Raw genomic sequence first — 72,089 nt, 5'->3', positions numbered from 1 at the left:
CTATATATTTTCATGTGCAGTGTAATGTTTTACTTTATTCATACACATTTTTTTAGAGAACCACATATAAAATAAGGAAATAATAAAATAATAATAATAAAAAACTATAAGGAAATAGTGATATATGATCTTCTTTAATAGTGCCATTTTAACAACACAGAACGTTCATGTAAATATCAATTGCCCGACATAGACATTCTAAAAATAGCTACTTTTATGGCCATTATCAAAGGACATAAATGAGGTAGTATATTCCATAATCACCTGATATCTAAACAAAGAAGGTGTAGTAAAGTGACGAATGCTTTATGTTTATTGCTTATCCAATAGGTTTGAATGACAATAACGCGTTAAATGCATGAAACTAGCGGGAACATGATTTGAATAATTTAGTATTATATTTTAATAAACGATTGATTAAAGCAAAAGAAATGTTAAAGTTTTTTTCGTCAACAATCCTATAAGTTTCAATTAAACATACATTTCTGATATTTAAGTTGTTTATTAGACTTAATGGAAATTGCATGGACTGTGACAAAATGGCAACATAATGTTCTGAAGGTCTCTGATGTTGAATTAATAGCTTCATTTACCATGAATGCCATGAATGAAATCTAAAGGTAATTCTGACTTTATGACTGTAACATGTACATAAACGTGTAGTGTAGATGCAAGTTGCAAATCTTCTTCGACCTAGGTTTTTTTTGGTTATAAATGTATGTGATTTGAACATGCATTGAATCTGTTCTATTTCTGTATATTGAGGTATGTTAACAATTATCAAGGTATGTCGTATTCAAGGGTAAACTATTTACCGACTTAATATTCAATTCACTATATTTAGCGTTTAATTTGCATCATATTCAAAACCTTATAGCTTATTCTGGAATTTGCATTCACTTATTTTAATCAATAAGATATATTATATATGAGAGATTTCTTTATAAACTTAGTTAGACTATGATAAATTTTTATTCAAAATTACATATATCCAACACAGAACTCTTGTGAAGCTTGAGAAGAATATGGAGGCACGATTCTCATCTGCAATAATATTGTGAGAGTTTTATAAATGTGCTTCTTTGATAAACCGTTTAAAGCGTTTTACTATTTTTAACAAATGTATGTCTTATGTAATGAAATGATGTAATCATAAACTAGCTTTTAATGATAACTTTTTTTTATGCCACAGAGCAACACAAATATTTTTTGGGTTCTTTTTTTATAAAATGTAATTATGCTATCATCAACTAGTTTTTAAAGATAGTTTTGCACATGTCGTATAAGCGCTGAAGTAATTTGTATGTTTCTAGTGATTTAAAATGTAGAGCTGAAAAACGTTCAAGCTTTTTTTGTATTTTTCAAGCTTTTAAGTAGAAGACATACATCTTGAAGGTCTGCTTACAAGATATATAAGTACACACTTTCTATCATGACATGCACGAGGCGTGAATGTTTACAGTAGATACTTGCTTAGAACGGCATTATCCGACCCTAAAGGTTATTTCGTTTTGTATGAACATTTAATCATTTGTTCAAATATCAAACCTTTTTGGGTTTTTTAAGCTCATACAAATGTAAACGAATATCGAAGTGTTTCGTGGTTATGGCGATTAACAGAACATTGTTTTGAAGTTACGTTTTCATATATTTTAAATGCACGTGTGTTCCTACACATGTACTCAAATTCTCAAATATCTAGAAAAAATGATTCCTTATTGTCCTTCTTAAAGCTCATACAAATGTAAACGAATGTCTTTTCTTGGAAATTACGATTAAGACAACATTGGATTTCAGTTATTTTTTCATACATTTTATAGATGTACGCAGTTCCTAATTGTACAAAACAGAATACTAAAATATCTGGAAAAAAGTGATCCTTCGGAAGCAAGTTAGTTATACATCAACAGTGTTAGGTTAAATTGACATTTTTGATGCAATACGGTACATCTGGTGTACAAAGAACGTGATAGACCGATTAGACAGCTCATAAAGTATCATTCCTTAGAGATACGTTCTATTTGATATACGCCATTGTTAACAGTACATGGGATTATATTAAGGAAACAATAAAAGCAACCTTTACTCTAACTGATGCTTCCAATCCGATAACATTACATTTTTAAGCTCATTTGGAAATATTGCGGAATAAGATCAAAATTTTTCTTGCCCGACTTTAATCACTCATGTCAATGTTTCGAAAATAGTTGTTTTTCTTGTTCTTTCTAACTGAACACACCTGCACAGGAATGAACAGTAGAAGGATGGGTAAATTTAAAATGGGTATAATATTGTTGTTGTCATTGCTTTAAGGTAACCTCTGCCTTTCCAGTTTTTCTTGACAGCACAATGTCTCAGAAATCCATATTATCTTCTTCTTTTTTTTTAATTTTATAAAATTATTTAGTAATGTCAAAGATGCAATTAATAATGTTTTAATAAATGACGTAGAGCTTGTTAGATGTTTAAAAGCTAATGAAGGTAGCGCTGAATGTGCAGTTATGTTTAGTAAAGGTAGCAAAATGTAAACAAAGTAGTAACTTGGCTTCAATACAAGATACTTATCCGCTATTATAATATCAATTGCGAACAAAGAAAAACAAGAAAAATCATCTATATGGAAAATGAGTACACAAAATATATGATACAAAAAATAAGAAAGGTTTTGATAAAATAAACATTAAAATTGTTTTAATAAAATCAGTTATAAACTAAACTTATAAAATCAGTTATACGAGTATTATAGAATTTAAAAACCAAACATGTTTTTATAACACTTTGCCTTAGAAATATTTCTTACTAATAATTTGATGTTTTGATTTAGAATAACATTATAATAAGAGTCCGAAAGGAAACAACATGCATTGGAAATGCAGCTTCAACTTTAAATTTTACACGATTTGTCAAAAAAAGGTTTTCCTTTAATAAATGTAGTGTCTACATACTGGTCTTGACTGAGACGTTGAATAAGCGTCCGTCTTTTCAATAATATACACTGTTGTGCGTTATTTATAATTATTTTATATGTTTAATATTTTAAATATGTTACAAACAGGCAATTATTTTCTTTGAATGCGAATTCTTTAAAACAACTTCACTTTTAAATGCATGCGTTTATAACATGTTTCTACAATAATTGGAGATTGAATACTCTGTACTCATTAATTATTCAATAAAGGTATCATCCTCCCCATTAATTACCTAATCCCTTTCAAATAGTCTTTTTGTAATTAAGAAGATTCATTACCTTTTTTCTATAAATGGCATAATCTTCTCTCTCAAAAAGGATAGCTGTACGTACTTAAAACCGAAGTTTAATTGGACAGTATGTGTCAATTACATTCAAGGACGTCAAGCATTATCGATCAATTAATCTCCTTTTAAAAACGTATTTGTCATCATATATTTGCCCTTTCAAACAGACATGCACTTTATCCTACAATGTGTGGTCATGTTGTTAAATGCTGTATGTCTTAAAAGAATGTGTCCCATATTTAGCACATTGATCTTCTGTATACATCTACATGTTTTTGTGCTCCTTGCGTTGTCAAAAATAAAACGGTATCACAATTTATCCATAAAGCAAATTTAAATTTAGCATGAATATATATACTTTTCTCACAGTTGTTAAATACATTGTAGTGACCGAGGAATGTATCAAGATGATTTGATGACGTATTTGTCATCATATATTTGCCCTTTCAAACAGACATGCACTTTATCCTACAATGTGTGGTCATATTGTTAAATGCTGTATGTCTTAAAAGAATGTGTCCCATATTTAGCACATTGATCTTCTGTATACATGTACATGTTTTTGTGCTCTTTGCGTTGTCAAAAATAAAACGGTATCACAATTTATCCATAAAGCAAATTTAAATTTAGCATGAATATTAATACTTTTCTCACAGTTGTTAAATACATTGTAGTGACCGAGGAATGTATCAAGATGATTTGGTATTTGTAGTGTTTGAGACAATATTCTAAACTAGTCACTAGTCAGATTTTTTTCTTGAAACAGACTTTTTATTGTGAACCTCGTTGTCTTATTCAAAATAAAGAAAAAATGAAAGCTAGATCGTCTTTTACCTATGTACAAAGGATGAAGTTTTGTCAATTTAACAACACAACACACACATATGCACATATCAATTAACCGACTTCGACATCTCTCCAATATAAAAGATTTGTTTCAGACGTCCTCAAATAGCTAATGTTATGGCCATTATCAAAGAAAATAACTGCGATACCTGATCCACTAATCACCTGATATCCAAACAATAAAGTTGTATCCTTTTTGTAACGATCATTTTACGATGAACCTGTCAAGGTTGATATAGTAACTACAATCTGATGCCTTGTCGTCCTAGAACTAGTTCGAGTTTATACAAATAATTATTGAATATTTTTAAATGATAATAGTACGGTGTTCCGTTTGGGCCAGCGCGTTTTCTCTGAGAAGGAAAAGCGCGAATAATGTCAGTAACACTTAGAATGAATGAAACCTTCGGTAGTATATTACCAGTACTTTAGAATGTAATTCAAATAACTGTTTGGTAGAAGCTGAAAGTTTGAAATTAGCCATAACATTAATCTTGTGATTATTTTTCAATAAAACAAACATTTTGAAACTCAAGAGGTATATTTCTCTTAATGAAAATAGAATGGATTGAACTGACACATTGACAACGTGACCTTATTTAGATGTGTGAAGTGGAATTAACAATATTTATTAATTGAATGCATTGTTATATATTCAGAGTATTTAAAAAATACTAAAATCGATAAGTTTATTAATGATGCAAGTATCAAACTATTGAAGACAAATTGTTTTTCTTGAAAACAGTATATCATAATTTCAGCATGTATTAAATTTGTTATATTTTTGTAAATAAAGTGGTGTTATTAAATTGATCAAAGTATGTCCTATTCAAGGGTAAAATATTTACTGGCTAAATATTAAAATTACTATAATTAGTGTCCTATGTTTTCAACGTTGTTTTAAAAAAACTTATATTTTTTTAGTTCATTCTGGCATTTTTATATTGTTGTCTGAATCCATATAAATGTATTATATATGAGATATATCTTAAAAAATGAGGCAAGATAGTGATCGCACTTTAATATTTTAAAAATGTATCTTTACAAAACACAATTTTTAAAGAGAAACGAGACATGATTCTGAGCTGGAATTATGTCTGTCAGTTTGACAAATGTTTTTTTTATTAACCGTTTAAAGAAACATTGATATATTGTATCGTTTTTAACAAAATGTATTTCTTTAAACAAGCTAATGATGTTATCATGAAATATTTGTTTGCATGCCACAGAAATGTTGAAGGATTTTGCGTGTTTTGTTTGAACAGTAATGTAGAATTGACAAAACTTCACAATTTATATTTCTTTCTTCGAAGACCAAATAATTAGCTAAACTGACTAGCTAATATAATACAACTAATTTTAAGGTAATATAATGTGTGAATGTAACTTTGTACGACAGTATCCGAACGTTTCTGAAATTTATTTTCCATTTTATTTTGTATGATAATGATAACTGAATGCAAAAATAAAAAAAAAATCGATTCTTCATTTCAGATTACCAGTGCAACATGCTTTTTTTTATAGTTCGTGACAAAAATGTGAAAGAATGTCAAAGTATTTTATGTTAATAAAGACATAAAAAACTTTGAATTTCAGTTGCATTTTCATACTTTTGTTACATTAACTTGTATTCCTAATTTTACAAAACAGAATTCTCGTGTTGGTTATATATCAACAATGGTAGGTTAAATTGACATTTTTGATGCATTACGGTACATCTGGTTTACAAAGAACGCGGTAGACCGAATCGACAGCTCATCAGGTTCATCTCCTTGGTGATACGTTCTATCTCATTTACGCCAATATAAATTGTACAGCGTAAGAAATCTATTTTAAAAAGCAACGATTACTCTGTCTACAGTTACAAATCATATAATCCACAACATCATCTTGAAATATTGTTCAAAAAGATGAGTTTTATTTTTATACGATTTTTACATTGAAACGTACATCAAATTTGAGCATATCTTTAATTACAAATGAAAGAACCATTATTCTGGCTCATTCACCCTGGCTTAAGCAGTATAAAATTGTGAACACAAACAATTCGGAGTCAACTATCCTAAAACATTTTAATCAAAATGACAAAGGTAGATGCTTTGAAAGTAATCATACTTAATAAAGACCTCAATTTTGACAACCAACATAAAGAGCAATATTTTAAAATCGTATGAACTTAGAACAACTAGATCCTTATGAAGATCATGTTACAATGGGAATCATTGTCTGGGATAATTCTGAGCTAAACACAGGAATGTTCATAAGAGCTAGTTTCCTTAAATGATGAGTATAATTGGATAAGTTGAAACTTAAATGTTTTTTTTTTAAATGTGAGAAACATAAAACTATATGATTAAGTTATATATAAGTCACCCGTTGCATTTTAAAGCGGAACGCCAGTTTGTTTCTCTTTTCTTAAAAGTTTTACAATTGTTCTGATGATTGAATGTTGTGTCAAGAGTAAACATACTAGAGTGCTTAAATCTAACCAAGGCCACTAAATATGTACAATTACCTTTAACCAGACAAGATACAAAATTTTTTAACGGAATTTTTTACGTGATGCAGGTGCGGGAACAGTTTTAGTAAACAAGCTATCTAAGGACAATCATCCTTTAATAAAGCAACATAAATCTTAACTAAATCGTCTTGCTAACTAAAATCCGTCGGGGAAATATTGCCCTTTCAACTAATCAGCAAAGCATTTGCACATCAAGGAGTAGACAAATAAAATACAGTTGACTATATTTAGAATGTATGATTGTCACGAATATCTTAACATTACAGTTTAATGGGGTTCCTCTCAGACGATCGTTCGAATGGCTTGTCTTTTAATAAAACAATCAACAGGTCATATATGTTGTTCGTTAATGCAAGCGAAATCATTCGTTTAAGATACAGGTGTTTCATGTACCAAGAGCTGTTTCAAGCTGTTTCTTAATTAAACAATGTGCACAAACGCATCGAGTTTTCGAAAAGTAAACATATAAGCAGGTTAATTTCTCGCTTCGTGTAATTGTAAAATAACAGTTTTAAAACATGGAGAAAATGTTCTGAAAATTAATACGTCTTTTAACAAGATTTATACATTTTATATGATAATCTTTTAGAAAGGAGAAAAGTTGTTCTTTATCATTCATTTATTTTATATCAAGTGAAGAAGCTTTTATTTGTTTTTAGCTTAGTTTAGTCAATATTGGGTGCGATTCACTTTGAGTCATAAAGTTATAAATGCATTTCTATTTTGGATTTTTATGTGCAATAGAAAATCATTATTCAGGCAAAACTTTATGAGCGAATGATTTGAATTTTGCAGTCAAAGCAATGGTCCAGGTCCACATCATATTGAAAACGAATCTGGGAAAACAATATTTCAGTCCCATCATATCAACAAATCTCGGCGAAGTCGCTTTAGAGCTTATTCAAACGCATAAACATTGGAGTATCATCGTAATGATAACGGTTTTATCAATAACTGCTAATAGTAAATACTTAGGTTCTATCATTGCCATAAAAAGTAAATATCTTGAGAAATATATCAATTAAAGCGATGGTTACCTTCGAATATCAGTTTGATAACAACAAATTGCTTTGTTTGTTTGTTTGTTTGTTTGTTTCATTTTACGCCTTTTTCAAACAGTATTTCAGTCATATAGGCGGGCAGTTTCCTAACCATCGTTCCTGGAGAGTTACACCAGTACTAGACTACCTTCCTCTGCGCTAAAAATTGCTTTGAAAAAAATGTATCATCGTTTAAATTCGTCTGAGACTGTATAGTTTCCGAAAAGAATACGATGTTTGTCAAGATTTATGATACGTACAAAAGATAAATTTATCGCTTATCAAGATATATCATTCCGGTAAATTTAACTACTCATTTCGTTTTTAAGGCACACTGGGATCCACAACAAGGTCAACAGTTATATTAATATCATTATGATAACTTACCTTAATCTAAAACAAGCTACCTCCAGCTGCATCATCTTGTGTATATACCAACAATAAAGTTGACCGCAACAGTGCCTCACAATATTCACATTTATTTTAATTTAAAAAATACAACATTTTCATAAATACAAAAAAAATAAATAAAAGATAAATAAAGAAATACCATACAGAAAAAAAGATAAATATGGAACTTCCTTAACAGACATCCGTTTAAATTCATGACAGATGTTTTGATTAACAACACTTCTTATATTGTTGTTTTCGAGTACTGTTACAGTTGTTCAGTTTTCATTTTAAACAGTTATTCACTATGAAACTTTAAATTTGTTTTCTTATCTGTAAAATTTCAATAACAATGCGCTGCAGCGTGTCATTCAATTTCAAAACAGAGCATTTGGTTTTCTTTCTTAAATACATAATTAGTTTAAATAAAAACGTGATTTTTTTATAGTGGAGAAATTTTAATAAAGTTATTATTCCGAATATCAAGGTTATTGCAATTATTGCACCGGTAACGTTGTCAAGGCTAGATTTATCATTGTCAGTTTAAAAAAGTATATTTTCAGATAATATGTACTGCTTTAAACACTAGTAAGTCATTTGTAAGTAAATGTAAAGGGAAACGTAAACAATTTTGCAAACTTGTTTCAACACAGCGGTGTATTTGCCAATAATTACACTTTTAAAATAGACACTGTATTGTACGGAGCCCCTAAGGTGACATTTTCCACACTTTTTTCCAGGAACTTAATTCGTTTTTACGAAATAATAATTCGTAATTACGAAATATTAATTCGTTTTTACGAAATATTAATTCGTTTTTACGAAATATTAATTCGTAATTACGAAATATTATTTCGTAAAAACGAAATATTAATTCGTTTTTACGAAATATTATTTCGTAATTACGAAATATTAATTCGTAAAAACGAAATGTTATTTCGTAATTACGAAATAATAATTCGTAAATACGAAATAATAATTCGTAAAAACGATTTTTTTTCTAGGGTGTAAAAGAGTTTTGGTAATATTTATAAAGAAGGACTTAACACTAAGTTCCTGACTAAATAGAAGGCATGTTAAAGTAATATAAATAGTGATTTTTTTCTCTCCCCAAGTTTAACAACTTAACACTTATGTACACTTAAATTAAAATAATCGGCTGTCAATAGCGTTGCCGCCACAGCCGTGGTTGTACAGCGCTAGGAAAATTTTGTTAAAATGGGGGTCCTGTGCTTCAAATCCATCGTTCTGTCGATGAGTTTTGAAATCAAATATTATAGTTTTTTATGATCACATAACTTGTAAAGAAATATACTTTTTTAAATTGATTAGATGAGTGAAAATCTGGAGCCCCCCACCTTTTAGTTTAACTAATGTATATGATAAAAGAAAGTAATAATATAGCATGTTTCTTTTTAAAGAAACATGTCAGAAAAGATTAATAACCTCAAAAATTTAAACATTGCTGATGGGAACATGTATTTCACAATGGGGAAAAAGAGTACATATTTCGTAAAAACGAATTAATATTTCGTAATTACGAATTAATATTTCGTAAAAACGAATTAATATTTCGTTATTACGAAATAATATTTCGTAAAAACGAATTATTATTTCGTAATTACGAATTAATATTTCGTAATTACGAAATAATATTTCGTAAAAACGAATTATTATTTCGTAATTACGAAATAACATTTCGTTTTTACGAATTAATATTTCGTAAAAACGAAATAATATTTCGTTCTTACGAAATAATATTTCGTAAAAACGAATTAATATTTCGTAATTACGAAATAATATTTCGTAATTACGAAATAATATTTCGTAAAAACGAATTAAATGCCGGGGAAAAAGTGTCGAAAATGTCACCTTAGGGGCTCCGTAGTATTGAGCAATTTTATTTGATTCAATTCTGATATAATTTTCCATATATGCATGATAAACACTGATGTTTACAGTTTGTTATATTATTTAAATGGAAATATTTTTACCACATTATCTTGCAGATGCGTGCATTTTTACACTTAAAAAAACATACTAAAACCAATATTGTGGTTAAAAATTTTTCACGACATGCTTGTACTTGAATACCGTCTGTTAAAGTTGTAAATATTGTGATTTTTCTAGAGACAAGAGATACAAACATTAAGTAAACTGTATATAAGAAATCACGAATATCTTATAAAACTATGTTAACTATTTCCTCTTAGACGCTCATTTACACGGTTTCATAGCTAACGAAGCAATAAAAATGACACATTTGCTTGTTTATTGGTCCCGGGAGATGCATCTTTTAAAGGGACTATTGATCATACGCAAACCAACATGATCATTTCATTACAATAGTTTTTCTTAATCTTGTAGTAAAGTAATTAGGAATATCCTCAATTAAACAATTACTCAAAGATCCTGTATGTTGTTTTTAAGGATGTAGCATACAGTTTAGTGAAGTATTATATGTGTATATAATTATTCTTCTAAAACAATTTACAAACATAAAAGACTAATAGTATGTTAAATTTGTACACAGCAAATGTTTATGTACATTATAATTATACGTTAAAATGAATGCATTTATTTTTTATTGAAAAAAAAACAACAACAAACACACTGGCTAAGACTTTATCGAAAATAAATTTTTAGTTATCTCCCTTTAATTACATGAAATGTTATATTCGGTGATATCTTTTCGAAACTTACAATATTGATTAATCTCCATGCAACATTGATAAATCTTCATACAATATTGATAAATCTTCATTTGAGCATCAGATTTATGATAAACTCGTTCATGATCTTTAAAGCAATACCTGTGTATGAAATCGAAGTACATTTGTATAAATGCTATTGACAAGTACGTAAATCTCAACATGTACATTATTGTGTTGCTTTCCTTTAATTTTACCGAGAGACAAACGTACATATCATTTGATCGATTATATAAGGTATAGCAGGGTAAAAAATTACGTACAAACTGACTGATTGATGGATGTAAGGACAGAGGGCCAACATAATCACCGACAATAAAATCAAGGAAATACTTTAATCGTTTAATCTGAATTCGATTTATAAATAAATGTTGTATTAGCTTTAATGCAAGATAAAATATAATTTAAATATTAAATATTATTGTTGGTACACCAAACTCTTATCTGCCATTTTGAATTATCGTGAAATAAATGTCGCAAATGTGTTTTATTTTTCACTAGAACTGTAAAATAGAATATAACATTTTCTTATTGAATATGTCTGGCTAATAAATAAGTAAAAATAAAACGTTTATTGCCTGAATTTATTGAACTATATTGATAGAAAACTTTGCACGAGAATGAACGCTGAATAAAATTGAATATACGTAAAAGGAACATTGCAGTAAATTACTACACCATATGCACATTTAGTCAGTCATTAAGAAGGGCAAGTTAATTTTAATTTGGAAAATATATTGAGTGAATTGCGAAAGAATAATGCACGTTTTAACTCCTGAGTCCAGATGCAAACACATTCAACATCGAAGAAATTAATAACATTACTATTACAAAGAATTTAAACAACATACCACTCAGATAGTATTTTGTTAATTCGTACTGCATTGAAAGAACAAATGATGTACACATCCATTTTAACATGGTAATGTAAAGGATATCAATAAAAGTTCATTGAACTGGTAACTTCAGTGCCTTCTTTTTGCTAAGAGGCAAATAATGTATCATATCTGACTTCATATTGAGTTTAAACGTTCCTTTCCTTTTTCGTGCATTATCGTGTTATGCGCTCGATCTTTGAAACTGTTTGGCAAGGAAATAGTGTAAATCATGTTGAAGTAAAAGATGAAAAAATGTTCTCTAGGTAATATTTACATGTCACTCATTGCATACTTGATTCTTGATACTTTTTTCATGAAGATAAAGCTAGGTTCTTCATGAATTTATTCTAAACGCTCACACGCCTGTTTAATGCAAACATTTGCAAAATTTTCTTCACAAAGATCATTATTGTGCTTTTTAACTTAGTCAAATACAGCCACTAGACAATCTATGTTAACAGTTTTCTGAAAAGAGGCATAAGTTCCCCCTTCGATAACATTTTGTCAATTTCACAAATGTGCCTCGTCAGTGAGTATCTAAATAATTCAGCCATGTCCAAAATAAAGTTCCTTCATTGTGACATATTAATATCTAAAATGGTATTTAATTATTTTCTTATTTGCTTCAAATAAAAGAACAGGGTTATTTTACAAATCGTAATGTTATATGAAAAATGATATAAGATTGTATCATTCTTTTAATTTCTCAACCCCCTTTTGTGGCTGAGGCCTTTAAGGATTGAGGCATCAAAATTCCATCCATGGTTTACCCATGCGTGATCGTAAGAGGCAACTAGATAGGTCGAGCGGATTGACTCTATGCATCCCATGCATCTATTAGCTGCAGCAGGTGAGGTAGTTTTGACCTTGGTGTTGATTTAAGTTTGTAACATCCAAGGTAAGTCATAATTATATTTCCCATTTTCGGCGCAATAAGAACTAAATTGTCTTGGTGCGCCAAAATAAAACAATAAAAAAAAACAACAAACAAACAGTTGGTCAAACAATGCAAAATAAAATTAATAAGAAACACTTATTTAGTATGTAAATAATATTAACTAACACGTCAATCATTTATCGTGTAAAGTGTGTCACCATGCAAATAAATTCTAAATTAAAAAAAAAAAATTTTTTAACAATGCCCTGATTACCTTAATTACTTAGTTTAGATAGAATTAACATGTGTAAAACAATTGCTAGATAATGATAAAATCACCGATGTGTCAAAGATAATCCTGTATCTTTACGAAAGTGATTAATCAAATGATATAACAATTTCATTATCACACAATGGTTACATAATTGTATTCGTAATTATATTGTATGTAGTTCCAGAGGGTCTTATCTGTCAGCAGTAGTATGTTTAATTGACATTCTAATGCGATTTGGTATTTGGTACATCTGGTTTACGAAGAAGGCAGTAGACCGTTTGGACAGCTTGTCAAGTGGAACTCCCAGAAGAAATATTTTATGTGGCTGAAATCTTTGTTAATTTTGCAGAGAAGATTTCTATTAAAGCAACATGCCTCAAGACTTTTTCCTTATTTACAATAAAAATTTTGAAAAATTAATGTATTAAAAAGTAAAATATTGTGAAGTGAATAAAACAAGTAATTTACACATTTCAAAAGGGCACCGTAAATCTTCTAACATTATCAAAAAAGAGGTCAAAAATGCAAACATAGCCCTTTTACTTGTGTAAATCAGTAAAAATATGGTCATAAATATTGTGAAAACAGACATTTATTGCACACAAACCATTATTTGGGTCTTTATTTTTTTTTTAATTTTCTTAAAAAGTACATTGTTCTATAGTTTGAATTTCTTGACACGAAGCTTTAAATTTTTTAACATTATTTGCGCCCATTACAGCTCCGTTTCACAAATCTTGTTCTTATTGCCTTCATCCAGGGAAAAAACGACAGACAATTCTGATGCTGGTACATATCTTTACCAATCGATGAAATATTAAGAAATAAACAAACGAACTGCACATTGATGCACTTGTTAACATTCAAAATCGACTCGGTAAATATTAGATCAGCTTAGTAAAATAGATTAGACAGATGTTTGCTAAGAATATTTGATCTTGCAGAAATACAGATAATATTGAGTTTTGACAGTATAAAAATATATTTAGAAAAACTTCCTTAAAAAAATCTTCCTTAAAAACCTATGGGTTTAAAAAAGAACTCCCTTTGAATTTGCCTTGTTAATAGAGACTAAAATTTAAATGATGTGACAAAAACTGCGGCTATATATAGAATTTAATTTAATCAAAAGTTCCTTTTTTGTAAAACATTCTAAATTCATCCCAATGAGTCCCTCGATTTTTCTAGCAAATTATTCGTCTATAAAGGAGAAGACAAATAAAACTCATTTGACTATATTCAACAAGTGTCGTTGTCTTTAACAAAACTGTTTATCAGAAGTTTCCTTTTAGATGATTGCTGTCTTCCTTTTTAATGAAACAACAACAACAACAGAGAAACGGCACACTTACAGCGTACTCGTATTCTCTATGTTATTTTCACACGATTTGGAACGAAAGTTGAAATCACAATTTGGCTGAGCCTTCATAAACGCGTTTTTACGTATGTGTAAAAAAATGCATCAATCTTAATATACCTCTTTGTTTGGTATATTTTTTTAAATATACAAGTTTTGATATTTTTGTTATATGTTATATTATTTCAAACACTTTATGTAACACTTAAGTACCTTTCCCGCATCAAGCAAAGTGAACAATGTAGATTCACTACATTTTAAAAGACTTCCTTATTTGTTTATCAATCAATATTCTCTGATACGTAGAAAGTATCGGGTATCAGACAAAACCCTTATAATATACCAATAAACCAATGTCTGAAATATAGCGCTGGCATGGACCAGTGTAAATACCATATTACTTACTATTAAAACCAATATTGTATTGTATAAGTAAATACTGTCTTAGCTACAGCTTTTCAATCATAGCTGTCGTACTGCTTTGATATATGTCTTCATAGAAAATGATACTCACTTTACAGGTTGGATACCAGAAATGTTATTTAAATTCCGATATCATTTTTACAAGAAGCAGTAGTGAAGTGAACAAATTGATGAGCAGCACACAAACTTGCCGCTCATCTGCCTTGCTCATATCAGTTTGTTTTATAAATAAATAACACCATTTCTACTGCATTTAGGGACGACAAGTGTTTGAAAATACTGTTTGATAATTTTGGTTTTATTTTTAAAGAAATGTTCAGAACAGGTTTGTTCTAAACAATATGTTTTATACATATCAACACATAACTAGTGTGCCATACGTACATTTCAAAACACTGTTTTCCAAATCTGTTGATATTTTATAAAAGTGATATTCTATAATGGATGGAGTGTGTAGAAATAGTTTTGGATCTTTAAATGTTTCCGTCTTTAACGTATACACGTGTTCTCTCTGCTTTACTTATTTATTTCCACGAGCAACTTTTCACGTGAATATAACTTATTCAAAGGATAACTCTTTACATATTCAGGTAATGTTATGAATTTTAGTTTTATTGTTCAGCCAATTAATATAATAATTTTTTATTAGCATAAACATATATTATGTTGTCAAAATGCCTGAGTTACTATATTTATCAGATCTGTTTTAAGAACTTGTATATAGAATTATATACAATCATGTTGATAACTCCGCAAAATATATTTTCTTCAAAAACAATCGTTTTTTTAGAATGCAATGATTTGCGGAATAAATATATTACATGTATTACTATATTAGATTATTATTAGAATATTTTGTGATTGCATATAATCGAAGTACATTTTACATTATCGCTGTTTTGGCAAATAGCGTATATGCAATATGTAATCGATTTGATATTAAAAGGGTTTTAAGGTTTTGACAATTACTCGAGCATACTTTTGATATTGTTCATTTATTTCGACTTTCAATGCCTATGTTTACAAGGTTATCTTTGAAAATACCTTGTTCATCGTAAACATCGTTTTTTTTTTTTTTTTTTTTTTTTTTTTTGGGGGGGGGGAATTTCGTCACATCGACACAGTATAGGTCATATCGCAACGTTCCAGCTTTACTGGTGGAGGAAGACCTCAGGTGCCCTTCCGTGCATTATTTCAGGCACGAACGGGCACCTGAGTAGAACCACCGACGTTCCGTAAGAAAACATCGTATTAAGCCCCTGTGATATGTTTAATTTAGTTTATGTTTTCTTAAAAATTGTCATTTACACTGCTGACGCATCACTTATATTACCTTTCCCGTCACTTTTAATGGCATAATTTGCAAATTGTGGGATTTGCAACAATAATTTTAATCAATAAGAAAACAAAACTTACTTTTTAGAGCATAATAAAATCAAATATAAATAAATAGCACAATAACATGTAGAAATGTATCAAAACATATATAATTCAATGATTATAATAATGTTAAAAGTGTTTCATCAGGAAGTTAATTTAACGATGATAAATCTGCACATCATTTCAAGGAATAAGTCGTTTGATATTCATTTCCTGAAAGCAATTGTAATCCTGAAAGATGAAAGTGTTGTTTTTTTCATTATAGTGACATTTTTGTTATATAAAGTAGTAAAATATATTTATACATACGTACTTTAATACCATTGATCTTTTATAATAGCAGGTTATTTTAATATAAACGAAAAACTGTTTCATAATTTGTGACCTACCAAACAAGCTTGTATCTTGACTTACTAACTGAACGAGCAATTTTAATTGCGTCTGTATTTATTTTTTGTGTAAAATGTATATATCTTTATCAATAAAGTGGAAAGGAAAGTGGAACTTGTCATCTGATTCAAACGATCTTTTCCATTCGTATGTTAATGAGATCCATCAATTATTTAGCAAATGTAATGAAGCACTTAGTATCAACGAGCAATAGAAGCTTAAAGGGAAATTGACCTAAAACAAATTATAAATTCTTCTCATTAGTAAAAAGAAGCAATTAGTTAATTATTTTCTCACATTTAGTAATTATGTGAGAAAACTTTATGTCATGAAAAAAATGTTCTTTATTTGCCTTTACGTCAGATTTACTTATTTAAGCATCTTATGTGATAGGTCTTGTTTGGAAAGCAGAAAGATATGTCAATCTCCGATCTCATACAATGTGAAAATGTGATTAGTTGTTGTGCAGATTTAAACTGAATAAAAAAAACTAGTTTGAATAAGGTAAGGCCCATTTAAAATTCAAGAGATAAAAAGCCATGTCTAAGTTATGTTATATAGGCAATTATTTAATTATTTGATTATCACTCAGTTCCGGCAAAGGATGTTCAAATACTTATTGTAATTAACCGCCAACAGTGAATGCCTTCCACCAATAATTCATTTATATAGAACAAGCTTTGTATCTGACATTGTTATCAAAGAATACTCAGTTGAAAACGTTATCTTTCTCTTTTGTTTTCTGTAACGATACTAGGGGTAACATCTACAAAGCTTCTTCAAGTTTTATAACATGATTAATTTATTAAAACAATTAACATCACCAATTCACATCAACGACTATTATCCTCGGACTAAGCTATTTTAAACTGTTCTGCGTAAATGTCATTGAAGTATTTTTTTTATATCTATAAACATTCTCTTTTCATATTGCATATTACCATAGTGGTGCAGAATACTATATTGTTCATAGTCAAGATAAAAGAAATTATGAAAGCTGACAGATTGTTTTGAAATATGAAATGATATATAAAGTTAGATTTAAAATTGTACAACTTCTTGAAATGTACATTGTATTGTAGATAATACTTTTTATGGCATTTGCTTTTATTAGTATGACATTCAATTTGAACGACTTAAGTTGCTTGCAATTATGGTGCTTGTTGTTGTGTACTGAATGGGAAATAAGATATCTCTTGTTATAAATAATAGGAATATTATAAGGAGTTTTAGAAAAATGTAAATGATAATGTCTTCTGATTTATGCTTTTGACCGCAGTAGTAAGGTGAAATGTACTTTAAGAATTAATGTATTTATTTAAACAAAAAGCCAAGGTTCCACCTAAATACCACCCTATCATGTAATCAGAACCACAATTGTGCCAGGAGACAGAGATATAAAATTAAGTAAACTAAATATACCATGTCTTGTTGTCACGAATACCTTACAATAAAGTTTTAGTAGGTTCCTTCCAGACGCTCATTTTCACGGCTTCGTGTCTAATGAAACAATAAAACGACACCTTGTCTCCTGGTTCTGGAAGATTCATCTCGTTAGGAGAGATTCAGTATATGTTGATTACACGCTAATAAGCATAATGTGATACCATTCCGAAAGGTCAGTTAAATCTGGTAGATGATCAAGATTTTTTATTTCTGAAATCAAATATTGGACAACACCAACTAATAACTAAGGCGACATGCTGCAATTATGTTCCAATCTTAAAGGTTCAGATATAATTATTTTGCAAATACAACCTGACTATAACGATTGTCTTGCAAAATTCAATATTCCTTTTAAAGGTGAAAAGATGAAAGAAATCCATTATATACATGTGCTAAAGGAGTCTCAAACATTAGCATTTTATACATCCAGGTGTGTATAAGGAAGCAAGGAAGAGAAAGTGCAATATTTTCTACAAGCAAGACAAAGCTTTTTTTTAAAATGAAAACATTTTAAATATTTAAAAATGTGGGCATTTTATATTTTGATAATTGAGGAACTTTACTAGTTTAACGTCGATTAATATGTGATTTGCATAATCATTGCAAAACGAAATGTAATACTTATTAGACAGGTATTTGTTAATTAAAGAAAGTCTTCAAATTATATTGTGTAAGACGTCATAACAAAATAATATTTCATGTAGTACAATAGCTGCTTACATTGTACAAAGGTACAAAGCGTCTAAAATCTGTTTAACATAATAATGTCGAGTTTTGGCTCTACCAAGCCACTTTTCCTTTTGATTTTCTGGTCTTACGCGGATTTTAACACATGTTTGGTTATAAAACAGAGGCCAATCGTTCTAACTGTCCTTCTGGGATAACTTACCAGTAGATACCAATTTCTGCGCAAGTGACCGACTTTTTATTCAGCATGAGTTCTGAATCAATGGTAAGAGATAAATGAGCATAAGACTCAATGTCCGGGTTCAATTTTCACGTAGAAATTATGCCTTGCCAAAGGAACAGGTGACTAGTGATTAGTAATCCGGTGGTGCATTGTTTTCACTGATTGATACTGCGTTGTATTTTCTTTCTTGGCCTTGATAAATCATATATATTTTTATTTATCAATGTGTCATTTCCATATAATTATATGGAATACTTGGAAACAATTTATATAGTTTCTTTCTTTACAAAGAATCACTACAAAAATCGTCTAGCTTTGATTTAAGGTTTTATCGATATTATTACTCGCTTTCCACTGGTTACCAGAGTTTTATTTAAAGAGCCTCAACACATTGAAAGAGAACAGATAAGATGCGCTTATATTGGTTAACAACTAAAAAAGACATTTCTGCGTTGCTGATATAATTCGCTAATACTTCATTCAAAATAAACTATTTATTGCGGCTATTTGTATTCTATTTTTGATTGATTTGCTTGAAAAGATGTAAATAGATTTAAACATATTTAAAACTAATAAGAACTTTTTCAGTATAAATGTGAAATTCGAGCTACAAAAAGAAACTGTGTTGAGGATCGAAGTCGATATGTTTGTTTATAAATATTCATAATTTACATTTAGGTGGCAAGTATATAATATATCACTTTTTAAAAATGGATGGTGTTTGTAGAAACAGCTTCGGATTATTGAATGTTTCTATGTTTCATGCATATACATGCTCTCTGTGTTTTACATATCTATTTCCAAGAGCAAACATTCATGCTGAACGGAATAACTCAAAGGAAAGTTCAATAGATACGAAGGTAATATTTGATTGTCTTTAAATATTTGACATTTTAAGCATCCATATAGTTTTACAATTATTACCAGAAGATATATGTATTTATATTGTCTTCAAAGCTGAAAATAAATTTGTACACTTATATTCGTATTCTGTTTTGAGCTCTCGTCTTATATAATTATGGGAAAAAAACGCGGATTTTGAAAATAAAAGTTGAAGGACACTTTAGGCTGTTAGCTGCTGCTTAAAACAAAAAGAAATGCTATGAGCACATTTATCCGATGTTGATCTTTTATTATACGAAAATAAAATACTAAAATTTGCTGCTCAATTTGTAACGAATTTTTATTGTATATAATTTAATAAAATGATTAATATTTTTATAGAATATTTTATTTGACATATATAACAATAAAAATAACTTTATGATGTTAACCTAATTTTGTTATCATTTTATTCAATATTATGATTTTTTTAGGCCGGAGGCCATCTGAATTCAGTGTGACTTCCTGTAATTTTACAGGAAAGAACTGGATATATGAAGAATTTTCATTGGTCATTTTAAATTACATATTGTAATCTAGGAATCTCATTGGCCATTCTAAAATAAAATGTAAAGGATGGTTCTTGCCATTATCAATTAGAATGTTAAGGATAGTTTTAAAATAAGGTATACAGAATAGTTCTTGCACCATAATGAAATAAAATATAAAGGATAGTTCTAAAATAAAATGTACAGGATAGTTCTTTAACTTTCTTGTTAAGTTGATGAGGTAATATGAAATTAGACAAAGCCTATAAACAGGAAAGTCATTCGGTATTTCATACACCGCTTCCGTTTTCACTCAGAACATTCGACGATATAATTTCCTATTAAACCTAAAAGTTGTGATTGTTCCGTCATCGGAATACTCCACCTATTATCTTTGAATTAGAACTGACATTGAAAATTTCATTGATAGGTAAAACATTCTATATATTCTTTAATTGTTTTTTTTTGTTATTTAATATCCTTTTAAAAATACACGTGTAATCTATAGCCGTGAAAGCCAAGGCCTGCACCTCTTAGCGGTCTCGGCCCTTGACTTCCCCGTATAACCATACTTCCTCCCACAAAACAATTTACACTGCATTTAGATATCATCATATTTTCTAGTAACAGTTTGTTTCACGCAAGAACATACTAAGTTTATTTAGAACGATAACTTACTGATTGAAAAATATTGTTCAAGATAATTAGACCCCCAATAACGTTCACTATCCTGTAACTTTTCTAAGTTTTCATAAGATATCGAAAAACACACCACAATATAATAACTAATCAGGTACCCTCAGTTAATGATGTTCAATATGTTGATGCTTTCAACTGATATAATGTTTATAATTTTGGCATTTATTATCCTTTTATATCTATTTTGCAATATTTCACATGTGGTTCTTTAAAAAATACTGTCAACATTGCAATATGATATGATTACAAAATTAATAACGTTAAACGTAAAAACAAGCTATAGGGACACTTAAATAAACCCTGTAAAATAAAAGAAGTTGTCCTACTTTGAAAAAAACATCAATATTCTAATATCTATGTTTACAAAATGCGTTGTGTTTTCTTACTTACAAGAAATTATTATGTCATTGTTATGTAAACATTGCTAGCATTTCTATATGACGTTGTATAGAAAACTTAGAAATAACGTATGCAAGTAAACCATATTTACTTAAGCCGAGTAATTTTTAAAAAGATTGTTTCATAATTGGTAGATTTATATATGTTATACTCTTGTAATATATATGCATATGTCTCATTTTATTTCCATTTATTCCTGTGTATAAATATATGTAATAAAAGATTGTGCAAACTTGTGATACTAAATTTCAATAATGTGTACACTCTCATATATTTACGTATTAGAAGTTTGATAATTTCAACGTACTGCATAATGTTTGATTCTCCAAAATGACTTTTAAAAGAACTCTACTGAGGTTTAAAAGCCCGAAAACATAAAACTAGCTTTCATAGATCAGGTGGGGCACTTACAACAGAAATATTTGCAAAGGATAATTACAAAATATACTTAGAAATAAATTGAACATGATATTTGGATGCTAGTCCTAGCCCAATTTGAAAAAAAGCAATGCATTTGATTGTTTTAAACAGAACAGACTAATGATCCGTAATTTTGCAAACAAGTGATTGATCTAGACCTACATCAAATGAAAAATTATATCTATAATATGCAGATTTATTCTATTGTTGGTTCTTCATTATTGTACTTTATAGTATTTTTGTTTGTTTAAACTTTTACACCAAATCAGGCGTTTTTAAGAAAGGAATCAGAAGGACCGATTATAATATGATTACATCACCTTGAAATTGTTTAGCTTATAAGAAACTTTGACTATTCTACAACATACTTTAAGAATGATAATGTCTTGTCAATAAGAACCAAATATAGTATAGTATCTTTGGTCAATGACTTCATAGAAAGCAATATTCATAAATCACAATGTTAGACATACTAAGCCTGGTATTAGTGTTCTGTCAGACAGACATTATAATATTAAAAAATGGACACCAAAGAGTTAAATCATATCCTTATATTCTTATATTCGAAATGAGCTCTCAGTTGATTTTTACATGAAACATTTGTTTGTTGTCGCGTTTGAAATAAATACTGGGTATACGAATGTGTCTTACACTGAAATTTTTGTTTTTATAAACGCTTAGTTCTTTGTGTTTTCGTTGTTATAATAAGGAAAGTTAATTTTTTTTATGTATCAAAAGACAACGCATTATGTGCATGGTAAACCCTTTTAACACACAACAATTCACACCTGAATAATTTGTGACTACCTTCGGTGAAACCACTTTTAAATGACAACTTGTTTATACAGGCTATTAATATCTCTTTGATAAGAACTAACCTCACGCAAAGGAACAATTTGTTGATCGTTTTAAAAGTTAAACGTTCATGATGATATTCTTCATTGTTTGGCATTGCAACACCTATAAATTACAAAAGCCAAAAGTGTTTTGGAGTTAACTGAATATTTAGTTTCATACAGTATGTAAAGATGCATAATTATAATTCATGCAGTCAATTCTGAATCAGTAAGGCCCTTGTTTGGAGTGAATACTACACGCCCTTTATCGCATACAAGGTAATTGCTGCAGTCAGGGGTTAGATGCTGTAAATAATTCAATACAATTATTTATTACAATACAGTTAAGGGTTTTGTTTTATTACTGAACTATGTGACCAGAAAAACCGTAGTTTTTGTCATTGAGGTTGACTCTCTTTCCATTGAAGATGACAAATTTGTCTATGAAAGCATGCTGGTATAGATTTGATACACTCCAAATCATAATATATTCTAGAAAGCAATCATTTCTCACAGAACTACCAATATGTCAATACGGTAATTTAATCAGACAACAATCTTGTGACTGCAGCTTGTCCCAATATATCATGAAATGTTGGTGCATTTTATCATCTTCAGACCGTGAGAAAATATGAGATAAATCATATACAATCGAGGTTCATTATGGTACCTGATGTTGATGGTTATTATAGGGGAATTCTCTATATTATAAAAACAACGTTTCTTTCAGATTTACGTGAAAACAAATTTCTTTTGGAGTTATTTCGCGGTATCATTAACGAATAATGTGCTACTAAAGTATTCTTATTTGGTGTTTGTATTATGTAAAATGTTTGTATGTCTATATCGTGTCGTGTATAGTGTTTTATTTTACATTTGATATTCTTTTCCAAACTAAACAATAAAAAGTAATTTAAAAGCAATATTAAACGGATACTGATTGCTGATATGGCCTTAAGTTACCGCCTTTTTTATGATTAAAATGTATTATGAAATTTTGCAATATATTTCAATATTATTTATTTTATAACCATATAAGGCAATTTATGTCTAAAAACAGCAATTGAAATATAAAAGTTAACGTGACATCATATTTACAATGTAACATTTTTTAATATAAAACGTAATAACTACGAAAACCCTACCACCAAATTTTTCACATATTTCTATTTACTTCCCATGGTTGAAGATTATAGTAATACAAATATATATTTCAAATTATTCTAAGTTAGTTTTAACAATAAAAATATATTAGAACGCCAACAAAAGCAATATTGTTCTTAATAAACTAAACATGAAACAGGTAGTAAAAGGGCAAAATAAACATTTTAAGGTTACATTTTAAGGTAGAATTTGTGTGGACAAATAAAAAAACTTAGACAAATGAATTTAAACAGATACGGAATAAAGATGACTATGAAAAGTAGCATACAATGGCAATCATTTTGACTATAATTAAGGGAAAACTGTTACGTAAATTTAAATTTATAATTTTGACTCTATGACTTAATTGATTCATGAGAGTTAAATAATCTGAATTCAATCAGCGATCGTAAATCCTAACACTTAAAAAAGGTGTTTTAAACTCTTTAAATGTCAAATAATATTAAATTATTTTGACATGTCAAGTATTTAAGAAAAGGGCAAATCTTTGTAACATTCCCCGACTGCCAAATACCTTCTGTTTAAATTATTTAAAACAATCATACCTTTTACAGGAGACACGCCATTACTGTCATGATTGCTTTTTAGAAAACCCCTTTGGGCTCTTCGCGTTTGCTATTTTTCAAATGTTAATCATGATCAAAATAGCAAGACAACATGTAAGTAGCACTTCAATACGCGAACTTATTTGATCATCAAATAGACAAGACTAATCATCAAGATGATGTCAACAACATTGATCAAGATGGTCAGTAAATCAATAGGATTTCCTTTTTTTATCACATATAGTCAAACATCGTGATGGACTTGTGCAAATATGTTCGAGAGATCGGTAGCTCAAGCAACCTAAGAATGAAGTATTGCCATTTATTATATGACCATAGTGTACGTAGGGCAAAGGCCTGGAGGTTTTCCAGCTTAAGCTGATTATCAAAAGGCAAATTTAATTACAAAATGATGTCTTCAACATTGATTAAGATGGTCAGTAAATCAATAGGATATTCTATTCTTTATCACATCCCTTATAACTATGTTAGATACATGAATTTCTAAAGTTAAAATGTAAAACATAGAATGTATCAATCATAGTTAATCGTGAATGTGATGCAATAAATTGAGAATGATAAAAGTTTTTCTAGCAGGACATTCCAATTTCTATGCCTGTTGGTATAAACCCTGACGTATATTTTTGAAATAATGTTTTATTCTGTGTGGGTAAGCGAGTTTATAAAGCAGACTATAATCTCAACGTACGTTTGAAATGAAACAGTTTGTGGCGAGTAAATAGCCAAATGGGTTATAATTTTTTATAAATCACTTTTAAATCATCTAGTGACACAGCTTTTCCCTCATTTCCTTATGGTAGAAAAAATGATAACTTTTTTATCTTTGTATTCTTAAACTAAGAGTCCAATAAATAAATAATCCCAAAGTTTTACGGTTTTTCATGCAATAAGCCCCTTTTCAGTTAAGAAACCGAAACAATATTTGTACATTTAATTAATCATTGAGATATCCTACGTTTTTCGTACATAGAATAAGTTCCTCGTGAACGTTTTTGTGTGCCTTTGTGCCCTCTGGGTTGTCTCTTGAATTTGCTTGTTGATTTATTTTTGTTGGTGATCGTAAAAGGTGACGTAATGGGTTCGAATTACTGGAGTCTATGCAGGTGAGATGGTTTTATTCCCCGGTGTTGCTTTAATATTTGTAACACCTAAGGTTAGCCAAAATCATCTTTCCTGTTTCGGCGCCTTTAATTGTGCTGGTTCGCCGTGGAAACCAAACAAAACATAAACAAATCACGATTTGGTTTGTAAACATAGTATATGTCTGATGACGATATTTTATTGAAATATACATGTTAGTTATTTCATAACTCGTCTCAGAAAATCATTTTGTACTCTTTACCTAGGGGGAAATTATGTATACAATTATCTTTGACATTTTCAATGATCTATGACATTTTCTAGTAATTACCTACCTTTGCATGATATCATTAATTTTACGTATGCGAAATCGAGCGGAAAATTTGAGAAAAACATGTTTAAATCATATTTCTACGATCAAAATATCTACGAACCTTAAGTGCTTCCAAAGTGCATCATGAATTAATGGAGATCATCTTCTTCACGTTGACATTTCAGTTCCAAGTTTATTTTTACATTTTGCTAACGGCGATAGGTTACAAATAAACAGCTATATCCAAAGCATTTTTTGGATTTTCAATTCGTCATGAATTGATGATGCATTAATTTATTGACAAATATCCACATTTTGTTTATTTAAAATGTCTCATCGTATACTTTTCATTGTGCAAATGTCTCTGTTTTATTACTGTCACTGGTATTTTGTGGATCATTTTTGTCAAATAAGAATAAAATTTAAATGAAAGGACTCCGTATTCTTCTGGTATATTTCGAATTGGCACATTCTTTGATATATAAATGACTTCTACAACTAGGCTAAAGATACGATAAAGTAAACGGATTATAAAGTATGCAGAGAGATCGGGCTAATTTATACAAATTACAAATTGTATAGGAGTAGAGGTGGGTAATGCCGAACCCATTTCACATGTTTCTATCGTTAAATTGTTTAACATCCGAGTGAGTGTCTTACAAAGGCGTGTGGAATTTGTTGATTTTATACCGTGTTTAACATTCCATATGAAGGTCAGACAATCGATAAATGGCATAAATCCTGATTAATCCCATTTTACACTAAATAAACTTTATTCGCAATCCAAGGACGTTTGTTATCAATAATATGATATAGAAATAATGTTTGGAAACCTGTAGCCAAGATGAACAACAATTTGTCCTACTTTTTTGGATAACTAATTATAATTCAATGTACGATTTGATAGAATATTTGTTACAGTAAAACATATGTTCTTACAAGGTGTAGTGCATGACATATTTTGTTTTAAAAATTGTCACAATTGTCTTAGCAGAAATGAAATATCAAGACTATGCGTTCACCTGTATGAAATGTAGTCATACATACCGAGTATGAAATGTTAGTTTCAATAGAAGTTGGCAATAAATTTTTCATACAAACACATAAAAAGTATGTATCAAAAGCGAATATAACAGCTTTGCTTCAGACGTAAATTTTGGTAACCATCCACAATATGCATAAGGCTATCATTAAGTTTCCTGTAACGCTAACGAATTGTTCAAGCATATTAATATTGAAAGAATGGGTTCTGAGCTTCACTAAAAATGGAATCAGTGTACTTGGCGGACATTGTATCAGAGATGTTTGATATTTGTTTTCAATGCACCATTTCAGTGGGATGTATTCATTATATATGAAACTATGAGTGATTGTCGTTCTTCAAATTTCTTGCCCCTAAGCACTGTGGATTCGGATCCCGTCTGAACTTTTGGACACTTTTATGCGTGGAACCAAACTGACTAGCTTCCGGAACAATAGAAGGTTCTACCAAGGTGCACTTTCATGCCTGATAAATGCACTAAGGGGCTCCTTATATCCTCCACAGGAACGTAACGTGATGCACCCACCACCGCCAACCACCCAATCCAAAGAAAATAACAACAAAAACGACGACAACAACAGAAACAACAACAAAATTATCAATAAATAAATAAATAAAGAATAAATAAACTCAATATAGTATACCTTAACTATTTGATGAGCCTTGACATATTTATGCTAGTTCGTGCAAAAAAAAAGTTTTGATTAAATCGTTGAGGACAACTGTGGTGATTCTGAAGCGCAAATATGCAACTTATTTCCTTACACTATAGACTCCGTGCTCTGTTACTGGCAAGACACTGTATTATAAAAACGCTAGGTCGATAATTATAACTAAAGAGTTTTAGATAACACAGATGCGAAATAAATATTGCGTTGTCTTATCTTTGTGTCCGTGAAAACTGGAGGGAACTGGACATTTATTTTTATTATCTAGTCAATGTGACTTAATGTTGTCTGGTTTTTTCAACGATGTATATATTTTAATTGAAATAGAAACATGTTATGAAAATTGATTTAAATAGCCTTGTTTGTATATCGCAGTGATAATATATTCACAGTAAATGATATATTGTATGTAAATGTCCCATTCATACCAAAACATGTAGATTTATCATTTGATCTCCTTTATATCACGGGAATTCCCGGCAATGCAAATGAATAAGGGGGTCAATGACCGTGTTGAAAGATTCTTTATTATTAAAGTGACATTATGCCCATCCAAACGGAAATGGTCGATGTACATGTCAAACTCTAGATTACCTTCGATTTTTTCTATAATCATTGTTTTAGTATAGTCCATGTGTTAAATCTTAAACCAACTTGACTCACAGAAAACGTTTTAACGATTTCCTTCGGAATGTATCATTAAATTTTAATTGATCAAAAGAAAAATGCAGTATATTTATATTTTAGGATGTTATATTTTACAAATCAATTATTGTTCAATGACCATTTTTATAATTATCAATATTTTTAAATAAATAGCAAATTAATGTCAATGAGACAAAGAAACAAAATAAGCACAATGTCACTTTTTGATAATAAGACAAAATATCATGTTCATGCATTGTCTATATGTAGCACTAAAACGGTTTCTTCTTTTTCACGTCTTAAAACAGTGAAATCTAATTGTATTGTTAAGTAAATATTTGTCAAAAGGAATACCACTTTTAATATTGTAAAGAAACTTTAAATATTTATGCAGCTGTATCTGATTGATGTTTAAATTTGCATTAGATTGTTCAGATGCTTATCACTAATTATGACAAGAAGTTATGTTACAATTTGTGCAAAGATTTATATAATCTTATGACTTTCATCAGAGCAAAGGTCTTAATAAGGTGTTTTTTTATTCTTCAAGTACAATGGCAAGCATTCATGTCACACCTCCGGCACATCTTACATGTTTTTTCTTTTGTTTCAATAATTATTTCATTAGCCGATATTAAGGAAAAAGACAATATCATAAAACTTACCTTCGGAAGAATTCTAAAGTTATACTTTTGTCTCGATAGAAACTTCAGTGGAAGATATTTAGCCATATTTGTTATAGATTTTAGCGGATAGATTGTGTATTTGTACAATACTAGAGTACTTTCTTTGTATTATACTGGACATTTTCCCCTTCCTCTCATTAGTTCCCATTAATCACTATTATTTCAGGAGTTCGTTGTTATTAATGATTTATTATAACATTCTTTTTTCTACATTTTGCTGCTTAAAGAATTATTTTTCATATAAGTATACCATGCACGTAAATTTTAGAATTTCTTGAGATAATTTGATAATAAATAAACATCTAGCTGTAATGACGTTTACCATTTCCTCTAAAATGGCATTTCTTGAAATATTAATTTATAATATCGTTATTGTGCTCTATGTTGTTTTTCACAATAACGTATACTTGAGCAATGGTTTCATCTTATTATATGACGTGCGATACTTTGTAAGAATATGCAGATACATGATTAACACTATCCTTTAAAAACATGAGATTGTTTTTTTTGCTTTGTTGTTTGGTTGGTTGGTTTTACGGCGCACCAACACAGGTAAGGTCACATGGTGCCGAAACAGGAAAGATGATTTTGTATCCTCGGGTGTTACAATCTTCAAGGCAACACCAGGGGTCAAAACCATCCCACCTGCTAGACCTAAGATATGCATAGACTCCCGTTATTCAAACCCATTTAATCGCCTCTTACGGCCACGCAAAAATAAACGATCACTGCAGAAGATTCAAAACTTAAAATTATTCATTAATATTATTTTATTCATGTATGCCTGTGGGTTTTGCTGGTAACGTATCTTTCAATTTTAACTGACAAGCAAATAATTGCACAAATCAACCTTTTAGGAGGACAGCCTTTAATTATCTTTTTACTCTTTTTAATGTAAGTTTTCTTTTCCATATACTTCTGAACTGTTTTTTACAAACAAAGTTGTTTGCAATTCCTTGACAATGTCAAATATATATGTATATACATATATTTTTACGCCGTTGAAAACGAGTACAGAGTTCATCCATTTAAATGTTTTTACGTGGAAATAAACATTTTGATTATAATGCACTAAATATAACAAATGTATAAAACGTGTGTCTTTGACAAAATGATGTAATAGATACTCCGAGGCCTCCATTAGAAATTATTTTAGATTTCCATAATTTCTCTCAAGACAGTGTCATCTCATTGTATTTGTAATAATTATCGACCACGTAATCTCGCCTATGATATAAAGTCATAAACAAACCGTTAAAAGGGTTTGTCTTATTTACATATTTTACATGTATGGTGATTTTTGTCTTAATGGACATATATCCGCATGTTATACATTTATTCAATTGTCATTTTTCTCATAATTTTTCTTTTGTCTTTTTTGACCCTCCTCGACGCATGACAAAGACAAAATATATGAGATAATGCTGAATCAATTTCTTAGATGACGTAAAGTATTTTGGGTGACTTGTGTTAAAAATCATCAGACAATTGCAAGTTGCACTCTGTTTTAAGATGAGAGTAAATTGAAATTGTGGCTATTATCCCGATTAAACAAACCTCAACAAATCATGCAGCTTATTTTCAAAACTCTATTGACAAATGGCAGTATATTGTCAAAAATAAATGTAGAATTCATAAAAACACCCTATTTTCGGTTTTGCAGCGGCACGGGCTACCGCTCTTCATTTGAATTTTCATATCACAGGTACCCTCTCATTTTTTAACACGACATATGCTTTTATTTGCAATATGCTTGTTTTTTAATCGTTAAGTATGTAATATTTCTTACTTTTATGTAAATATTACATACTTAACCATTAACGCAAATAAAAGCTTATGTCGTGCTTTGAGGGTACCTATGTGTTAAAAAATGAGAGGGTGCCTGTGATATAAAAATTCAAATGAAGAGAGGTAGCCCGTGCCGCTGCAAAACCGAAAGTAGGGTGTTTTTATGAATGTTACATTTATTTTTAACAATATACTGCCATTTGTCCGAAGATGATATGTAAATGAACATATTAGATATGTATGATGCATATATAATCAAGTCACAGGTTCATTGCAGCCCGAAAAGTATGTCGAGGTGATGGACGAGGCAAGACATGTCGATTTTTTGTAGCTTATTGTGAAGTTGCAGTACATGAAAAACGGACACATGACAAATCAGCACATAAATAAAACATTCTAGTGTTCCGTGGTATACATGTTTTCTAAGTGTCGTACCTCTTTTCCTTATTACAATGAAATTTTACTGGATTGTTATCCATCGCTGTTTGTTTTAAGCAGAGAATGACCTGTGCATGTGCAAATAGGGTACCGTTACAGCAGATTTCACAAAGAGGGTACCGATATGGATATGCACCGTGTGTATATTTTGTATATATGTGATTGATCTATTTTTCAGAGCAATAAGTTCGATTAATTCTAAACAAAGGCAATTGTATAATTGCTACGTAAAATAGAAAAATATGATTCCCATTCGTTTCCAATTAGATAAGTGATTTATTGTTACAGTAGCTTGATTATTACAAATCAGCACACTCCTTTCGCATATACTTTTGAGATCGTTGAAGTTATAGTTTGTCCCTCAAGCTGTGTATAATGGATTCGAGCATTGCTTTGGACATGGTCGTGTTTCTCCGTATAATGCACTAAATATAACAAATGTATAAAACGTGTGTCTTTGACAAAATGATGTAATAGATACTCCGAGGCCTCCATTAGAAATTATTTTAGATTTCCATAATTTATCTCAAGACAGAGTCATCTTATTGTATTTGTAATAATTATCGACCACGTAATCTTGCCTATGATATAAAGTCATAAACAAACCGTTAAAAGGACTTGTCTTATTTACATATTTACATGTATGGTGATTTTTGTCTTAATGGACATATATCCGCATGTTATACATTTATTCAATTGTCATTTTTCTCATAATTTTTCTTTTGTCTTTTTTACCCTCCTCGACGCATGACAAAGACAAAATATATGAGATAATGCTGAATCAATTTCTTAGATGACGTAAAGTATTTTGGGTGACTTGTGTTAAAAATCATCAAACAATTGCAAGTTGCACTTTGTTTTAAGATGAGAGTAAATTGAAATTGTGGCTATTATCCCGATTGAACAAACCTCAACAAATCATGCAGCTTATTTTTAAAATTCTATTGACAAATGGCAGTATATTGTCAAAAATAAATGTAGAATTCATAAAAACACCCTATTTTCGGTTTTGCAGCGGCACGGGCTACCGCTCTTCATTTGAATTTTCATATCACAGGTACCCTCTCATTTTTTAACACGACATATGCACGACATATAATTTTATTTGCAATATGCTTGTATTTTAATCGTTAACTGTTAAGTATGTAATATTTCTTACTTTTATGTAATAATTACATACTTAGCCATTGATGCAAATAAAAGCTTATGTTGTGCTTTGAGGGTACCTATGTGTTTAAAAATGAGAGGGTGCCAGTGATATAAAAATTCAAATAAAGAGAGGTAGCCTGTGCCGCTGCAAAACCGAAAGTAGGGTGTTTTTATGAATGTTACATTTATTTTTAACAATATACTGCCATTTGTCCGAAGATGATATGTAAATGAACATATTAGATATGTATGATGCATATATAATCAAGTCACAGGTTCATTGCAGCCCGAAAAGTATGTCGAGGTGATGGACGAGGCAAGACATGTCGATTTTTTGTAGCTTATTGTGAAGTTGCAGTACATGAAAAACGGACACATGACAAATCAGCACATAAATAAAACATTCTAGTGTTCCGTGGTATACATGTTTTCTAAGTGTCGTACCTCTTTTCCTTATTACAATGAAATTTTACTGGATTGTTATCCATCGCTGTTTGTTTTAAGCAGAGAATGACCTGTGCATGTGCAAATAGGGTACCGTTACAGCAGATTTCACAAAGAGGGTACCGATATGGATATGCACCGTGTGTATATTTTGTGTATATGTGATTGATCTATTTTTCAGAGCAGTAAGGTCGATTAATTCTATACAAAAGCGATTGTATAATTGCTACGTAAAATAGAAAACTATGCTTTCCATTCGTTTCCAATTTGATATATGATTTATTGTAGCTTGAATATTACAAATCAGCACACTCCTTTCGCATATACTTTTGAGATCGTTGAAGTTATGGTTTGTCCCTCAAGCTGTGCATAATGGATTCGAGCATTGCTTTGGACATGGTCGTGTTTCTCCGTATGATCTTGGTGGATTTCAGGAAGCGGGCACGGGAGTGGTTCAAAATCGATTCTTTGTTAAAAAAATCTTTTAAATCAAGCACATGTCATGAAATTCGAACTCTATGTTTTGAAAAAATCTCGATGACGATTGAAACGATAAATGATAAATGGCATGTGTCAAAGCTATTTCTAGAAGTGTTGATATGATCGTTTTGTTCAGTGGCAATTAAGGACACAACTTTGATACAGACTGACATGTTTAAACCATCATACGAAGGGCAATTATTGTTTCACAACAATTTAAATATATAAACTGAAACTATATGACACGCTTTATGGACCTCTTAATGTGGCATCATACATGTCCTAGTATAAAAGATCAATGAACCAGTCAAAATAAAAACAAAAAAATGACATTTTGCAATAAAATTCTGTAAAATTTTATGTTTTATTATTAGAAATTAATCAACAATTAACGTAATCAACGGAATATTCTATAAATATCGTTTACAATGTATCGGTGATGCTAAATTTCAAAAAATATTTTGGCATTCTGTTTATGTTTATATTGTGTCATACACACTTTTCATTATCAATAATTGGTCAATCACCATTTCAATAGCCATCCTTTTGAAATATTTTACTACTACAACTCAATTTTACAGCGAAAAAATAACATTACGTTTTTCTTATAAGCAGCGATAAGTAAAGGAATTTTGTCATTGTGTAAAAGAAGAAATTGAGTGATGTAAAAGCAGCCTTTAAAGGGTATGCCAATATGCAAACTAGAATAAATACGAAATATCGAAAAAGAAAATTTAATCCTTTTTGCATAATATATACACAGCGTTAACAGAACTGCGAACATATAAATATGTTTCACCATTCTTATTATAAGCTTGTATTTGAAGTAATTCATAGAAAATGTGTTTTCTCATCAGGTGACATACAACTTTATTGCAACGTTGAGAGACAACTGTATCTACCCCTCCTTCTTAATATTTGTACTTTCTTTCACATATGAGGTCGTATCTGTGAATGTTTATATCTCTTGCAACAGACGATAACCATACTTAACAAAAACAACCAGCTACAGTTTCCATGTCTTTGAATTGCCCTGTTTCCAAAGCATAAATTGACCGCCTTCAAATGGTTACAGGTATAAGTTACAGAGAATCACATTGATGATTAACAGGTTAGGTCCAAGAATGTTATATCTGTGTTTCCTTTTGTGAAATGCTTAATAGAATTTAGTCCATAATCATTTGATCAGTTTTTTGTTTGTGTGTTAAATACAGTTCACATGGTATATTTATTATTTTTTTACTAAAATTACCTGTTAAATACGCAGTACGCTTTTGACAACATTTAGAAACATTTGCTTATTGCGTTCACTGTTATTATCGTCGACGTATACGATACAATGCATTGGGACATAATAGCGTAGCATGAACCATTCAATTCATCTGTTCATTCAATTTACCTGTATATTCAATTTCTCTGTACATTCAATTTACCTGCACATTCCCTTTATCTGTACATTCAATTTACCTGCACATTCAATTTATCTGTATATTTAATTGACATGTACATTCAATTTACCTGTATATTCAATTTATCTGTACATTCAATTTACCTGTACATTCCCTTTATCTGCATATTCAATTTATCTGTACATTCAATTTACCTGTACATTCCCTTTATCTGCATATTCAATTTATCTGTACATTCAATTTATCTGTATATTTTATTTACCTGTACATTCAATTTACCTGAACATTCAATTTACCTATACATTCAATTTACCTGTACATTCAATTAATATGTACATGCAATTTACCTGTATGTTCAATTTATTTGTACATTCAATTTACCTGCACATTCAATTTATCTGTACATTAAATGTATTTTTACATTTGTAAATTTGATGGCTTCTTTCACTGTTCTCGAAAAATCACTTTAATTCTGACTTTCTACACTCAAATTTGTTGTCTATGTATGCATTCGTAATTATTGGGCATCATTGACGTATTTGAGTTTCTTCAACAATTTTATGTCATTTTATTTCATTTATTTTTTCAGAGCCCTGAGTATATTTGCGACAGCCTTGGAGAACATGATTGCAGCAGATGGAAGGAGTGTTGTAAAGCAGCTGAACAATGTTGCCAACACCAACTCAAAACAGCCGTTTCCTCTCCGGAAAGTATGTAAACAGTTTGTTTCCTTTCTGATAAGCAAGATAAATATTTATAATTGACACTTGACTTTGAAAAAGTAATACAAGCTATTCAACAACATGAATATAATATATTAAGTATGATACTTAATTTTAATGTGAAAACAATGATTTAAATACAGAGTAACTTTTGAAAGCTTCGAGAAATCACAAAACTCTTTTTCAAATGGTTATGATAATTTTAACTTCATTAAGATTTACATAAAAAATTACATCAGCTTTTTCCGGTGCCATTCGTGACTTTTCGCCGTAGAAACATGGTTGCATTGTAACCGGTGTATTTATTTGCCAAATCTGTTTATCATTTCAACGAATTTTGGAAGAAAGAAAAAAATATTGGGGCAAGCATTACCAACCCAAAGGTTGAATTCCAACACTGATTGGTCAGTGCGATAGGCCAAATGTACATAAGGCTCATAAGAATCGCAATGTGCGATTATTTAAATTATCTAAATTGAATACTGATAGTTTGAAATCAAAAGCATACCATCGACATTTTAGTCATTTATTGAGAAATGAACTATAATTATTTTACTTCGTTCTCTATTAATCAGATTATGCATAATTATGACTCATTTTTTGTCTTTTTTGATAATTACTGTTTGTGTCATGTCAAGTATGGAAGAATCGACGTTTTATATCAGAAAAAAATCAGTTTTCGGTATGTGTCATTAACGTCCGCTTTAATGATGACCAGACTATTTTCGATTTGACTAAAGGTGACCGGAAATTTGGTCATTTAATCGATTATAAGTCCTGGTATACATTAAAAATCTATTTCGGTACAAGCGTTCATCCTACCATATGATAAAAACAACATTTTGGAGTTATTCTTAGGCTAGTTTTAGATTTTTTTGATAAACTTGCATGTACCTGCATAAACCCGGAATGAGCTAAAACTATTTAAAAATATAACGAAACTTTGTGTTTGCTAGACAGCAATGTTCATATCAAGTTGATTTATTACATAATTGTGCCAAATGGTATAGATGAAGTTCGTTCTTTTTATCTTACGTTACCAGGAATATGAGATAATCTAATTACCAATTTAATGTTTCATCACTCACTGCATAGTTTAATCGAGATAAGTTTGTAAAATCTGATAATATGTTCGACAAGTAAACTGCACATTCAGTTTCTTTGTAGCTCTGCACAATGTTATAGGTTTCTTTGGGTAATTATGGTCTCATTAACGAATATATCTTATTATCGAAAAGGATCATGCGGCAAGTTTGTATTGACTATTTCAATTGGACAATCGATATTTTTATTTTTATTTGACCTAAGTAACGACGATTTTCATTGGACAATCGAGACTTTTTAAATTTGACATAAGTAACGTTAATTTTCATTGAACAATCGAGATTTTATTTTATTTGATGTAAATAACAACAATTTTCATTAGACAATCGAGGATTTTTTTATTATAATAAATATACACGGGCCTTTACATATTTGACATTTGTCAAGACAATTTGAATAATCAAGATTTTACAAAAAAATGCAAATAGACGGGTTCTTCAATCTTTGAACGTTTGTAACTGAAATTTTTATAGGAAAATAAATATTTTTTAAGATATAGTTACATACACAGGTACCAATTATCTTCAATGTTTGTAACGAAAGTTTCATTGGACTAACTAGGTTTTTTTTAGTTTTATATTCACGGCTGCTGTATGTTTTGTTATTTTAATTAAATCAAAGTGAAGCAGTTAATTAAATGTTTTTGACAGTTGAGAGTACATGCATAAATAGTTTTTTGTTATATAACTATAATAATATAACCGTAAAACCGCGCAATATAACCTGTTAAGCTTATTTTATAACTAATGATATAAAATCCCGTATATATCTTTTTATTAATTTCTACATTGAAATTAAACAGTAGTGTGCATTTTGTTTCATTTGTTTCGATAGAGTTCATAAGTTATAGTTTTTTTCGTTATCATAATCCTATAATATAGTTAAACAACAACGGTGGTTTGGAAAATAAGAATAGAATAGACTTTTGTTATAAAATGTGCTTTATCTTCACAATATCACTTTCAAGCAGTAGATACAAAAGTGAGTTATATTTTTCTTCAAGAAAATTATAAATGAAAAATGTATATAGATTGCAAAAACACGCTCTTAATAATAATATACAATATTTTTGAAATAATATACAATGATACAATATCTTACTATAATTATAACAATGGTTAATGTTTCTTTTTTATTTGTTTAAACCGAATATTAACAGGATCATTTTATTTAAATGTGCATTAAAAGGGGAAAAACTATTGAGTTAAATTATTTTAAAGATATACAGTGCTAAGCAAAATAAAGCAGCTTTATGAAACATTATGCCTCAGAAATGAATAAACAATGAAAATAAGAAGTTAGTATAAAAATAATTTTCCTTCTGTAGAATGGCAGATATGTGTTTTATAAAGTTACAATAATAGACTTATTAATAGCACTATTAAACTGTAAAATTATCTGCAAAAAGGTAGCAACATGTAAACTAAATAGTATTACGACTTAATACTCTTTCACTTAAACTGTACTTATTTCCAAAATGCAAAAGACACAAAAATAGGTAGATAGGTCAGGTATATGGACGGTGAGAACATCCATTTGTTTGGAAAATATAGCATGACACCAAAAATAAAAGCTTCTGTAATGTAATGGGTCATAACAAGGTGGATTTGACTTTTTGTAAATCCTTGTGACATGACGACGAATATATTGTAAACATTGCTTACATCATTGTATTGTATAATATTATACAGAAAAATCATGAAAACGGCAAAGCTATCGTTGTTATTATCTTCTTTAAATGAATATTTTAGCGGATATAACATACATAATTTAATGGCTATTTTAATGGAAACATGCTTCGTAAACAATTTTAAAAGCATATTATACCTCAGAAATCCATATTTGTTAAAATTCTTTACAGTTGTCGAAACAATGTGTTTAATAATTTTTTAATAATGGATCAAGAGTATGTTAGATGATTGACAACTCACGAAAGTAACGAAAGTAACGCTGAATGTGCAAAAAAGTGTCGTAAAGGTAGCAAAATGTAAACAAAGTAGCATTTTGACTTCCATACAAATTACTTATTCACTATAATTGTATCCACAGTCAACAGCGAGATAGATAAATTAAATGTAAATGGAAAATAAGTATATTTTGGAACCTTAGTAAGAAACAACAAAATATACGTTTTTGATAAATAAAAATGAAAGCATGCCTCAGCCACAATGGGCTTAAAATATAAAAATCAATTTAATATATAGCAATTGATGTGATATAAAAATCGTAGTTTACAAATAGTGAATGATATGTCGATTTGATTATAAAAAAATGATATGGTTTTATAGTTGTCGTTTTATATTTTTTAGAATCAATTTTAAGATTTAAAGTTTTTAATCTAAGTATTCGCATGATTGAAAGAGAAGAAACTGAGTTAATAAAACCAGTATTAACGTTTATATAATCATGGATATAAAACTTTGTATCATAGTTTGGAGATTTTTCTACAGAAAACTTATCAGAGTTAAATCGTATACACATACATGCACAGTGCTTTAACTGGAGTACAGGTATAAAGTCACACAGCCATTCAATGTCTAGAGCATGCTCTTTGATTGGCTCATTTGTTTCTGGGGTTTAACATTGCGACGACAGGAAATGTGTTTTTTTATATTTTGCCAAAAGATGAAGAATACCAAAACACTCGTAAGTCTGATTCATACTCGGGAACTACGCCCCCCCCCCCCCCTTCGTACAAATCTGATAGTCTCGTGTTTCGATGCTCTTTCTTTTACTTATCATCGTATGTTTGAAATGTTTTGTTTTATAATTATATTGCATTTGTTTTAAGGTAACCTTTGCCCTCGTACATGGGACGGTCTACGTTGCTTTGATGATACTGCTGCAGGAGACACTGTTATGCTTTCTTGCCCGCACTACATAAAATATGGAAATATGCAAGGTTTGTTGACTGTTTCCTCGATGCATCATAGTCACGCAATACAAAAATATATGCGTTATCCCGTGTCAAAATATGATACCAAAGTGGTTTCAGCGCCCTTTTGCCTTCCTGTTAATAGAATATATAGCACGTATTATTTTGTATCTGATTGTCTAAAGAGGTTTGAAATCAAATGAGCAAAGTAAAAAACAAATTTCACGCTAAAAGGTTATTTCTGTTTGACAAATAGGAAAATGTTTTTGCTTGCCATTTTATAACCTTGATTTTAAAGGAATTGTCGCTATAAACAAAGACCGAAGCATGTATTTATTTCCAACAATGTCAATAAAATATCTGTAAAAGAGATTTAAATTCAGCATTAAAGTTAGTTAATAAATCATTCAGAACCTTTTATATGCAATATTCAAATGTACTTTAAGATTGAGGAAACGACTAGCGATAACATGCTTTTAACTTTAAATCTAAAATACTTAAATGTTAGTCATCAGATCCTTTATGACAATATGATGTTTTTGTTATGAAAGTGTTTCATTTAAAACTGATAATGTTCTCGCATATAGTACCGCAATTCTTGAAATCAAACACATGTCAACTCTGTCTTGTTTTACTATTTTCCATTAAAATATGTTTCACGATGAATATAACTGAAGCAACATTACTATCGTTTAGTCGTCATAAAAGTTGTCTATCTACTCTTTTACAAATTTTGCATATAAAAATACATTAAGATGACTTTCGTCAATAGGTAATGTTGAAAAATACTGTACAGAGAACGGGACCTGGGCATTACATCCAGTTACTGGTAAAGAATGGACCAATTACTCGGGTTGTGTGGATATACAGGTTGGTAATATATAATTGTGAACTGCTGATGGTTAATAAGAAACCGATGAAATGATTGACAATCCATTTACGGCGGTTTTCCCCTGCTAAATATGTCAAAAGTTTGTTGCCATAATCTTGTTCATGTTATACTTATGGCCTAATAAAACCCGTTTATAAATCTGATAATATGGTTATTTCGTATTTCTCCATACAAGTGGGTTGTTGTCGCAATTAATATAAATATATATTAATGTTTCATTATATAATGTATATGCTGTTATTGATCTAGTCATATATCGTGTGTCATAGTCTTTTTCCTAGTAGTTGGGGCGGTTTTTCCATGCCAGATTTGTCAATTTTTGTATGGCCATAATCTTGTTCATGTTATACTTTTGGTTTAATAAAGACCAGATATGTCAAAAAATGTCATGCACTTGTTCATGTTTAACTTATGGCTTAATAAAGCTCATGGAAAATTGATTTCGATATAATATAATATATGCATCACATATTCTAGCTATTAAAATAACAATAATTGCAAAAATAGCAAAGGCAAAACTTAATTACAGCCTGCATGGTGAAAAGGCTGTGTTTACATTTATGTGATTCATTACGTAAACAAAATATTTATTTTTTTTGTTTTTATATTTTTTTAACAAGATATATAAAACATATATATTGCAATAATTCTATCAGTAGATATGATTACTTAAAATATGCATCAACTAAATATTGGCTACGTGGGCACGTAAAAGCAAAGCATGCTGTTTCGTTACATCCAACTTATCTTGTTTCGAGGTCTGCATTCTGCTATTTCACATTTTTACTTAGCTTGTTTTGAAGTTTAACAAGTGTTTCACCTCAGAGGAAATTTATATATTTCATGTATTTCAGAGTATGAGCGGCGGTGCTTATGCAGAGGTGTCAGCAAACACTTTCAGTCTTCTTCTGTTAGTTCCAGCTGTTGCAATATTTCTTGCGTTCAGGTGAAACGTTTATAAAATCTCTTTTGCAATATATATAAGTATATCATCTACTATAGTTTTGCTTAATATCATTATAAATATTATTGTATGATGTTTATGACATTTCCATTCATTATTTTTTTTAATAAAACATTGAAAGAGAATCAGGAATAAATCAAAGTGATATTGAATATGACCGCTGCTTTTACTTCAACAATTACGTCTTGGTTGACATTTTATTAAGAAAAAAAGAAACAAACAATACAAAAACAGAAAAATCTAAAGAAAAAGAATATGAATATATTTATCAAGCAAACAAAAACATTGAATCATTACAACTTTCTAGACAATTAATTATGTCTATTTACACCTACGTAAATTTCAACGTAAACTAATTAGGAATAAAATGTAACAAATGTGGCTGAACGCATTCTTTATGAGAAGATATTCCTGAACAAATAATTATATTAAACATTACCTTAACCAGTACAATTATAACTGCAAATAAGTATATTAAAAATTACCTTAACCAGTACAATCATAACTGCAAATATGTACATTAAACATTACCTTAACCAGTACAATCATAACTGCAAATATGTACATTAAACATTACCTTAACCAGTACAATCATAACTGCAAATATGTACATTAAACATTACCTTAACCAGTACAATCATAACTGCAAATACGTATATTAAACATGACCTTAACCAGTACAATCATAACTGCAATACAAACTTGAGCACCGGGAATTAGCAAATATATGTTACTGGGCGAAATGATAAACAAAAAGATACAGGCGCAATAAACTCTCGATGGTACTGATACGGTTAGATATTAGATTGCAAACGGGAATTTTAGAAAACCCGTATCTTAAAATAGCAAGATACGAGTCTTAATGTTAACTGAAATAGAACATCATTTTTATTGTTAATAATGATAAAGACAATTAAAACACAGGTCATATATCAAAACACGCAATACATGCAAAGACAGTATCAACACAAAAAGGCGGGAAAAGCTGTTGTTTCATTTTTATGCCTTTGTAAGTGTATCATTGCTTAAAATACACAGATCTTTGTTTTTGATTGGACATTTTTCTAACTTAATTTCAGCACAAAATTAAAAATCTCCGAAAAGTCAAAACACCATATATTTGTGTAATAATTGAATAGCTTGGTCTCAACATATTTAAAGTTTCCCGCATTCAAATATTCCTGATAGCAATTTAACTTTATTTCGAAAATGAAATATACAGGGACATATGCTGTTAAATACACATCCTACATATACATTTAATAAATGCAATATCTCAAATACAACGGCAAATCTATGTCCCTGATACCAAACTGCTTTACGGGTATATACTTCTCAAAATTTAATAGGGATCACTTATTGTATATATTTTATTGGTATAATATAACAGTTAATTAGTTAAAAAGTGATATTTTGATTATTTTGATATTAAAGTGTATTAGTTCGTTGTATTAATGTGCTGATAAATCACTGAAACGTGGCAACGGTATAATCGGGATAAGGGTAGATTTTAAGATTTTTGTGTATATGTGATACAAGTGGAATGAATTTGAAAATAAACCAAAAGTGTAAAGATGTTGTCAATATCGAGTGTTATACCCATTTGTGTTGATAAAAACCTGACACCGACTCCTCAGGCTACTGATAAACCCGCGTATGACGTCTTGTGGGATTCGAACCTATTTTAAGGGGGGCCTTGCTAAGCTCCTGGATAGCGGTTGGAAATTAGGCTAAATATTTAGGGTCTTTAAACAGATACTAGCATCAGATTGACTCATTTTATGTGCAAAAATAATAAGATTTCAGAGTGAAATCAGTTAATTTCTGTTATAATCATCCAAGATTTAATACGTTTTAATATCAAACAGTTAATTACTCTTATATATATTTAAGAATCAATACTTTTTTATATCAGGCAACTGCGAGGTCAGCAGCGTATACAATTACATGTATGTCTATTCCTCTCCTTCATCTTGACGTCAATCCTTAATTTGATATGGGAGGTCGTGGTGCACAGAGATCGGATACAGAACCGATCAGAAGAGTCGTTTATGTTTAGACAACAGGTTAGTGTTATAGTAAAAAATGTCCCTAAATTTGTTAACTTATTACCGCCATGATGATTTGAATTAAAGAAAAATGTAGCTAAGAATTCTTTACATGGCGAGTGGATTTAATTATAAGACATATCCTTTGTAAAATTTTTAATGATGAATGACTGCAATACGTTCAATGATTCTTTGCAACTTATTGTCTAAATATTTTCTTTTCTCAAGTTATATAATATAGGTTTAAACTATTTAGATCACTAAAGAAGTTTTTTTCTTCATATTTTTTAAGTGACATTTTGCCATTTAAGGTTATATAGCGAGTGAACAAGTGAAAGTCAAAATAGGTTTACATTTAACCATAATTCCTAACAATTTTAAACTTTACTTTGCATGAACTATCAATAATTTGAATGGCTCAAGGAAATGTCTGTAAATATCTATCAGAATTTACCTGTTACGGACAATTTATAAAAAGAGTTGGGTAATTATTTTATATTTTATACACATTTATACTTTATCCTTAACATATTCTGTCAATCACCATTAAAACAGTCGATCTTTTGAAATATATAATCCATTAACATCATCTTTACAATGGCAAAATGAGCACAATGGCACTTTAAATATCTCAGTTTGTTTTCTGCCAGGCAATTAACAGTATTTGTTTTCCATTTTGATGTTTTTTGTTAATATTTAGAATTCGTGTAAGTTGATTAACATACTTGGCCGATATGCAAGAGCAACGACATTCTTCTGGATGTTTTGTGAAGGACTATTCTTACATCGTCTTCTTGTTCATGCATTTCGTAATCCAAGAAACATTCGACCCTATCTTCTTATTGGATGGAGTAAGTATTTGGCTTTATCCTTCTTATATGCACTTTATTTTTATCTCCATAAAGTATCTTTAAGTAACATAGATTATCTTGACAATGCAATAGAATGGATATTTGCCAGTCATCACTTAAAATACGATTTCATCAAGAAGTTGTTGAAATGCCTTTATAAAAAAGCGCAAAAAACAAACAAACAAAAAATAAATAAATAAATAAATAAAAGAATAAAAAAAAGTTAAACTAAAGAAAAACAAGTCGAATTGACTCCTTGCAAAAAAAACGAATTCATTGATTTAAATTGGACAAACATAGCTTTATGTACTATTATGACCTTTTCAAAAAATAAAAATCGAATATGCGTCTCTTATCAAATGTTACCTTGAATAAAAAATGCTTGCCATTTTGGAAATTGGAAACAGTGAACTGCTTTTTGCTGTTAATTTATATATTTAATAACAATTAATAATAGAGATAAAAAAATTGTCCTCTTATGATATCACTGACACAATGATTTCGGATCTAACCTCATGTTTTGCACAATTAAACTTGAAATGATATTGTCACTTATTTTAAAATTACAGTAGGACCATCAGTACCTATTTTTATCTATTCCATGATGAGATGGAAGTTTGCAAACGACCTGTAAGTAAAGCTACATAATATTGATTTAAATGCAGAAAGACTCTCTGGTTTTGTCCAAATGTTTATTAAATTAAAAGTAATATTTTTTTCGAAATAATAGTATATTAATACTAATTAATTGTAAAATGTTTATTCTTTCTATCTTTTTTCGTTTGGTATGTGTTTGATTTTGTTTTTGTTGTTCTTAGAATATGTTGTTGTTTTTTTTTCGGTCAAATATGACTAATGATAGAGAATGCATGGAAAATTAATTTCAAAGATTCGATTTACAGAATGCTGATTAAATTATATAGCTATCCTCTATTATAAAGTCAGAAAGTTTTATAAACAAACTTGGAAAGAGTGTGATCCCTCGGAAGCATTACTCACAACAAAATGGCCTGAAAATTGCAAACTCGGTTTGATTGAGCCTGTACATGAGGGATATTGAAAAGTGCAACATCCTTCATGTCCCCAAGCACCGGCTTTAGTGGTACTTTTTTTGTATACTTGATGCACATATATTTGAATGCATTAAATGATGTGGAAAAAAACACTTGAATTCATTACTTTGAATGGATTATACCTATTTCATATTAACAGGTGTTGGGTTCAAAATGCAGGCGGATTTGAATGGATTCTATACACGCCAAATTTGCTAAGCATAGTGGTATGTATCAACATTTACAAAAAAATCACAATTTTAATAATTGTATTGACAGTCACGTAAAAACATGAAGCTAGTTTGAGAGTGTATCATTAATCAAAAAAGCTGTCATTTAGTTCATTATAATTGGTTTTCTTATCAATGATTGTTTTTATTGCTTAACAATTGCCATTTTAGTGATTTAATTAATCAACAAAGACGTATCATCATTTTTACGACACATCTTAAATTGAATCTTATCGTTGATATTGGTAAAACTGTATGTCATCGATTGTTATTAAATCAAAGTATAAAAAAGGTTTCTTTTATTGAGTGATAGTTATTTTTTTTCAGATCAATTTGATATTCTTGATGGGAATTCTGCGAATACTTCTTACACAACTTCACCAACATCCGAATGAACCTAGTAACTACAGGTAATGAGGGTATTTTGATCAAAAAACGAGTCTGAACACTAAATCAAGTACAAGTTAGCCTTTGACACAAACGAATTATGACTATAATAATTATTATCAACAACACAAGAACCAAGCTTACTTTAAAATTCGAACAGTCACGGTATTAAAACTATTTAAAAAAAGGATATTTTGTGTAACAAAGTGGAGCGTTATGTGTAGGTTTACTTAAAAGGATCTTACTGGAAAAGAATTGATGTTATACATATAAGCATCTGAATCTGAAAATAGATTTCTTTCTTTAAGATTTCAATAAAACTAGAAAAGCTGACAATTTGTGATTCATTGGTCATGAAGCGTATAGCTATTATCGATATTGTAAAATTAATTTTATATTTAAATAAAAAAGAGTATTTTATAACAGTTACAAAGCCGAGCTTTTGCTAATCAGAGGCACTTTTTATCATAATTATTGAAAGATAGTAAATGTTGACTTATTATTCAGGACTAGTTATAAAGTCAAAAGTATACAATGATAGGTTGCAAACAATCCACGAAATGTTTAAGTTTATATGCGATATTGTAATATATATTTTATACGTTTAAGGAGGGCGATAAAGGCAACATTTATGCTCGTTCCACTTTTTGGTTTGCAATTGTTTCTTGTTATATATCGACCAGGAAGCTCACAGTGGTTAAACATTTATGAAATAGCTTCCAAAATCATCATTGGATCACAGGTAGATTATAAATTTTAACTCGATCAATTGTGTTTTAATTTTCGAACTGTAAAACAAAAGTATGTTTCCCGGTTGTCCCTTTACCTGTTTAAAATGTGTAAAAGCCTTTAATAATCGGACGAATTTATGTTTTTCAAGATGGCCATGCTGTTTTCTTTTTTATGGCTTTTCTTTTCTTTTTGTAAGTATATTGTTCTTAAAAGCGCAATTTATATTTTCATATCAATAAAAACCAAAACCTTAAACCAAAAACAATTTATAAAATATACTACAGTTAGAAAGAAGTATGTTTACATTTGGTATTAAAAAGTTTTTGTAAAACTCGGTCTGTGGCTGATATTTTATCTCATATAACCTTTTGGAATTTCAGGGAGGCGTTATTGCTCTTGTCATATGCTATTTCAATGGTGAGGTGATAGCCTGTCTAAAAAATACGCTTCGGAAATTAGAAATTTTTAAATCAAAAAGACACTCTCTCGTTACAAACTACACTGTCGTGTCCCAAAGGTTCAGAGATAATGACACAGTTGTGAGAGAAAAGACTGAAATGTGTGAAATGGAAAATATAATGCTAACAGAAACTAAAAATAATGTAAATGGAAATATTTGACGTTTTCGTTTTCCATATACATGACATTGTATCAATCAGTATCATATATAGATGGTTTAAAGAAAAAGTTAATATCGATGCTTAAGACAGTGTTGCAAAATTCTGACCGTTTGTCATAAGGAGAAAAGAAAATAATGGACAATTAAGTGATTTGCAGTATGAGTTTTGACAAAGTCTAAAGTGTACACAATGGTGGATATCTTAATCAAAATGAAACTTATAGAAACAGTCAATCTTAATGTACATATTTGTATGTATAATGTGCATGTGTGCGTTTGTGTGTGTTTGCATGTACGAAGCATGGGACTAAAATGATTGATATACGTTGTCACATATTAAATTAGTCTGAAACTTGTTTTAATAATTGTAAAATAAGTTTTGTAATGTACGAGTATATGAATAATAAATTGATGATTGTTTTGTTTGTTTGTTTGTTTGTTTCATTTTACACCTTTTCCAACAGTATTTCAGTCATATAGGCGGGTAGTTTCCTAACCATCGTTCCTGGAGAGTTACACCAGTACTAGACTACCTTCCCCCGCGCTAAACTACCAAAGCATCTCCCGGGAATCGAACCCACGCCAGAGAGGTAACTAGATTAGAAGTCATCGACTCTAACCCCTCGACCACGGAGGCGGTAAATTGATGATTGTAAAGGAGTTAACATGTAGATTTTATTTGCATAATGTGCTATTTTACCAAGAATGATGAAACAACTGTTTGGAAATACAACGGAACCCCGATGAATTTTTTTTCAAATATTTTGAAACTTTATTTTCACTAGATTTAAATAGGAAAAAAATGAAAATGTTCTTACCTTGATTCAAAGGACGACATAGTTTGATATTAAAGTTGAAGGCAAATAATGGTCACCTTGCACATAACAACACATTCTTTTACAAAACACTAAAGCAATTTAATTTCATGAATTGGCTACATTGCATTAAAACGAATCTGTTTAAACTGCACATAAATCGTGACAGACAATTGTTTTGGTAGTGTTTAAATTATTTTTCTTCAAAATGACCTAATTAAAAACTTGAAAGAAAACAACTTCTATTTTTTACTTCTCAAACTTTAAAAGATGAATATACTATATTTGAAAACAATTTGGTATTGGTGTTATAATTATTATCTATGACTATAAAACCAAAATGACCTTCAATCTTATGATTTTTGGTTTGGTCTTACAATATAACTGCCATTAGTTTTAGAAATATATCAGATATATCTTTTATGAGTTGTGTCATCATACTATGTCCCTCCATAATTTTTCTATAATCATAGATCCGGGTTTTTAAGATTAAAAATGCCGACATTTTAAAAATCGTTTAGCAAATGTACTACGACAGACTTGAATATTATCCATCCCAATTACGTCTATAATAAACTTTTATTTCACGAAGGCAGTAATTTAGTTTCAACATTCATTCAATTTGCTACTGTGTAACAATATTTGTTTCCAATATTTCAATCGATAGGATGCAGTTTATTTTTCTTTTCAATATATCAAAATGTCTCGTTATTTTATTTCTATAAAAAGAGATCTGAATGATTAACATGTTACCCGAGATGATAAGGGATTATAATGATATTCGCGTAGATAACGTCACGTTTCACGGCCAGTAACTATCGTAAAGAGTTAGTATTAAGATATAGAACGATTTGGCAAATGGGAAAGTACTAATAATGTTTTAAGTGTTAAAATATTCTTATAAGTATTTTCAACGTAAAAACATGAAAAGTAAGAAAAAACTAAACTTGAAAGTGGTTAGTTTATATTTTCAAGAATTTGTAAGGAATATGCTGTTTCAATCTAAAATATTTCCATTAAATTAAAAGTACTTCTAATTGAAAAAAAACATTTTTTTTTCGTTATTGCGGATATATTTGTAAAATATATATATTATTTTTAAGGATATATATCAACAGATTATCCACCTTGAAATTAACAAAACCCTAAATCTTCATCATCGGAAAGAATACGTTTTCAAGCTTACTGTGTTACTTAATGTAGAACCTTATCTTAAGTTTCAAAACAATTACATGAAGCAGCCACGTACAACCTATGCGATTGCAATAAACTGACTACGAGGGCTGTTCGAAAAGAATTGCTTATTGTCGTCTATCTCGTGATCCACGTCGGACATGTTAGAATACTATTTGCCACGTGATAATGCACGAAAGGTAAGAATATCGCTATCAACGGTTCACTTTATTTTGAAGAAGCATTTGAAAGTGAGGGAGATTTCTGCTAGATGGGTGCAATATCTGTTGACCGATGAGCAAAGGAGGCAACGGGTTAAGGTGGCCAAAAAGCTGCTTCAAATGTTTCAAAAATGTGACAAAAACAGTTTGCCAATGTCGTCACAGGTGATGAAACGTGAGTCCATTATTTTGAGCCCATCAGAAAAGTCAGCACCAAAATCTGGGCCACTAAACACAACTAATAAAAGTGCCGGTGAAAAAGGGCAAAAGTATCACTGGGAAGTACTACAAAGACGTAGTACTTAAGAAACTGAAAAATTGTTATAAGAAACGACGCCCTGTCACTGGTTTTAAGCATATCCGTCTTCTACATGACAATGCCCCCGCTCATACCTCCGCAATAGCTTCGGCGTTTTTGAAACAAAAGTAACTGTTTTGCCTAACCCCCGTATTCTCCAGACCTTGGCCAATGTGATTTCTGTTTGTTTCCGAAATTTAAATCCTTCCTTGCTGGGCGGAAATACAAGTCCCGACAGGCACTTGGATCTGCAATTCATCAGTACCTTATTACTGTGCCCAAATCAGCGTACCGTGACGCCTTCAAGAAGTTGATACATCGGCTGAAACTTTGCATTTCTAGCCACGGGAAGTACTTCCAGGGCATGAAATGAACACTTTTGAGGTAACTTGAAATTTGAAGTCTTCATATAGAAATAAGCAAAACATTTCGAACATCCCTCGTATTTACTTTCAATGACCAATCATTCACATCATCCTGTAATATGAAGCAAAGGTAATATTTTCTTAATGTAATTTTTTCCAAGACATATAAAATAAAATGGTTCATGGTTACACTCGCTTTGGTCCTTAAATACATTTATTGAGGAAAACATCTGATAAAAACTAACGAGTCCAATATAATTGCACCACTTTATGTCATCTATTGAAAATAATTGGAACTAAATTGATAACTATGTCCACTTATTTCTATGAATACAATGGTTGTGTCGTAACAAATATTGTTACAAGTATTTTCGAGCTGTGAGTGTGTCGACAAAAAATAATGATATAAGAAAATAATCATTAAGGGCGATCAAAAACGAATTATTCTAGGGATACTTTTGCACTGACTTTTTATTTTGTGAAAAGTATTGCTGATGTGCGATATTAGAAATTGAGTTGCACCAATAAACGCTGTATAAAGTAATGAAAGAAGACCAAGGCGGGCTAAATTATAAATTCTTCCGTTTTATAAACTAAATAAAATAGAACATTTAAAAGAGGTTCAGGAGTTATGAAGCAAGATGAAGCATAGACACGCCGTGGCAAGACATAATTTAAATACCAGCAACACATCCTAGTGGGTATAAATACTGGAATTAGTAGTATCCAAATAGAACTTGGCCAAAGAGAAGGAACTAAAAAACCTACATAAAACAACACTTATATAATATTCCACGATCTTCAAGGATAAAAAAAAGACTTATCTGATTCAAAGAAAGGGTTATTTATCTGAATAAAAGGAAGGGTCGGCATTTAACGGCCTGCAAACAGGGTAAACAGGACTGATCTCACAATAAATTATAGAAAAACGGAATTTCTTAATCACGTTCAAAAGGACAATATCGAAAATGCTGTAGGTTCGGTTCATGGACGGCAGTGCATACTAATCTTAACGCCCTCTAAACAGGACTAATCATTTAAACATTAAAAATTAAAAAAAAAAAAATTAAAAATATCCGCAGATGCATTCATACACCGATGATCTTGAAAAAAGAAAGGAAAGCAGTTGAAAGGTAATCAAGAATTATAAAGCCTGAATATCAACAAACATTGCTGAATAGGTTTCTCGTGCATTCATCCCACATGTCTATATAGATAACATTATTCTTCTCTTTACACTATTGGTAATATGATTTGTTGCAATAACAAACACATTATGAAATTTATACGATGATTCGACATTATATGACTATACTTTATATAAATAGATACCAAAAATGTTTCGAGGGTATGAGCATAAAAAAACATTGCAGAGGGTAAATTTATCAACATAATTTTGGACAGGTAGACAATTTAAAACTATCAATATGTGACCTATGATATGACATTGAATTGTAGGTAAATGTAGTATTTATATATGAACGTGTATAAAACTATTTAAAATAATGCATTTATAAATCAGTTATGCCTTGTATCATCAATTAGCCAACAATCAACTTTGATATACTACATGAATACATTGACATTATAAATGTGATAAAATGTTTTTCATTAACAACGGGCTTTCTGGTACAATTGTTTTATTTATGTTTACCGTCTGAAGGGGCCCCTATTTGATGAAATAGCAACCTTTTATTTTTTACATGTTTTTTTCAGAGAAATTTGGGTTATTTTATAATGAAAACGTTTGGGAGGGGTTTTTGGGTTTGTCTTTCAAAATTTTAAACAAAAAAAAATTCAGACATCAATGCTGTTGTCGTTTTATGTTTCGACAATGCTTGCAATCCATTGACAACGGCCACGTAGTCTGCTAACATAATAGAATAGATATGATATGATCCAAGTTAATATAATATATTCTAGTAAGCAATCATTGCTCATAGACTTACCAATAAGTCAATATGGTAATTTAATCAGAAAGCGATCTTGTGAAGGCAGCTTGTCCCAATAAATCATTTAGTATTGGTGCATTTAATCATCCGCAGACGGTAAGTAAATACAAAATCAATGATCATGGTACCTGGTATTTCTGAAGAAACAAAATACATTCGTAACTAACAGATGAAGACAAGGATCGAATCTTGATTAATTCGGAAGTTTTGATACGATGATAACATTCATTTATTTGATAACCAAGTTTTTGTTATAATTTACAATACTATTGTCAAGGTAATCACTTAAAATCAGTCATTTATTCTTGAAAAGCAATTGAAATAACAATAAGGTTAAATAAATTTTAATAAAAAGATATTTGACGTGTTTTTCTCAATTATCTCTAAATATACGGAAACCTACCAAATATTGTTTTTATTAACACATTAATATGTAAGAGACAGTAAAAGAAACAAAATGCAAATAATTTTAAGGAGTATGATTTAAATGAACCTTGTTGATGTTTAAACAAAGGAAATGACCTGACATTTCTACTGACTTTTATTTTACATGGGTTAAACAAACTAAAACCTTGTGGGTCATTTTAAAGGAATACCTTATTGGTTTAAAAGCATGAAACAATAAAAGTTGAATTTCTTACTTACATCTAGTAGACTATGATACATAAGACAGAAAGATATACTCAAGAATATTAAGAATCTATTTCAACAAATGAAAATCTTATTTCAGTCCTACCCGAAGCACGATTTGAGTAAAAATCGTTGCAACGTTTTTAAATTTTGGGTCACTTTTTATTGTCATAACAAATATTCTAGAAAAAATGGATAGAGCGAATGGACTGAATGTTTGAAAACAAGTAAATATAATTAGCCAACATTAAAATGAAAATCGTGTTCAACAAAAATACGAATTTATGTTATTAAATATATAGAAACGATTTTCATATCAACCAGCCCTATGATATAAAGACTGATCAAGGAAACAGGAACATAATCACAATTTTACAAAAGTGCTGCCCGTCTTTGTTTATCATGTTTTCATCATATATTTGAAAACAATCCAAATAATTGAAATTCTTTATTGTAACAAAACATTTTCTAAAATGATTGAAATAAACTAAAACAACAAGCAATACCGAGAAAATAGAAGTATTTTATAACAAAGTTTGCATTATCAAACAGAGTGGAAGAGAGTTTGCGTTGCGCTTTATGGTAAAGGTTACGTTTAGTGTCAGATATAGACTGCACGAAAACGTTTCTTGTTAGTGTTTCATTTTCTTTTATTTTTACCATGATGGAGTTGTTAAGTGGTGTATTATAGAATAACAAGTTTATCTCGGGGTTTTAGAGTCTTTGTAGTTGAGGATAATAAGTTTGACATATAGCTTATAGACTAATAGCATTTATTATACATCTATTGACATTCCTGTGGAATATGATCAATTGGAGCTACCAGAGATTGTTAGTTAACCGTGTTATATGAACGATAAAAAAATTCCCACAACTTTATAAAAAGGACATATGTGATACAAGGGGAAATGACAAGCAATTGAATGTGTATCCAGTTTTTCGTAACACAAAGTTCAGAAAATATCTAACATTATATATGAACGACATAAGAAACATGGACAGATTGTGTAAGGATAGTAATGGGTACTTGAACGCTTCAATGTTCAATGCGTGGACATGCTCTTTGTGCTATATCTATCTATTTCCGGGTGGGAAATTGAAATTTTATTTCAATATGTCTTCACCTGGTTTAATTGACTTAGATGATAACTCACACTCCAACAATATACCGGAAATAAAGGTAGGTTTTTAACTATTTATTTAATTTTTACGCACGTTGATTCGTCTTTGGCTATGCCTATACTTATAATATTAGTTTCAACATATTTCGTTACCAAATATATACATATATATATAAAAATACAAATCAAACATTTTTATATTCAAGAAAAGGCTAAGAACGCAAGACCAAGTCTTATAAAAAAAGTCTCCTCCTTTTTGGTGTATTTTTATAATGTAACAAGTTGTGTACTGTATCAAAAAGTATGACAAGTAGGGAATATAAATATACTATACTTATTAAAGTATACTCAATATATATTTATATTTGAAACATATCCTTGTGTATGAATTTTATTATAATGCAAATTGCACCTTATGATTCCGTACCTGTTGTCAAAATATTGCTCAAGACAAAAGCACAATTTTTTCTGCCATTTAGAAAAACATTATTAGATATATTTTCTCTTTCTTAGAACTCCGAAATGTTTTCCAAATAAGAAAGATATACATCTTCCAGGACCAAGAAAGTGTATTACTTGTAGGAAATGAATGTTTATATCATATCTAAGTTGACTGATTATTCGCCTTAGAAAACTGATAGATGCTGTATCAAATGCAAATATGACGGTTTTGTTACAGATGTAATTTGTGTTAGCAGCGGCAATATGTATTTAACCAAACGTTTATTTTCCTGTTGCGTTTATTCACGAATAAATCATACAAATTCATAGTTCGCGAAAAAGTTCTGGGATGCACTTAAAATGCATTCAGTGCCCTTTGTGGGGATTTAATCCGAGGCTCTTGGTCTTTTTTTCCAAATAATGGATGTGTCATATATCTGAGATTTATTAATAATGACTTTGTAAAGCTGTATGCCTCCAGATAAATCAAAATATTTCTAGAAAATCAAACTAGAGGAAAAAGTAAAAAGATTCATGATAAAAGTAATAGATCTAATTTCCATGTAAGTGCAATTAATGACAAGTTTTCTAGTATTTTGTACCATATTTCTACTATGTTACTTAGTAAGGGCTATTATAACATTTTTTGACATCTTTATGGTAATGTACATGGTTTTTAAGTGCCATTTGCAATATGAAATAACTTTACATTATTTTACTTTTTAATACATTTTAGATATTTTCACAAAAAAAGCATGAATCTAGAGGCGTGCTGCTTTAAACGCAACCAAAATACTGCTAGAGAAAAAAGTTCTTTTATCAGAAATTAAATCTCAATGAGTATACCTTTTATTCGTAGTTTAATAAGCTTTGAAAAGCCAATTGTCAGTGTGACTCAAAACTTGATAAGAATTTGATGAAAATGAATGAGTTTTTTTTATGAAATAACAACTTACGGACATAATCTTTAAAATTTAATAACAAGTATGTTCCATAACATTCCCTCTGTACATGCAAATTTGATAACAGTTTCCAGCAAAAAAGACATTTAATTTATAGGTATGTAATAAACTGGAAGCGGTGCAAATTCCAAAATTTTGAAACCAACGTGATTCCATGAAATTCTATTTCGTCATGCAGACTTGATACTTGAATTATTCGTCCTCTTTCAATATCTAAGGTACTCTCCGTACCGGTTTCTTATTCATTCCAGGAATGTCCGGCACTGCTATGTGTACAGAACATTCACTGATCCCTACTTTATCTTTTACGTAACACACCGTCTCACTTGTATATCTTCACCTGGTGTCTTATGGACAGTATGAATCAGTGTTCGCGCTCGGAAATAACATAAAAAAATCATTTTAAATTTTGATAAACGCCCGTACTATTTGCAAAACGTACATATATATGCATTTCGAACTTCCCGGTTGCGTTGTCATCATTTTGATTATCTCATTTAATTCGATTTAAAAAGTACACGAATAACTGTGTTAAATTTTGTTGTTAGTGAAATTTGTGTGTACCTTTCCTTTTTCCTTGCAACTGGTTAAATACACCATGCGTACGTTGAACTATGAAATTTATGATATGATAAAAATCATGCTAGATGCTTGTAGTTTGTTGATTGTTCATTGAAAAAGATCTCGTTTTGTTTTGTAGACAATAGTCGTTTTACGTGCACAAGTTGGCATTTCGTTTCTTTAAAAAGAAACTAATAATATTAATATATAATATAATAACTATGATAGCTTATAAAATAAAAATATGTTTTCGTATAACTAGCCCTGTGGTTAGATATTTTGATTGTGATTACACTTAATTTCTCAACAATGCAAATAATGTTCTATGTTTGTTAGAATAAACCTATTTAATGCGAATGCATGGAAAAAAATATATATCTCTAACGTATTTGACGTAAGTGGGAACAAATGTCCTTGTATGTATAACGCTCTGATAACATATTAACAATAATTGATAATATATGGAATGCAAATTGCTCTCCCTTGTACAAAAAACGACAACAAAATATATCACTTAATAACCTTTTTTCGTGAGACTTTAACCTAATACATATTACTAGGAGGTTAATGGGTTAATGATCTTGTAATGTGTTGAATAACGTAATCACAAAACAAATGATAACAATGTTATTTCATATATTTTCATTAAATGCCTAATATATTTTGTACTTAAAATGTTTTTCGTTCATATTTCTAAAATCAGTGATTCTATCAAGATAGGAATGACTGACTTTCATACAGACAGAACAAATAACAAACATATGTTCTTGTGCAAATAACAAAGATAAATCATATCTGTTTTTAATCACAGTTTTCCCGTCAATTTATTCATTAATTACTATGATGTTCACAGTATCATTGATATTTAACTATCTTTCGAAAGGAATCAATGCTTATACTTGTCATATCGTAGAACCCCCAAGTCTTAGTAGTCTTTAAGGTTTTAATGGCTATATTTTAGTATTTTCCACAATTTTAGTGTCGTTCTTTTAAAGTATATGTAGTACATGAACAATATTCTCTCTCTCTCTCTCCCATGATTTCTCATTAAACATATTTGTTTTAGGATATCTTTTTATTTGATATGCTTTTCTATAATATCATATTTCCAAATCTCCGTTTTCTGCTTGAAAATATTCTAATAAGGTCGCTTACCAAAGTATGCAATAAAAGGGAAATTAAGAACTTCTTGAGATGAAATTTTGAAATAATTTTTCCGTTGCCGACAATGAGTACAAAATGCATAAAAAAAGAGAAATAGTTTTGTAAAATAGAATTTACATTTACTGTTTGTTATTCATGCACTGAACTTGCAAACATATCAACGTTTGCATGATGTTCCCACAAATTTCTACAAGCCTTTATCAAGAATGATATCTCAATATCCAACTTTTGTCTCAAAACAGTGTTATCTTATTGTATGATTAATGTTTTAATTTTCCACTATGTATCCTTTCATATATCGCATTATAAAGTTGTTAAAATCCTGAAAGATTTCCCCCCTTTTTTCGGAAATTTCTTTTTTTTGTTTAAATTCCAAAATCACTTTTCCTTTATTTTTCCCTTTGCATTTGATCAGCTTTAAACCCCGACGTTTTTTTTAGGGGATTGTATTAAATATTTTAAAACAAAACATGAAGATTTTTAAAAAAGTATAGGGAAATTGCATTTTTATTTTGACTTTTTTTCTTACTGTAAAAATCAAGCAATTTTTTTAAAAAGTTAATTTTTCGATACTCAAAAATTAATATTTTTTCAACTCGGGTTTTTAAAAGCTCTTCTAACTGATGAGGTTGTTTTTTTGGGTTTTTTTTTACGGGGACCCAAAACAATAAGGGCATACGTCGCCCAAAAAATTTGTTCGTACTTAAAAAAACACACCAAAGCCCCCATTTAAGCCATTTAAAAATTTTTTTAAGGGGAACAATGTTTGATGAATTAAGACCCCTGTTTAAAGTTTTATTTTTTTAATCATTCTGGGGTCAAACCCAAAAAGTTGTTTTCCACATTTGTTCTAGAATTTTTAGAATCGGTAGTGGTTTTTTTTAAAACAAATTTTGTTCTGTATTCAAAAATATAAATATTTAAAAAAACTCGTTAAATCAAACACTACTCGTAAATCATGCGATTTAAAAAGATAATATCCAAAATATTAAGGGTTTTTTTTTTAAAATTTTAATACAAATTTTTTTTCACTTACTTTGGTTTAAAGTGTTTTCATTTTTTTTTTTAGGTTCAAAGTACATTTGCAACAGTCTGGGAGAACAACATTGCAGGAGATGGAATGAGTGTTGTAAAGCAGCTGACAATTGTTGCCAACACCAACTGAAAACACGTATTTCTCCTCTAGAAAGTATGCAAAAACTATATTTCTTGTTGATAAGCAATATGAATAAATACTTTGTGTCGATAACGACATAAAATGAAAGATAATAATGCAAATATTATGAAAGGTAGTGTTTCTTATTATAGCTCAAATCACTTATGATCGCCCTTTTTGGCTGAAGGATTGCCTTTAATGGCTGAGGCATAATAATTCATCCCTGCGTGATCGTAAGATGCAACTAAAATGGTTTTAAAGACGTTTTCCGGAGTTTTTACATAAACATATAGGCAAAATTAAAACTGTTCAATAGAATTTCTTTAAACTTGGCATGTTACATGTATTAGAAAATAATAACAGACGATAATTAAGACGATTTATGATCAACGAGAAAGGAGTCCCCAATGTTTTCACTGAAAATGTTTCTGTTATCATATTCTAATAATATGCCAAGTTTAAAGAAATTTTAAATTAACAGTTTTAATTTTACCTTTATGTCTATATGAAAACTCGCGAAAACTTCCTTCATAACTTTAGTCTGTGCATTTCTTAGCAATAGCAGGTGAGGTTATTTTCACCCCTGGTGTTGCTTTGAAGTTCGAAAAACACGAGGCTATCAAATTTTGTAAAAAAGCCAAACCAAACAAAACAAAACAGAATATAAAACCAAAAAAGAAAGAAAAGCATTGATAATCTTTAAATAATTCAAAAGTTAAGTATATTTTTATATTCAATAGTGATATATAGTGAACGAACTTTATTGCCCAACAAACATTGAAATAACTATTTCATTTCTTATGTGATTAACACGAAATGTACGGTTAGTATGCTTATGTTCCAATTTTTCATTTGGAAAAAAAAGTATCTTCTTAAAAGGTTTAAGAAGACTTTCCTCTAAAAGTATGTAAAAAATAAAATAAAATCTCAGTAGAGTCCCAGTAAAAATATTGTCGTTTGTGCCACTAGATTTTCAGATGCAATCTCTGTGTTTCTCTATGTCCCTCAGAAATAAATTATCCCAAGAAGATAAACAACAGCCGTGTTTATTTAGATAACGTAGAATAAACAAATATCTTAACACACGGGCATCCGTAAACTTTTGTTTGAAAATAATTTACAAAAGATTATTTCATTTTGTTTTCTTAAATAAATGGTGATATGTAAACTTGCCTTGATAATTGTTTTCTTTTCAAGGAAACATGTGCCCTCGTACATGGGATGGTCTTAAATGCTTTGATGATACTGATGCTGGAACTTCTGTTAAGTTTTCCTGCCCTGGATACATGAAAGATGGCAATATGCAAGGTTTGTTGAGTGTTGTCTCGATGCATTTAATTCACGCAATACAAATATATTATTTTCGTCCTGTATTAAACTGATATCAAAGTTGTATCAGCGCCCTTTTGTCTTGCGGTTGATAGAAGATAAGGCATATCTGACTTGAACTGTCTGAAATGGTTTACAATAACAAATAGCAAAGTATAATTATATTCGTTCACGCTATAAGGCATTTTACTCGTCGGCAAACGAGAATGGTTTTATGTTTTACTTGGGATTTTTTGTGTTGTTGTTTTTTTTGTGGTTTATTTAAATTTTTTTTAGTTTTAGTTTTGTTGTTGTTTGCATGTTATTATTTATTATCATTATTATTTCTACAGTAAAAATATACACTTAAGCTATTAAGCAATACTAACGATTTTCCGGTTGTATGAAATCGAAAAAAAAAATAATAGACAAGTTTACTTTTAGGTCATTAACTTATATGACGGGCTATTCTAGGTCATGGTGTAAAGGACTGTACTGAAAGAGGCACCTGGGCAATACTGCCGATTTCCGGCAAAGAATGGACCAATTACACAGGGTGTATGAATATACAGGTTGGTACAAGTCGTCCTGATGTTTTATCACAATTAATCTTTTTTTTTTAATCTTTTTTTTTAATTCACTCAAAAACATAATTCTTATTAGAAATTTACTTGCTCGAAATTATTAATCAACAGAGCTTATTAGAAATTTATTTGAATAATTATGTGTTTTTTGCCACAGATTATTGCTAATAAAGGTAAAATGAGTTATTTCATAAGTTTTATCATGGTCAAAAAGAGTTGTGATTGAAATTTATATTGTACATAATAAACGATCTCTCTGATCCCCTTCCAAATTCCATCCATTGTTTTCTCGTTTAGGGCACAAACATTCTTTTAAAAGTGGATCATACACCACTTTTAATATAATGGCGCAAACGTGTCACATTAAAGGTTCTATAATAACCGCCGTACAAACACATCTACAGACGTTTTTTTTCCCAATTTTAACATTCATGTCTTTGATTGTTATGGGGCGTTAACGATCAATCAAACTGAGTCTGAAGACATTTTTCAATTTTCTCGTTTTGTTCGTTTCGGTTTCTTTAACATCTATTTTATTATTTTGTTGCCAGTATTCTTATAATAGATATAATTACGAAATGGTATTGTACGGTTCTATGTTTTGCTCAGGTTTTAATGTAGAGTAAAAGAATATGCTTCCATATTTCAGGGTATGAGCGGCGGTGCGTATACAGTGGTTTCAGCAAACACTTTCGGTCTTCTTCTAGTCACAGCTGTTGTCATTTGCATTGTTTTCGGATGAAAATAAAGGACTGTTTTATAGCTTAAACATGTTTATCATAGCATTATCAATCATTTGAAAAATACTGCTTCGATAATTTCCTTTATTAGACACATTATGAGAAGAAATCCGGAATACACAAAACTGTTTTTGATAAAACATTGCTTTTGCGGATTGGGGGAAGGAAACAAATACATAAACACAAAAATGTAAACGTCAGCATAGACAAAGAACACTAAATCATTGCAATGTTCCAGACCAGACAATTAGTGTCTATTTACAATCCCTTACATTCTCAACGCATGTCCAATTTATATGAAACATAAACACGGACAAAACTAATTAACAAATAAAAAGCAATGTTTTACTTTTTAATTCGAGATTATAAAACTTTTGATAAAATATTCATAAGAATAAGTATGAATCAAGTGGCTTTGTGGATAAATAAGTCTTGTAGTTTGATGTAAAAGAAAATGCTCCATATTAACAAGCTGCTGCCTATACAGCATGTATTTTGTAAGTTTGTCAATTCCTAATTAATCTTAAAAATCTTAAAATTGTTTCATTTCTACTTAATCTAAACAAAATTTCTACTTAATCCAAACTAAGTTGTTTCATACCTACTTTTCCGAATGCAAGTTTGTTCATCTCTTCCTAATCCTAAAAAAGTGTGTCCATTCCTACATATGATTAATAATAATCCGAAATTAGTTTGCACGTGCTTATCTAATCCGAAGGAAACTGTTCCATTCCAATTTATCCTATCTAAGTGTATCCATTCCTACTTTAAACGAACTTTGTTTGTCAATTCATTTGATCAAAGTTTGTGCATTACTACTTAGCCCGAATCGCTGAATGCTGTCAAAACGCATGTTAGTTTTTAAAAGCATTCTTCAAGGTGTGAAGACAGTACAAATAACAGTAGTGTTCATTTCCATTTTTTAACAAAAAATGCTTATTTACAGTAACTGAAATAACGAACGGCTCACAACAGAGAATATTCAATTAAAAAACATAACACAAATAATTAATAAAAATAATAATAAATCAATGTATAAGCTATATTTTATTTTTAAAACTTAAAACAGTGTAATGCAGAGGGCCAGTTCTAAAATTATTTTAATTGTGATATGTATTGATGAATTACAAATGTTTAGAAAGATTTGATACTTTGTACATTTTAGTCATCTAAAGTTACAAACTCTAATAGTTCGTTCAACGACCGGACATTGGCAAACCTTGACTCCTTTTATATGGGAAAATAATAAGATCTCAATGTGAAGTCAATAGATATCGTCAATTATTGATAACTTTAGTACTTTTGATATGAGGAAACTGCGAGAAGGTCAACATTGTATTTGTCTATGCATCCCTTTTGTTTTGACGCTGTAAGCAATATAAAAAGAAGAGGAAAACAGAACCTGTATATACGATATACAATGCTCGAATTTGATACATGAAAATATTGTTAATTGATACACAGTCTCTTTGTATGTATAAAATGAACATTGCTTTCTGACTTTACAGAAAGTAGATATGTCATGTTTTAAACTCTACGCACTATATAAATATACAATGTCATTACAAAAAAAAAAACTAGCAGGTTTTTTTTACTTTACTGGACCTGTTACAGGGAATGCAGCTTCACATGCAAAATTTGTACATTCTTTTATTCAAATTAGGCATATTCGGTAAGAATTTCATATTTTTCAATAAGTTTCGGAGATTACAAAAATACTCACAGATGGGCATAGTGTATCTTTTTGGCAAAATTTAAAATGTCACATGTTCGGTTAGAACACGTTATGGTAACTTTGAACATATTCAAACTCAAATCAATTCCAAAGAATCAAAACAATTAAATTTCATACACTGCTCTATCTTTCACATCATATGACGACTATGAAATTGATTTTTATACAAGAATTGCTTTTATGAAACTGCCTCAAGCTCGGTTGCGACAGGAAAATTGAACCTTTGTTTAGACTTTTAAACAACAAATCAAATTAAATGGCAATAAAATATAAACAGAACATTTGCTACTTAAAATGTGAACATAGGAAACCTTTCATTCATTTGACTTTTCATATATTGTTGTCATTCTCAATTTGTAAAAATTATATAAGACTTCCTTTGGAAAGACACGAATTCAATCTTTTGACATCAAATCTAGCAAATCAATAAAAACTGTAATTTTATCTGAAAAAGATAAACTGTTACAGTAAGTATTTAAAATATATCAATGACAATTTGAACAAATATGTTATATACAGTGCAGTATTTTGATTAAAATATTGTAATATTTGTTTCAAGTTACAAACCTTAAATGTTTGGTATTTCATCAATCTAATAAGTCATTTACAATTTTAAAACTTTTGTGTAGCTTTTTTGCAAGGTATGCACATTAAGAATCATTGTTATTGGCAAACCTTTTTGTTTTTTTCTTTTTCCAGATAAAAACCGCACACAAGATGAAAACTGAATGCATTTTTGATGACTATACGAAACGTGTGTTTTAACACACTGTAATAAAAGTGCTTGTTCTATTTTTCCCCGACATTATTCAAATGCATATTCTTAATATCGTCTCAAGTAGATCTTGTTAGAGAAAAGTTTCTTATATTAATCGCTGCCAGTAATCACTTACTTGTAGTTTTTGAAATGTTTTCGTTTATTTATGGCCATGACCTATTTTGATTTTATCTATACTTAATATGGTGATCCCTACATAACCGAATTATCCAAATTATTGACACTAAATGCATTACAATACAATACGCTTTAAACAGTATAAAACGTTTCTAGCATAATATTTAGACAGGTATCTTAGTTAGTACCAACAATATGCAAAAGCAAAACGTTATCTAATTTGGGTTAACAGAGAAATGCAAGTTAACATTTATACAAAATAGTAAATATATGTACTTAATAAAAGTTGCAGTGTATTACATGGGGTATATTTTAGCATATTCATTCAACATGCTGAGTCAATTAACTGTAGTTTTATCGATTTTAACGTTTATATTTTACAGGTTGATAAGATTTTATCACATGTATGGGGCATTCGTGACTATGAATAGCACAGTAAAAGTAAGTTAAAATGAAAAAAAAAAATGTGGTGAATATATTTCATCAAACTTGATATAGGGACATAGGGTTTACAAATACCATACAACCGCCAGTTCGCAATCTCATCGCGTGCTTGAAACAGCTTTGGTGTTTGAAATATTTGAAATAGTTAAGTAAAAAGTAAATTGTAAAGTAAAAAGAAAAAGGGCTGTATCAATATTCAACATTTTAAAAATGACAATGGTGAATTTTAGAGCTCGGAAACATTCGCGAACGTGTTCGTTCATACGATGGTTATCTTGAGTTCAAAGTCATAATTTTATATTTAAAAAAAAAATGTTAAATAAAGCTCTACATCACGTCGCCAATACAAAAATAGTCAATGATTTAAATGATGCCTTTAAGACACCTATTTCAAATTTAATACATGAAAACGTTGATTAATGTATTCTCAAAAGCACCAAATTTGTAACTGACTTGACACGACGTTAAGCTTTCACATCAGTATTAGATAATTTGAAGCGTGTTTTGTTTCCGTTAGCAAAATTATAAACTAAGTTCATAAAATGAATATAAAACAATTACTTGTAATCTTCTTTTTTGACGATTTCCTTTTCCATTATGTGAATCAATAGCTTGCATTATACTGAGGTATGAAAAGGACAAATATTATTTTCTTCTTCTTAGTTCTCTAGGATTTACAAAATAAATTGGTTAAGGATGACATCCACTCAGGTTTTATTTGCAAGAAATCTTATAAAATGTGTCCAATACTATCACATCACTTTATGGCAATTAGGCAACACTTTGAAAATAATTGGAACTTGTTAGATAATTTTGTAATTTTTGTCCTCTTATTTCTTTGAATTCAAAGGTTTTGTCGTAACGAATATGGTAACAAGTAGTTAAAATGGATAATCTGACATTTTTTTAGGGTTTCTTCGTGTATTAGCCTTATGTCTCTAAAAAACTTATTCTTTTTGTATAGAAACTTTTAAGTTATATAATCAAGGGACGGAAATACTAGAAGACAAATAAGGTATGAACATACGCATATTTTTACAACTTACATTTTAAATTAATTTAGATAAAATATCAAACACACACAATAAGTGGCGGCAGGGCCGAGTGGTTATCGCACCAGATAAGCAGTCAAGGGATAGCTTTCAGCGTGAGTGCAAAAACATTGTGTCCATGAGCAAGAAATTTTACACTCGTTGCTTATAACTGGTTCCAGGAACGGATTCGAGAGTGTGTCTATAAGCTTTAAGCTTCCTACACAACTAATAAATCAAACACAATAATGCATTAGTGAAAGACGTAGATTATAAATTATTGAAACATAATTATTCTAATGAAGAAGTATATAATAATAAACGTAAAGGAGAAAATACGAGAAACGCGATATTTTGATTCAATATTATATTACCTTCAAAAGTTTCAATGTTAATTGATCGCTTTGAAACAATTTTTAGAAATTTTATTCTTACAAATGTATATCAAATGAAAAACATATATGAATGTTTGCAGTACAAAAACACAATTTAAGTTTAAACCCAGAAAGTGAGCATGCAGATTGTATAGGTCATCTAAACGTTCTCGTTCGTGTGCTTCGTCATATTGATTCTAGCGTTATTGATTGCTATTCATTGACATTGTTCCTAATTTGTTTTATCAGAAAATGATAAATTGACTGCAATGTAACGCCATGCTTGACGCATAATTACGGGGAAAGCACAGAACATGTGTCCGTTATGATTTGTACAAATGTTAATTGGAATATTTATTTTCATGATTATGGCAGAGTCTTTCAAAAATCCTTGAAATACATTGCATTTATTATTTGTTAAAGTCAATCAAACTCAATTCCCTCGATGACGTTTTAAATAAAATGGTCCGTGTTTCTTACGCAATGTCTGTACCAAAATAGTTATTCAATAACAGAAGTGATTATGTACATGTATTCGCTTAGTTAGTTAAAACAAATTTTAATTAAAATATTATCCACAAAAAAAAATACATGCAATAATAAATAACACAATACAATGCTGACAAAGGATCACACCCGAAAGCATCAAATACTTATAAAAGCATTTTTCCTATTCTCTTGCGTATGCCTTGGCGTATTATTTATTATATATGTCGTTATCTATCTGGCAAAAACATTTATTAAACCAGATTACAGTAACATCAATATACAAAAACAAAGAAAAAAACAAAAAGTGATATGTAATATCCTGGGTCAACATTTCGCAAATCCCTAGCACAGTATTAGAAAACAGTAGAATCACTAACGTTTAACATAATTATTGTACAACCAATAATGATAATGAAGTTTCCCATTATTCACTTTTGTCAGGGAGATTTAAGACCCATAATAATTTGTAGCATCTGTCACTTGAAGATCTGGAAGACAGAAATGATCTGAAGAATCCTTCTTTTTCATCTTTTTTCAGTTTACATCAGCTTTTGCTGTGTGAGTGGAAGTATATAAATATAATGAAATTCTTATTTTGATTAAAAAAACAACAAATCTTTAAAATCTTCATCACAAGTTTTTCGCACAAGTTTTATAAACGCATGATGGAAAATCAAACGAACACTATTGAGAAATATTAGTAGAAACAAAGAAGATAATCACGCTGGTCAATAGTATGCATACTAGCTATCAAAACGCTGTAAAATAATATATTTACGGATGTGAAACGATTCAAATGTAGGGAGGAGGTAATTTACTATCACAATACTCAGTTAAAGAAACAGGACGCAAAAATAAATTGTTGTCATTTATTGTATTCATCTTGAAGTAGAAATACGGTCAATGAATTTGGCTAATGAATTTCTCACCTTCATGTATATCTTTATTTAGATATATGAAAGCAGCATAGTCATAAAATTATCACAATTATTTGAAATTTGAGTTTAATGAACTTGTATTGATATCAAAATGTTTAACAAATTTGCAATGGTGATTTGAAAGTAATATTAGTGAAACATATTTTGTTAATTGTAAATTAAATTGCATACAATAGAATTCAAAATGATTCACTTATACTAAGTTGTATCAGTTAGTAAGAACATGATTATATAGTTACGTATTTATCAACAAAGATGTACTAGCAAATTCCAATTCTATTCTAATGTATTGGTGCTAATATATTCTGTTCGGCTATGAAAACAATGAATGAAAGTCAAGTTGACATTGATAAACAATACCAGAGTTTCATAGAGGTGGAATGAAAGAAATTATTCAATTAGCAATAGCGTTTTAGCGGACATAGCTGAGAAATGTCTTTAAGGAGAAGAGACAGAAAAAATAATTTCAAAAGGTTTGTTCTGTCATTATCAAACACGACAATGTATTATGTTTACATTTGAAAAACATTATACCATAGTAAATATGATATTTGACTGAATATCTAAAACATGTAAAAATGGTGTTAATTTTTGCTCTTATCATATCACTCGTTCAGAATAGATAAATTATTAAAAGGTATGTGATTACAAAATGAATCTTTTAATAATAATTAACCGATAGTAGTTGGGCGGGCTTTATATTGCACCAATTCATCAATATTAACGATGGGTAAACGATTGTTTTTGTACTGGGAAAATATCACATTTCGAAATTGAGATTGGTTTTGGTAACATAAGACAATGTTATAAAAGTTTGAAAACACCTTTTATAAAATTAGATAGTTTATCACCTCAAATTAATTATGCCCAAGTCATAAAGTAATTATAACAAATACTAAAATTATCAAGACCCGCCAAGTCAAAGTTTAATTTCATTTTTAACACAAAATAACGAAATCTTGTACGAAATTGCTTTAATGTTACATTATGCCCGGCATAAGTAAAATCATAAAAATTGTACATTTTTCAATCATTTTTCTTTTTGGTTTTGCATTCTTCTTCAAAAAATAATCAATTGCCCACGTGACTCATGCAAATTCTATACACATCTATTTGAATGTATCTGAAAAAGAGTGGTCAATCTTTCTATATTTAAGGCAGATATTATGTATTTTATACTTACCAATTTTTTGTAATCAATGCTTGATTTATGACCATTATAAGAGTCAATCTTTTAAAAAATATATAACTAATAAGACTCAACATTGAAACAATATGCCTAATATTAGATTAATCAAACGATCAAATAATACAGTCTTGTACAATATACATGTACCTCATTACATTGGTAATGAACATGCGCTGACATATCCTTTTAATAATGTGACACATTTTAATTTAAACAGTCGGTTGACAGTTTGATTTTTCATACTGTTCTCTACAAAAAACGAGAATAAAAATAAACAAGGTAAAGGCAACGTTCACAGAACGCAGCCCCCACCCCCATTGTGCAATTACCCCCAAAACACATTTTGCAATTCTCAAATGCATTTAACTTCTCGTATGAGCATAATGATGCATCAACACATGTACGATTGTCAATCATTGTCGAATCTGTTTCATTGATTACAACACACCTGGGAATTCAAAACTTTACAAAAAGAACCAAATATATGCAATAATTAATACTTAAATTTATTTTGTGAGCGCTCATCAGTTTCAAAATCTGAAGGACATAAAATTCTTCAAATTTATTTAACTGTTACCTGAGCAAAGTAATGACTTTTTCAATAAAGAAATTAAGGATTTCATTGTTACCGACAAAAATACAGACCACAATCTTGGTGTGAATGATCGCAGATAGAATGTTGTCTGTTAACTGACTGCAAACAATTTGTGCGGATGAAATATTTAATTATCAATATTATGTTATAAGAGATGTTCATACAAATTAATAAAAGTATTCTCATATTTTGTACAATATAAATCTTAATACTTTAACTTGTTAGCGATAATAGCGCTAGACATTTTTCATCGCATTTAACTAGAATTAATTGAGCGGTTTGTATGGTGTGTAAAAGGAAGTAATTAAATACAGAATATGAAAATCATAATAAGAAACTCGGAGCAAAGCGAGCTAGACGGTTTTTGTAAGGAAAACAAAGCAGAATCCTTATTTTGTGTGTTTGAATTTCATGACTTAAAGTATGGTATGTACATCTATTATATCAATGTGGTAAAGCAAACTATGGTGTTTAGCTTATTATTTTGTTAACATGGTATAAATATGAAACTTCTTGTAACAAAAGGGAATCGTTGATAACATTGAAAACAAACATAGATGCCTAATGGGTTTAGCCCCCTTTTAAATGGTTATAGAACGTGCAATATATTGATGACCGTAATCATATTTCAGTATCAGTTTATAAGTATATAATTTTCTTTAAATAACAAAAAAGTATAAAAGTATGCTATTAAACTGTTAATATAACGTTAAATTTTATAATGAGCCTACGTTCTACTGTTGACAATATCTGTATATTTCACATGTTTTATCACACTAAGTCTGTGCTATGTATGTTTTCTGCCTCAACTACTTTGTAAACATTACTCAGCTGTGTATCAAAGAAAAAAAAGATTTCTTGCAATAACTATTAGAAACCTTAAAACCTACTTAAAGAATGCCATCTCGAATATAGTTTAAATGTACACCATTTACCAGTACAGATTACTCTGACATACATTTTTTGAAGTAGTTTTGCCAATCCTATGATGATACCTATGTAACATTTCACAGTTTAGTGTACACATATTATAGTTGATTATTCACAATTATAGTAAGTAATACACTTTGTACTTTAGTTAGTATTAGGATTATTTTCAGTATGTTTATAATAAAACAGTCGCGTAAAGACTCACACGATATTGTATTTAAGTACATGTTCAAATATATAACAAACATGAAATCAGTATAACAGCAATGAAATATTCTCGTCAAATAAATAAGACTTTTCGAGTATGATGATGTGCTGTTAAGTAATATATTTGTCCCCCAAAAGTTTTTAAATAAAGAATAAATTGTCATTTATAGCTAAGTGTCTTGCGATGAAATACATAGGAGTTTCAAATTGTCATCGCTGATTTTGAGAAAATTGGGAACTATTCAAATTCTGCATTTCAATACTTTTAAATTAAGAGCTAAATTTTAATGTAGGTAGTTTGCTTTAATTAACATATGCAAATAGTGAACGCGCTTGATCAAATTAAGCCTGCAGCATTTTAATATTGACTGATTTCCAACCTTTAAAAATCAAATTAAACCAGGTTATGCCCTTTACATACTAATAAGGTTCCATGGCATAACGCAAGTATCAGTTATCGTTTCTTTTGTACAAATAGTAATTAAAATGCAATAGTTACTAAATATTGTTCAGTAGCTGTTAAGGTTTGCCCGTACTTCATCTCAGTGCTTTTAGTCATCCGGGATGATTGATTTAATTCATCGAGGAGGGCATTCTGCTTAGACAAATGTTATAAGGAGCAAGTGAGACGTTACACCTGTCGATAGTGTTATGAAAACAGATTCAAAAATCAGGCACTTGGTGCAAATGTATTGCCGGATTTCTTATACTTGCAACAGCAAGCTTTAAGTATCTTGATTGGTGTTTAATTTTAAATGTTGCCGTATTGTTCATCTCAGTCAAATTTAATCTCTCAGGTCTTCCTCGTTCATTTGTTCCATTATAAAAACTACTGGATTCAGAGGATACGTGAAAAGTGTTGCTCTTTTCATTATCTGTCATGAACAGTCTAATTGAAACACAGTCTGATAAATGTTAGATAAAAATGTGTTGTTGTAGTCATTGCCCTTTCAATAATTCCGATGTACTATCTTAGAAAATGTTGTATACATGCTTCATTCCCTCTGATCCCATTTCAAAATTCCGTTTTATGTAGTACTGTTTTCTCCTATGGGCCAACGCATTTTTTTTATTTATGGACCATACGCCGCTTTTCACTGAATTGCAAGAAAGTTTCACATTCAAGGTTTAATGATGACTGCCGTTAGAACGCATCATCAGATGTTTCTTTATTTAAAGTTTTACCATTTTACGTTAAATGATGAGTTCTGATTAAGCAGGTGCTAGAGGTCATGGACGGAACTTCGCGCATTCCAGTAACGTCCATGAACAGGCTGAATCAAACCGAGCCTGTAACAATTTCAATTTTGCCGTTTTATGCGTTCTATAGGAATTTTCTTTTTCTCTATCTTATGGTATGGATTGATTTGGCAATATTCCTCGGTGAAAGCCATAAGGCAAGACTTGCTTTAACCATATGCTATATCTCAAAAAAAGTTTGGGATTAAAATTAATATTTATAAAATAATCTAGTATATGGATATGAAATTATAAATCTACAATAGGATAATCTCAATCTTTATTAAATGAAATTATTTTAATTATTAACCATTCTTACATTTAATATTTGTGCAAATGATTTAAACGGATTTCATGAAAATTGTTAATATATTGTTTGACAGTGTCATGTAAGTTAGAAATTTAACCAAAACACATCAAACCAAGCGTTCTGCAAAGAACTGCATGAATTATCATTTCTTTCTTTTAATTAACGTTTATGATATCATGACTGATAGTTATGTTGTACTGTGACATTAGTGGGGTTTACAATTTAGGGTTCACTCCTGCAATTTTCACACAAACTTAATGTCAAAGTGTCATAACTGTCAACAATTTATTTCTGACAAAAGGAATCATTATTTTTATGTCCTAAATTTTGTATTTGTTTCATTTTAGGAAATATTTACTATCTATATTTTAGAAAATATACTTTACATAATATTATCTGGCAAACAGATATATTTAGTTACTTAGCAAGTCTAAATTGTTATAAAAATTAGTAATGATTTTCGCTCTTTGCAACATAGCAAGCTGAATATGTATTTCTCTCTACTGCAAAGCTTCGGCTGTGTTTTAAGTGTAGGAAATGTTATAACAAAAATCTAGCGGTCGATTTAATTCAAGCTAATGCTGAATAAACCGAATGACATACTAATATTTGCAAGATAGACAAAATATGGTCAAATGGGTTTTTGAATGAATTAGGCAATGCATTTATTCAGAAATGATGATGTGTTTTTCCTTTAAATTTACAAATAATTAGAAATTTTCGATAATGATACACTAACTTTCAGTTGTGTTAACGTGTAAATCCTGTCTCGCTCAGAACGATGGTCAAGCCATCATTTTAACGAATGATCTTGAAAAGTAGGCATTTTCATAGAAATAATCCTAATGAGGGATTAAATAATGTCTTTGCAGTCGAATGCTGCTATTCCTATTTTCAGTTCGGTTAAATAAAAATATATTTGTCAGTTTACGTACCGCGTCTAAAATCCCGTCAGATATTCACCATTTATTGCACAATTCTGCGTTACTTATTGCACGAATCGTGCATTAATATTTCATTAAGGCGTTACTGGATATACACAGTGTGGTTGGTACCCTATGCAAACACCGCATTTAGTTAATAAACAATAAATACATTTTTAAAAAGGATATACATACATTTTATGATGTAATCACACTTTTTCATTTTTTGCTGAAGTAAGAGTTTTTAAAGAAGTATTAATAACTGAATGTTCTAGATAAGTAATTAAATGAGTTAATATAATGTATGATTACAATGTACAAATGGGTTATATTTACCTAATATGTCTATTCTGCAATCAAAGTTTAAAATCTATCATATCTTACTTCAGAAGAATGTATAAAGATTTTACATTTCTTAATATTTAATATAAAGATGTAACATCTCTTTATTTAGCATCCTCTTATTTGTGGTAAGCCTGGTTGCTTGCATCATATGTTACTTTAGTTGTTTCGAAAATTATGATTTTTA

The 72,089-nt window shown here is 29.8% G+C and overlaps 1 protein-coding gene and 1 long non-coding RNA gene across 2 annotated transcripts; both read left to right on the top strand.

Annotated features, from left to right (window-relative positions):
• The first annotated feature begins 18,944 nt into the window (after positions 1 to 18,944).
• Positions 18,945 to 47,171, top strand: LOC132753050 (calcitonin gene-related peptide type 1 receptor-like). The gene is made up of 12 exons (XM_060743460.1): positions 18,945 to 19,558; positions 34,884 to 35,004; positions 38,912 to 39,022; positions 39,768 to 39,865; positions 40,742 to 40,833; positions 42,767 to 42,917; positions 43,600 to 43,750; positions 44,320 to 44,380; positions 44,963 to 45,029; positions 45,360 to 45,442; positions 46,029 to 46,161; positions 46,532 to 47,171. The coding sequence occupies exons 1-12, from the start codon at positions 19,409 to 19,411 to the stop codon at positions 46,769 to 46,771; spliced, it is 1,458 nt and encodes a 485-aa protein (XP_060599443.1). The 5' UTR covers positions 18,945 to 19,408; the 3' UTR covers positions 46,772 to 47,171.
• A 10,371-nt stretch (positions 47,172 to 57,542) lies between these two features.
• Positions 57,543 to 59,535, top strand: LOC132753049 (uncharacterized). Its single transcript, XR_009628898.1, has 3 exons — positions 57,543 to 57,662; positions 58,827 to 58,937; positions 59,412 to 59,535. It is a non-coding gene; the product is annotated as an uncharacterized LOC132753049 (long non-coding RNA).
• Positions 59,536 to 72,089: the final 12,554 nt, after the last annotated feature.

Source organism: Ruditapes philippinarum, unplaced genomic scaffold (genome assembly GCF_026571515.1).
Source record: "Ruditapes philippinarum isolate M1 unplaced genomic scaffold, ASM2657151v2 ctg119_1_1_1_1, whole genome shotgun sequence".
Classification (NCBI taxonomy): Eukaryota; Metazoa; Mollusca; class Bivalvia; order Venerida; family Veneridae; genus Ruditapes; species Ruditapes philippinarum.
The sequence above is the reverse complement of the archived record's forward strand: the minus strand, read 5'-3'. Positions and strand labels throughout refer to the sequence as shown.

What these genes read in the sequence shown, in the direction of transcription:
- LOC132753050 (XM_060743460.1), top strand. Translation starts at nt 19,409, where the DNA reads ATGGATGGTGTTTGTAGAAACAGCTTCGGATTATTGAATGTTTCTATG. An exon ending in CGGGTTGTGTGGATATACAG is followed by an intron (nt 39,866 to 40,741) that starts GTTGGTAATATA and finishes CATGTATTTCAG; the next exon opens with AGTATGAGCGGCGGTGCTTA. An exon ending in GCAATATTTCTTGCGTTCAG is followed by an intron (nt 40,834 to 42,766) that starts GTGAAACGTTTA and finishes TTTTTATATCAG; the next exon opens with GCAACTGCGAGGTCAGCAGC.